The 60,948-nt window shown below is 44.5% G+C and overlaps 2 protein-coding genes across 2 annotated transcripts; both read right to left on the reverse strand.

Annotated features, from left to right (window-relative positions):
• Positions 1 to 29,347: 29,347 nt before the first annotated feature.
• Positions 29,348 to 35,342, reverse strand: LOC127323400 (uncharacterized). The gene is made up of 16 exons (XM_071820818.1): positions 35,210 to 35,342; positions 35,002 to 35,130; positions 34,502 to 34,607; positions 34,218 to 34,345; positions 33,957 to 34,107; positions 33,563 to 33,741; positions 33,076 to 33,313; positions 32,902 to 32,997; positions 32,641 to 32,786; positions 32,370 to 32,543; positions 31,834 to 31,895; positions 31,387 to 31,490; positions 30,756 to 31,297; positions 30,554 to 30,656; positions 29,646 to 29,813; positions 29,348 to 29,448 (listed from the first exon to the last, which is right to left on the reverse strand). The coding sequence occupies exons 1-16, from the start codon at positions 35,276 to 35,278 to the stop codon at positions 29,348 to 29,350; spliced, it is 2,496 nt and encodes an 831-aa protein (XP_071676919.1). The 5' UTR covers positions 35,279 to 35,342.
• A 1,530-nt stretch (positions 35,343 to 36,872) lies between these two features.
• LOC127299487 (uncharacterized) lies at positions 36,873 to 41,438 on the reverse strand. The gene is made up of 6 exons (XM_051329452.2): positions 41,338 to 41,438; positions 40,854 to 41,266; positions 40,405 to 40,698; positions 39,744 to 39,947; positions 37,540 to 39,665; positions 36,873 to 37,445 (listed from the first exon to the last, which is right to left on the reverse strand). The coding sequence occupies exons 1-6, from the start codon at positions 41,411 to 41,413 to the stop codon at positions 36,929 to 36,931; spliced, it is 3,630 nt and encodes a 1,209-aa protein (XP_051185412.1). The 5' UTR covers positions 41,414 to 41,438; the 3' UTR covers positions 36,873 to 36,928.
• Positions 41,439 to 60,948: the final 19,510 nt, after the last annotated feature.

Raw genomic sequence — 60,948 nt, forward strand, 5'->3', positions numbered from 1 at the left:
GATGGATATTGAAGTAGTTCAATATAGAAATATTAAGAAAATGTTCTTGTCATGTGAAGGTTTAACAAGACTTGAGTGTATCTGACACTCAATGAGTAAAAACACATGAGTGATTATAGATCACGAATAACATGTACACAATCAGATATCATGTGCTATAAAGTGTTATGAGCATATACCAGAATGATTCATATGATGATCATTGAACGACAGTAAGAATATCCTTGAGTACTTTAGAAGAACTAAGGATATATATATATATAGTTTTGTATGAGGAAATGACAAACAAATCGCTGTAAGGTGTTACACCGATATTGGTTTTGTCACATATAAAATATAATTTCAATCTCAAATTAGACTAAGTGTTGTTTAAAAGGTAGCACAATGAGCTAGAAGTTGTCTATGCTAGATTTAGAAGAGTTCTAAATATTGTGACGGATTCTACAAAAGAAGGCAGAGTATGTCATTGTTTTGACAATGACAAAGGATGTTAAGTCAAGAGGTTCTTTGAGAACTTGGTGTAGTTCCGACAGAGTCAGAACTTTGAAGCTATATTGTGTGTGACAATATTAGTGACATATTTCAGACCGCGGAATTAAGGTTCCACCAGAAGACCAAACATATTTAATACCGACTCATTTGGAAATGAGTGATGCGTTGAGACGCAAATGAATTACAAAATACATACGTTTCTGAGCGTGTCAGATCCGTTGACTAAAACCTCTCCCGTGAGCAATACATGATAAAGCACCAGAAGGCCAAGGTGTTATATCTTTACAAATGTAAACTAGATTATTGACTCTAGTGCAAGTGGGAGACTGAAGGAGATATGCCCTAGAGGCAATAATAAAGTGGTTATTATTTATATCTTTATGTTTATGATAAATATTTATATATCATGCTATAATTGTATTAACCGAAACATTAGTACATGTGTGATATGTAGACAACAAAGAAGTCCCTAGTATGCCTCTTAAACTAGCTTGTTGATTAATGGATGATTAGTTTCATAATCATGAACATTGGATGTTATTAATAACAAGGTTATATCATTGTATGAATGATATAATGGATACACCCAATTAAGCGTAGCATAAGATCTCGTCATTAAGTTATTTGCTATAAGCTTTCGATACATAGTTACCTAGTCCTTATGACCATGAGATCATATAAATCACTTATACCGGAAAGGTACTTTGATTACACCAAACACCACTGCGTAAATGGGTGGCTATAAAGGTGGGATTAAGTATCCGGAAAGTATGAGTTGAGGCATATGGATCAACAGTGGGATTTGTCCATCCCGATGACGGATAGATATACTCTGGGCCCTCTCGGTGGAATGTCGTCTAATGTCTTGCAAGCATATGAATAAGTTCATAAGAGACCACATACCACGGTACGAGTAAAGAGTACTTGTCAGGAGACGAGGTTGAACAAGGTATAGAGTGATACCGAAGATCAAACCTCGGACAAGTAAAATATCGCGAGACAAAGGGAATTGGTATTGTATGTGAATGGTTCATTCGATCACTAAAGTCATCGTTGAATATGTGGGAGCCATTATGGATCTCCAGATCCCGCTATTGGTTATTGGTCGGAGTGAGTACTCAACCATGTCCGCATAGTTCACGAACCGTAGGGTGACACACTTAAAGTTGGATGTTGAAATGGTAGAACTTGAATATGGAATGGAGTTCGAATATTTGTTCGGAGTCCCGGATGAGATCCCGGACATCACGAGGAGTTCCGGAATGGTCCGGAGAATAAGATTCATATATAGGAAGTCATATTCCAAGTTTGGAAATGATCCGGTGCATTTATGGCAGGTTCTAGAAGGTTCTAGAAAAGTCCGGAAGAAATCACCATGGAAAGTAGAGTCCCGGAGGGACTCCACCTTGCATGACCAGCCAACCCTAAAGGGGAGGAGTCCAAGGTGGACTCCCCTAGGGTGGCCGGCCAACCCCCCCTCATGGAAGGGGGGAATCCCACCCCAAGTGGGATTCCCACCTTGGGTAGGTTTCCCTACATATGGGAGGTTTCATTGTTGGGGTCTTATTCGAAGACTTGGATACCAACACTTGGGGATTTCCACCTATATAATGAGGAGGAGAGGGAGGGGGCTGCCCACTCTTGGCCGCACCACCTAGGGCTGCCCTTGGTCGGCGCCCTAGCCTCCCCCTCTCTCCCCAAACCCTAGCGGTATCTCTCCTCCACCACATCCCGCACGCTTAAGCGAAGCTCCGCCGGATTTCTCCATCACCACCGACACCACGCCGTCGTACTGTCGGATTCAAGAGGAACTACTACTTCCGCTGCCCGCTGGAACGGGGAGGTGGACGTCGTCTTCATCAACAACCGAACGTGTGACCGAGTACGGAGGTGCTGCCCGTTCGTGGCGCCGGAACCGATCGTGATCAAGATCTTCTACGCGCTTTTGCAAGCGGCAAGTGATCGTCTACCGCAGCAATAAGAGCCTACTCTTATAGGCTTTGGAATCTCTTCAAGGGTTAGTCTTGATCATCCCCTCGTTGCTACCGTCTTCTAGATTGCATCTTGGCTTGGATTGCGTGTTCGCGATAGGAAATTTTTTGTTTTCTATGCAACGTTATCCTACATGTTTGAGAGGCAGCAGGTGATCGAAAGAAAAAGTCAAGTGACCAAATATGAGGTGCACAAAAAAATCCAAGAAAAGAAAGTTTTATAGTACATAGAGGATGACATGCGGGTCCCATTTAGCAGCAGCGGTATCACCGTTTGAGAGGCGGCAGGGGATCGAAAGAAAAAGGTAAGTGACCAAATATGAGGTGCCAAAAATAATTCAAGAAAAGAAAGTTGTATAGTACATAGAGGATGACATGCGGGTCCCAGTTAGCAGCAGCGGTATCACCGTTTGAGAGGCGGCAGGGGATCGAAAGAAAAAGGTAAGTGACCAAATATGAGGTGCCAAAAATAATTCAAGAAAAGAAAGTTTTATAGTACATAGAGGATGACATGCGGGTCCCAGTTAGCAGCAGCGGTATCACCGTTTGAGAGGCGGCAGGGGATCGAAAGAAAAAGGCAAGTGACCAAATTTGAGGTGCCAAAAAAAACTCCAAGAAAAGAAAGTTGATTGCACATAGAGGATGACATGCGGGCCCCATTTAGCAGCAGCGGTCTCAACGTTTCCAAGGCGGCAAGGGATCAAAAGAAAAAGGAAGTAGCCAGAAATCAGGGGGTCAAAAAAATCCAAGAATAGAAAGAATTTTGGTTCATAGAGGATGACATGCGGGACCCATGATCCTGCATCGTAAACGGCTCGATCGGAGAACGTTGAACGAGATGGCGCGATCTAGAAAAAAAACAATGCCAGAGAGGCTGCCATCTGGGCCCTACATCCCTCGGCGGTGCGGATTTGCGTTGACTCGGTCGGCGAACCCGAGATTTCGAGATGCACCACGTCTCGGGCCACCATACGCCACGTTTTGGCCGCTTTCGTCGGGCTAGGTGGCCTCAAAAACGAGAAAAAAAAAAGTTTTGACATGCACCACGGAGGGACCAAAATCGTCGGCCATGGTACACCAGCAACCACGGCGCGACTTCAACTTCGTCGGCCATGGCAACTTTTCTTGTAGTGTGGTGCGCCGCGCCATGTAGAAGATCTATCAAGAGATGAGAGCCCGATGACGCTACCGACGCCTCAACCTTGATAGCACCGACTTGTTGCTCCGCACCGAGATGCGCCACGTGCAAGATTTAGCGGATGCACTAATTTTAGAGATATGTCATGATCATTGTAACAAATTTCAACGTGATGATGATTTGATCTTGTACTCGGCCTTGAACATAAGAACTAGTACAATCTCACCTTTTTTTTATCATTATCCTTTGCGAGATTTAGCGGTTGCGCCAAATTCAGAGAAATATCATGATCATGGTAACACAATTTTCAATATAATGATGATTTGATGTTGCACTCGACCTTGAACATAAGTACTAGTACGGTCTCACAAATTTGTATCATTATACTTTGCAAGTTTTAGTGGATGCGCCCATTTTCAGAGGTAGATCATGATCATGGTAAGTTGGTAACAAATTTTCAACGTGATGATGATTTGATTTTGCACTCGGCCTTGAACAGAGGTACTAGTACGGTCTCACAATTTTTTATCATTATACTTGGACGGTGGCCAAATTCAAAATCTCATAGCGGCAAAACTTCCCGCCCACAAAATACAAAAATTTCACACGCTTCCAAATTCCCATTCTACCCCTGTGGAGATGGCAGCAAAGTCGGTTGGTGGGGGGGGTCTGCCCGTCATTTTTTGGATCACCACCTCCCTAGCCCGGAAACCCTCCCAAAAAAAATTCATTTCCCTCAGACCACCCACCAGAACTTCCCAAGTCCCTCTCTCCCACCTCCACGACCACCGCACCGGAACATCCCCGCCGGACTTCCCTGGCCTACCCGAGGCCTCGCGATCCTCGTCATCCGGCTGCCTGCCGGAGCCGCTTCATCGACGCCGTCATCAACCGGACCGGATCATCCCCGCCGAACCTCGAAACCATATGCTCATCCAGCAGTCTACCGCAGTCGCTTCAGCTGCGGTATCGTCCACCCCGCCGGAGCCGCTTCGCCGGATCCGTCGTCCACCGCATCGGATCTTGCTCACCGACACCGCTGTGCATGAACCGGATCTGCTTCACCGGCGCAGTGCATGATCTAAACTCTTCTACTGTCGCTTTTCTATTGCTTGCCTGCAAGTTCTTGTTTAATCTTGGGGGAACCTGTTTGTGCTAACGACGCGCCGTTACGTTTTTGCAGATGAGATGAGTAACCATGAAGTGTAATGGCCGTCTCTCCAACCCCAAGTAGCACATGTAGCGTACTTCATCACCGGATCTATCAACCCCAGGAAGATCTGCTGTGACTCCCACATAGTGCTTCTCCTAATGTAAGTCCCTTGTTTTAGCGCCATGTTCTGGGTTCAGTTTCTTGTTTGTCTGAAGCTCTTTTAGTTCATTCCTAGCTATGACCGTAACACGTTGCTATTTTCTACTTCATTGCTAACTTTAAGCGATTGAACATTTTGGTTTGCATTCCCTGCTCTGTAGATGTAGCCATCATAACTTCTATCTTGCTCAGTCGTTGTTACAAAAATTATAGGTATTATAGTAACATCCTGCTATTATTTAGTTCATGGCCAATTTTAAGTAATTGCACATGTTGTTTCGCATTCCCTGCTCTATAGCTTTTGGCATCGTAACTTCTATATTTGGTTTACATTCCCTGCTCTGTAGATCTAGCCATCATAACTTTATCTTGCTCAGTCGTTGTTACAAAAATTATGGCCTGCTACTATGTTGTTTGTGCCAATTTTTTACTCCATGAACATGTTGGCTTGCATTCCCTGTACTACAGGTGATGCCATTGTTTTGTATCTAGTTCATTGTAAGCTAACAAAGTAAGGACTTAGATTGGCATGCTATCACTCTGCTATCTAGCCTGTAGTACAAATAAACTTGTCATACTACTAGATAATAATTTTGCGTGCCATCTTGTTCTTCAAAAGCTGCATTATTGACTTGTTTCTCTGACTTGGCATGACGCTCACATATGGAAAGCTGAACATATTGGTTTGCATTCCCTCTTATACAAGTTCACAGGTGATCCCACTATATTCTGTATCTGGTCCATCCTAAGCTCCAGCATTAACTATCCTCTATGTGTTGCTCATTACAAGTTTATATCCCGAAACATCTTGATTTGCATCCCCTTCACTATAAGTTCAGGAGTATTATTTAGTTCACGGCCAAAATGAAGTAATTGCACTTGGCACATGTTGGTTCACATTCCCTCCTCTTTAGCTTTTGCCATCGTAACTTCTATTTTTGGTTTACATTCCCTGCTCTGTAGATGTAGCCATCATAACTTCATCTTGCTCAGTCGTTGTTACAAAATTTATAGCCTGCTACTATGTTGTTCATGCCAATTTTGTACTCCCTGAACATGTTGGTTTGCATGGGACTCGACAGTAGTAAGTCTCATTGTTTCATTCTAACATGCTCTGTTATATTGGTTGTTGGTATGCGGCATGCACTCTTTGTTTGCTTATTGTGCGCATTACAATGATCTTGTTATAACGACGAAATGATGAGTTCCAAATTCTTTGGCAAACAATATTGTAGTGTCTTTGCCTTTCCATTGTTGCTGTCTTAACTTGTAATGTCTTTGTTTCAGATATAGGTGCTGCATGGACAACTTAAAAGATTGTCGGATCGCTTCATTGTATTGCTAGGTTTAATTACCATTCAATTTCTCTGGGTTCTGTAATATTTTTTTTCAATGCCTTGCAGCTGATGTAATATTTAGTTAGTTTTTATAGTTCTTTCGCGCATTTTTTCTTTGGTGCTTGTGGTAAGTGAGGCTATCCGACAGAAATCAATGCTGCGTAAATATTCTCAGTATCTAAATCACGAATTCCCATCCCTTAAACGGCCCAATTAATCGAAATCACATATGTGCCTGCCCGCAAAATCCTAAAGCGCATATTATGCCGGCATATAAACAGCAACTAAACGGGCTGGCCCACTTACTTCTTGGGCCAGCCCATGTGAGTTACGGTGGACCCCACACTCTAATTGGGCTGGCCCACTTGCTTTAAGGTGGACCCCACCCACTACTGGGCCGGCCCACTAATTAGTTGGGCCAGCCCATTTGCTTTTGTGGTGGACCCCACATACTAAACGGGCCGGCCCTTCAAGAGAAAAGTGGGACCCACCTGTGTTTTTGGCCCGGCCCACTATCTCGTTGGGCCGGCCCACTTGCAATATGGTGGACCCCACATACTAACTGGGCCGGCCCTTTAACAGGAAAGTGGGGCCCACCTGTGTTTTTGGCCCGGCCCACTATCTTGTTGGGCCAGCCCACTTGCTATATGGTGGTCCCACATGGTAAATGGGCCGGCCCTTTAATAGGAAGGTGGGACCCACCTGTGTTTTTTGGCCCGGCCCACTTTCTATATGGTGGACCCCACATAACAAATGGCCCGGCCCATTAACAGGAATGTGGGACCCACATGTGTTTTTGGCCCGGCCCACTATCTTGGTGGGCCAGCCCACTTGCTATATTGTGGACCCCACATACTAAATGGGTCGGCCCTTTAACAGGAAGGTGGGACCCACCTGTGTTTTTGGCCCGGCCCACTATCTTATTGGGCCGGCCAACTTGCTATATGGTGGACCCCACATACTAAATGGGCCGGCCCTTTAACAGGATAGTGGGACCCACCATGTGTTTTTGGCCCGGCCCACTAGCTTATTGGGCCGGCCCACTTGCTATATGGTGGTCCCCATACACTAAATGGGCCGGCCTTTTAACAGGATAGTGGGACCCACCTGTGTTTTTGGCCCGGCCCACTTGCTTCTTGGGCCGGCCCAGTTGCTGTAAGGGGGACCCCACATGTTAAATGGGCCGGCCCATTTAACTTTTGACCAGTCAACATTAGAGGTTAGGCCCGGCCCACGTAACTAATGGACCAGCCCAGCTATATAGTTGACCGGTCAAACTATGTCATCTGGCCCGGCCCGCTTAAGACGTGGCAGGCCTCGTGTGGGCCTACCATCTACCACGGGGTTTCAGCCGGTTAACGCCGTTAACTGGCAGTTAACGGCGTCTGCCACGTGTCAGTTTGCATGACGTCAGCAGTCAACGGGCTCCCGAAAACACTTCCGCAACGGTCCGATTTTCCGTGGCGGAAGGGCGCCCAAGCGCGACGGACCGAAAAAATCGTCGTTGGACTTTGCCTGACGCAGTTTCGACAACGGAACCCATATCGTCGGGTTAGGCCCATAGGCGACGAAAAATGCCCCTTAGTTGACGATTTTGGGACGTTGTCTATCAGAACTTTTCTTGTAGTGAGTATTTATGCTCGATAGTGGGTTCATGCCTTCATTGACACCTGGGATCGTGACAGTAGGTTCTAAGGTTGTGATGTGCTGTTGCCACTAGGGATAAAACATTGATTCTATGTCTAAGGATGTAGTTGTCGATTACATTACGCACCATACTTAATGCAATTGTCTGTTGCTTAGCAACTTAATACTGAATGGGGTTCGGATGATAACCTGAAGGTGGACTTTTTAGGCATAGATGCAGTTGGATGGCGGTCTATGTACTTTGTCGTAATGCCCAATTAAATCTCACTATATTTATCATATCATGTATATGCATTGTTATGCCCTTCTCTATTTGTCAATTGCCCGACTGTAATTTGTTCACCCAACATGCTTTTATCTTATGGGAGAGACACCTCTAGTGAACTGTGGACCCCGGTCCTATTCTTTACATAGCATACAATCTACTGCAATTGTGTTTACTGTTTTCTTTGCAAACATCTTCCACTCGATACGCTTAATCCTTTGTTACAGCAAGCCGGTGAGATTGACAACCTCACTGTTTCGTTGGGGCAAAGTACTTGGGTTGTGTTGTGCAGGTTCCACGTTGGCGCCGGAATCCCTGTTGTTGCGCCGCATCACATTTCGCCACCATCAACCTTCAACGTGCTTCTTGGCTCCTCCTGGTTCGATCAACCTTGGTTTCTTTCTGAGGGAAAACTTGCCACTGTGCGCATCATACCTTCCTCTTGGGGTTCCCAACGGACGTGTACATCTACGCGCATCACATTGTTGTGACCTGTTGTCCATACACGGCCATACCCTTCCACTTACAACCAGCACTATATGCATCAGTCTGTCTCAGAGTCATTCAATATCACTGTTGAGATCTGTTCCCATTCTTATGCAGGCTGAAACTGCTGCGCCTTTACTCAAGTGGATGCAAAATGAGGCTAATGAGGCTGCTGTGAGGACGATGGTGCCGGCACCATCTTCCGAAAACCTCTACAAGCACGATGCCATGGGCCAGCTGGGTGGTGACCTTTTAATGAATCTGGTATATTTTCTTAATCCACATACATGATTTCATTATTATCTGTTTAATTACTATTGGCTTTGTCTAATGCTTACCAAAAGTTCAGAAACACTGCGTTTGCTTACAATCATCATACACTAATTTTTCACTTTTCAGTCTGTCTCATCCAGTATATAAACTGTTGATTTCCGTTGGCTTATTTTGTAATCATTTGCATTGTTGTCAACTGTTCTCTATGCACAACCCTATTCTTCCACTTACACCCTGCACTATTTGCATCAGTCTATCTCATAGAGTTATTAAATATCAATGATGAGTTCGGTTGCTATTCATATGCAAGATGAAACTTATGTGCCTCTACTCAAATGGATAAAAAATGATCCTGATGAAGCTGCTGTGAAGACGATGGTGCCGCCACCATCTTCTGAAAACCTCCTCAAGCACAAGGCCACGGGCCAGCTGGGTGGTACCCTTTTCAGTAAGCAGGTATATTTTCTTAATCCTCATACATGATTTGATTTTTGTCTGTTTATTGCCGGCTTTGTCTAATGCTTACCTATATTTCAGAATCACACACACCTATTTTTCCACTTACATCCAGCACTATATGCATTAGTGTCTCATAGATTCATTTTATATATCACTGCTGATGTCTGTTGCTCTTCAATTTTCATATGCAGACTGAAACTGCTAAGCCTTCATTGGTGAAAAGGATTGCAACTGCTGCTGATGAGGCATCTGCAGAGGATGCCACCAAGTTACTGTCAGCCCCACCTTCTGGATGCTTATATAAGCTCAAGTCCAAGGACCAGCCGGGTCGTAACCATCCAAGGGTTCGGGTATATTTTCTTAAGCCACATATACATGCCATGATTTATGTCTGATATTATCACCGGCTCTGTCTAATGCTTTTTGGAGTTCGGAAACACCAAATTAGCATGCTTATATTCATCATACACTAATTTTTCACTGTTCAGTTTGTAACATAGTGTTATGCACTCGCTTGTCAACATTTGCATTGCTCTGAACTATGCACTTTACACAACCTAATTCTTCCACTTACATTCAGCGCTACGCACCAGTAGTACCTCCCATGTTTCCTTCACCATCCCGATGCCGAGCTTGCGGGAATATGGCGGGCCCATGTACATACCCTGCATATAACACCTCCTATGGCTCTATCTACCTTTCTAGTAACTCCTTCACAGAGTTACAGGTATGTATTCTCAGTGGTTTAGCATTAATTGGCATATAGTAAAGTTTTGTTTTTAGTCTTCCTGCTTCTTACATTTGTATCAATTTTCACATGCAGACTGTACCTTGTGAACTTCGTCCAATGATTAACCAGATGTGTCCGCATGAAGGGTCTTTCACTATGCATGGCAATGGCAAATTGATGAACACCTACACGGTCTATGAGGTGTATGTCTACAAGACGCAGGCCATCACATATTTGTATGGACATGATTGGAGAAAGTTTGCTTTTGACTACGGTGCGAAGAAGGGCGACGAGCTGAGGATCAGAAACTCAAACGGGCATATATACGTAACTGCTTACAGAGTTGGAGACACTTCCAAATATATAATATGTAACTTTTTTCTACTCATATCTTTTGATAACTGCATTCTGAGCAGTTGTTCTAAACCATTCCCTCTGTTCTAGCTTGCTGGGTTTAACATGATCAAAACTGCAGATCCCTTGATGGAACAGGAGCGGATGTCACAAAGGGCAACCACACCAGCACCGGCACCGGCTTCCCACTCTCCTGCATCAGCACCGGTTCCTGTACCAGCTCCGTTTACTGCATCTACCCAGCAGTCCCCTACATCAGCATTGGTTCCTGTAGAGGCCCCATATACTACACCTGCCCAGCAGGGCTCTGCATCAGCACCGGTTCCTCTAGCTGCACCGTTTATCGCACCTGCCCAACAGTCTCCAGATCGGCACCGGTTCCTCTAGAGGCACCGTTTATCGCACCTGCCCAAGCAGTCTCTGCATCAGCACCAGCTCGTGTACCAGCCCATGCTCCTGCACCTGCCCCAGCCAGATCACCGAGGTCTCAGCTCATTGCTGTGGCCACCCGTGTGGTGACCAGGACGCATCTGAAGGCTATGTTCGTGAGTATATGACAGCATAACTGCTCTTATCTTGATGTCTTCTCTGCTCAGTCTCACATGGTTCAGTGCATTGGTGCCATTGACTAATTTTTGGTGGTATCTCTTGCTTTGAATCAGAAATTCCCTAAAAGTATCTCCAAGGATCTCAATGTTGGCCGAAGGGGCAAGATATCCCTCGTCATGGAGAGTGAAGGTCTCACAGTGGAGGGACGGTACTCCGTCAGTCCCACAGATGGCCGCTTGGCTGTTACTTCCAGGTGGAAAAAGTTCATTGACGGTGCCAAACTTCACATTGGATCAAAGTTGAAGGTCAAGATCTTTCGATGCCGCTGTGACATGCTGGTCATAAAGTTCGCGGTTGTCTAGTTCTGTTGTCCCATGAGCCCTTAGCAAATGCATTTGTAGTTATACTTATATAAGGTTATCTTATCTGAACTACTAATTAATTGTATGGGTGGTAAAACTCTGGCAAGCTTTTGCTCTTAGCAAGTATGTATGTATGATCAGCTATTATGATAACTAATGTTTGTGTTCATCTTAATTTGCATTTCCGTTTTAGAAAAAAACTTAATTTCTATTTTGGCTGACCTGTTAGAGAACTATCAGATTGAACCCACAACATGATTCAAATAGATTCATTACACTGAGCCACATGTCTTGACCTTGCTATACACTACTTCCATTAAGTAGTGCAAGAAGGCTTACCTGAGCTGCCTGAACCATGGCAGATTTGAATCCACCTTATCTATCTAGAAATACAACCTTTGCAGAAAGAGGATTTGCAGTATGGGGAGGCTGACATTGGGGACCCATGAGCCAGCAGCGTCGTCAACGTTTTAAAGGTGGCAGGAGATCGAAAGAAAAAATAAGCCAAAAATCAGTTGGTAAACAAATTTCAAGAAAAGAAACATTTACCTTTCTGAGAGGATGACATGCGGGACCCATGAGGCAGCAGCATCCTCAACTATTTCAAGGCGGCAGGGGATCAAAAGAAACAAGGAAATAGCCAGAAATTAATTAGGGTAAAAAATAAACCCATCAAAGGAAACTTTTATTGTTCATAGAGGATGACATGTGGGACCGACTTGCCAGCTGCGTCGTCATCGTTTCAAAGGGGGCAGGGGATCAAAAGAAAAAAGGCAAATAGCCAGAAATTAGGGGAAAAAAATAAATCCAACAAAGGAAACTTTTATTGTTCATAGAGGATGACATGCGGGACCCATGAGCCAGCAGCTTCCTCAACGTTTCAAAGTCGGCATGAGATTGAAAGAAAAAGGCAAGTGACATAATATCACAAGCCAAAAATAATCCAAGAAAAGAAACCTTATTGTACATAGAGGATGACATGCGGGTCCCATTTAGTAGCATCGGTCTCAACGCTTCCAAGGCGGCACAGGACCGAAAGAAAAATGAAGTAGCCAGAAATCAGGGTGTGAAAAAAATCCAAGAAAAGAAAGATTTCAATTGGGCTGCATCCGGACATCTGGGCCTTCGAACTATCCTGTTGGGCCTTTTGACTTGTACAATTTCAGCCCACTCCAAAACAGGAAAGTTCGGATTTTTCTCAAAAAAAAAACAGGAAAGTCCTATGCTTCGCAAAAACAAAAAACAAGGAGATTCAACATATAAGTTTGTTTATGTAGATATAAAGATTTAATTTATCCGTTTGCAATAGCTCAGAGCGAAATACAATGTTTATTGTCTGCAAAATAAGATATCACATGTTTTTTGTACGGGGAGGCTGACATCGGGGACCCATGAGCCAGCAGCGTCGTCAACGTTTCAAAGGCGGCAGGGGATCGAAAATAAAAAAAAAGCCAAAATTCAGTTGGTAAAAAAATCCAAGAAAAGAAAACATTTATCGTTCTGAGAGGATGACATGCGGGATCCATGAGGCAGCAGCATCCTCAACATTTCAAAGTCGGCATGAGATCGAAAGAAAAAAGGCAAGTGACATAATATCAGGAGCCGAAAATAATCCAAGAAAAGAAATTTATTGTACATAGAGGATGACATGCAGGTCCCATTTTGTAGCAGCGGTCCCAACGTTTTCAAGGCGACACAGGACCAAAAGAAAAATGAGGCAGCAGCATTCTCAACAATTCCAAGGCGGCAGGGGATCAAAAGAAAAAAAAGGAAATAGCCAGAAATTAATTAGGGGTCAAAAATAAATCCACCAAAGGAAACTTTTATTGTTCATAGAGGATGACATGTGGGACCGACCTGCCAACAGCGTCCTCATCGTTTCAAAGGGGGGCAGGGGATCAAAAGAAAAAGGCAAATAGCTAGAAATTAGGGGTCAAAAATAACTCCAAGAAAGGAAACTTTTATTGTTCGTAGAGGATGACATGCGGGACCCATGAGCCAGCAGCTTACTCAACTTTTCAAAGGCGGCATGAGATCGAAAGAAAAAGGCAAGTGACCAAATATCAGGAGCCAAAAATAATCCAAGATTTATTGTACATAGAGGATGACATGTGGGTCCCATTTTGCAGCAGCGGTCTCAATGTTTGAAATGCGGCTTGAGATCAAAAGAAAAAGAAAGTAGCTAGTAATTAGGGGGTCAAAAAATCCATGAAAAGAAAGTTGATGGACATAGAGGATGACATGCGGGTCCCTTGAGCCAACAGCTTACTCAACGTTTCAAAGGGGGCATGAGATCAAAAGAAAAAGGCAAGCCAAAAGTCAGAGGGTGAAAAAAAATCCAACAAAGGAAACTTTTATAGCACATAGAGGATGACATGCGGGTCCCATGAGCCAGCAGGTTCCTCAACGTTTCAAACGTGGCATGAGATCGTAAGAAAAAGGCAAGTGACCAAATATCAGGAGCCAAAAATAATCCAAGATTTATTGTACATAGAGGATGACATGTGGGTCTCATTTTTGCAGCAGCGGTCTCAATGTTTGAAATGCGGCTTGAGATCAAAAGAAAAAGAAAGTAGCTAGTAATTAGGGGGTCAAAAAAAATCCAAGAAAAGAAAGTTGATGGACATAGAGGATGACATGCGGGTCCCTTGAGCCAGCAGCTTACTCAACGTTTCAAAGGGGGCAGGGGATCAAAAGAAAAAAAGCAAGCCAAAATCAGAGGGTGAAAAAAAATCCAACAAAGGAAACTTTTATAGCACATAGAGGATGACATGCGGGTCCCATGAGCCAGCAGGTTCCTCAACATTTCAAACGTGGCATGACATCGAAAGAAAAAAGGCAAGTGACCAAATATCAGGAGCCAAAAATAATTCAAGAAAAGAAACATGATTTACATACAGGATGACATGCGGGTCCCATTTAGCAGCAGCGGTATCACCGTTTGAGAGGCGGTAGGGGATCGAAAGAAAAAGGCAAGTGACCGAATATGAGGTGCCAAAAATAATCCAAGAAAAGAAAGTTTTATAGTACATAGAGGATGACATGCGGGTCCCATTTAGCAGCAGCGGTATCACCGTTTGAGAGGCGGCTGGGGATCGAAAGAAAAAGGCAAGTGACCAAATATGAGGTGCCAAAAAAATCCAAGAAAAGAAAGTTTTATAGTACATAGAGGATGACATGCGGGTCCCATTTAGCAGCAGCGGTATCGCCATTTGAGAGGCGGCAGGGGATCGAAAGAAAAAGGCAAGTGACCAAATATGAGGTGCCAAAAATAACTCCAAGAAAAGAAAGTTTTATAGTACATAGAGGATGACATGCGGGTCCCATTTAGCAGCAGCGGTATCACCGATTGAGAGGCGGCAGGGGATCGAAAGAAAAAGGCAAGTGACCAAATATGAGGTGGCCAAAATAACTCCAAGAAAAGAAAGTTGATTGCTCATAGAGGATGACATGCGGGTCCCATTTATCTGCATCGGTCTCAACGTTTCCAAGGCGGCAAGGGATCAAAAGAAAAAGGAAGTAGCCAGAAATCAGGGAGTCAAAAAAATCCAAGAAAAGAAAGAATTTTGGTTCATAGATGATGACATACGGGACCCATGATCCTGCATCGTAAACGGCTCGATCGGAGAGCGTTGAACGAGATGGCGCGATCGAGAAAAAAAACAATGCTAGAGAGGCTGCCATCTGGGCCCTACATCCCTGGGCGGTGCGGATTTGCGTTGACTCGGCCGGCGAACCCGAGAATTCGCGATGCACCACGTACCGGGCCACCATACGCGACGTTTTGGCCGCTTTCATCGGGCTAGGTGGCCTCAAAAACGAGAAAAAAAAATTTTGATATGAACCACGGAGGGACCAAAAATCGTCGGCCATGGTGCACCAGCAACCACGGCGCGACTTCAACTTCGTCGGCCATGGCAACTTTTCTTGTAGTGTGCTATGCATGTTCGCCTTGTCTGAAGTAAGGGCGATTTTCATGATCAAATGGTTTGAGTATGCATATTGTTAGAGAAGAACATTGGTCCGCTAACCAAAGCCATGTATCATGGTGGAAGTTTTCAGTTTGGACATACAACCTCACTCTCTTATGAGAATATTATCTGTTGTTGAATGCTTATGCATTCAAAGAGGAGTCCATTATCTGTTGTCTATGTTGTCCCGGTATGGATGTCCTAAGTTGAGATCTGTTAAAAACGAGAAATCAAATGCAATTGATCTCCTAGGACCTTTGTACAGGCGGCAAAGAGGTACCCCTTTGTGAGACTTGGTTGAAAAATATGTCATGCAATGATAATCCGTGTTAATCCAAGCTAATTAGGACAAGGTGCGAGCACTATTAGTACTCTATGCATGAGACTTGCAACTTGTAGGAAGTATTATGCATAGCACATATGAATTATTACTACCATTGACAAAATTGTTTCTATGTTTTCAAAAAAAAAAGCTCTAGCACAAAAATAGTAATCCATGCTTCCCTCTGCGAAGGGCCATTCTTTTACTTTATGTTGAGTCAGTTTACCTACTTCTTTCTATATATACATGTTACAAGTTGAAAGCAATTGCTGAAACTTAATCATCCTTTGTGTTGCTTCAATGCATTCTACTTTGAATTTATTGCTTATGAGTTAGCTCTTATGCAAGTCTTGTTGATACTTGTCTTGAAAGTACTATTCATGAAAAGTTTTGCTATATGATTCATTTGTTTAGTCATTATCTTTTGTTAGCCATCTTTTGCTTCAGATCACTCCATCCATCTCATATGCTTTACAATAATGTTGATCAAGGTTATGTTGGTAGCATGTCACTTCAGAAATTATTGTGTTATCGTTTACCTACTCGAGGGCGAGTAGGAACTAAGCTTGGGGATGCTTGATACGTCTCAAACGTATCTATAATTTCTTATGTTCCATGCTACTTTTATAACAATACTTGCATGTTTTATACATACTTTACATCATTATTATACATTTTCCGGCACTAACCTATTAACAAGATGCCGAAGTGCCAGTTGCTGTTTTCTGCTGTTTTTGGTTTCAGAAATCCTACAAAGGAAATATTCTCGGAATTGGACGAAATCAACGCCCAGGGTCTTATTTTTCCACGAAGCTTCCAGAAGACCGAGGGAGAAACGAAGTGGGGCCACGGGGCGCCACCACACTAGGGCGGCGCGGCCTAGGGGGGGGGCGCGCGGCCCTAGCGTGTGGGGCCCCTGACTCCTCCGACCCCGCCCTTCCGCCTACTTAAAGCCTTCATCGCGAAAACCTATGTACCGAGAGCCACGATACGGAAAACCTTACTAAGACGCCGCCGCCACAAATCCCATCTCGGGGGATTCAGGAGATCGCCTCCGGCACCCTGCCGGAGAGTGGAATCATCACCGGAGGGGCTCTACATCATCATGCCCACCTCCGGATTGATGCGTGAGTAGTTCATCCTTGGACTATGGGTCCATAGCAGTAGCTAGATGGTTGTCTTCTCCGCTTGTGCTATCATTGTTTAGATCTTGTGAGCTGCCTAACATGATCAAGATCATCTATTTGTAATGCTACATGTTGTGTTTGGTGGGATCCGATGAATCTAGAATATTATGTCAAGTTGATTATCAATCTATCATATATGTGTTTTTTATGTTCTTGCATGCTCTCTGTTGCTAGTAGAGGCTCTGGCCAAGTTGATACTTGTAACTCCAAGAGGGGGTATTTATGCTCGATAGTGGGTTCATGCCTCCACTGAATCTGGGACAGTGACAGAAAGTTCTAAGGTTGTGGATGTGCTATTGCTACTAGGGATAAAACATCGATGCTTTGTCTAAGGATATTTGTGTTGATTACATTACGCACCATACTTAATGCAATTATCTGTTGTTTACAACTTAATACTGGAGGGGGTGCAGATGCTAACCCGAAGGTTCATTATTTAGGCATAGATGCATGCTGGATAGCTGTCTATGTACTTTGTCGTAATGCCCTGATTAAATCTCATAGTAATCATCATTGATATCTATTGAATCTTTATTTGTCAATTGCCCACCTGTAATTTGTTCACCCAGCATGCTAGTTATCTTATTGGAGAGACACCACTAGTGAACTGTGGAACCCGGTCCATTCTTTTACATCTGAATACAATCTACTGCAATCATTGTTCTTTACTGTTCTTTACAAACAAACATCATCTTCCACTCGATACGTTTAATCCTTTGTTTTCATCAAGCCGGTGAGATTGACAACCTCACTGTTACGTTGGGGCAAAGTATCTTGATTGTGTTGTGCAGGTTCCACGTTGGCGCCGGTTTCACTGGTGTTGCGCCGCACTACACTCCTCCACCAACAACCTTCACGTGCTTCTTAGCTCCTACTGGTTCGATAACCTTGGTTTCTTTCTGAGGGAAAACTTGCTGCTGTACGCATCACACCTTCCTCTTGGGGTTCCCAACAGACGTGTGCTTCACGCGTATAAGACACCTCCCTCCTGCGACGCCGCCGAGTCCTCCATCAGGCGACGCCGGCGACACCTTCCTCCTGCGACGCCTCCCTCCTGCGACGCCGGCGACGCCTCCCCACCGACGGCAGCAACACCTCGCCCCCGTCCCCTGCTTCTCCCTCTGCGTCGGTCGTGTCGCTCCGTGGTTTGAACAGGGGAATGGATAGGAGACGAAAAGCGGTGAGAGAGGAAATGATACGCTCACAAGAGACAGACAAGCGGGACCCACACAGGCAACGGTAGGCAACAAAAAAGCCCAACAACTACCAGACCACAACCCAAATACCAATCTGGGCCCAACTAGACAACATAACGGGCTGACTGCTAAAAAGCGGGCTGACACAAATCTTGATGTACACACAGATCCAACGGACGAAAAAATGACTGAGACGTAAGATAACTTAAGTCCAGCGGCATGGCATGGACAATTCAAAGGTTACAAGAAGGATGCCACCATAGTCCTTGAAGCGGTCGCCGACCAAGAGACTTGGATATGGCATGCATTTTTTGGAATGCCCGGGTCTTGCAATGACATCAATGTTCTTCAACGATCACCACTAATGACAAGACTTCCAATGCGGGAAGGTCCATTGGTGGAGTTTGAAGCAAATGGCCACAAGTACAACTATGGCTACTTCCTCGCCGACGACATATATCCAAGGTGGCAAACATTTGTGAAACCGATTATTCAACCACGAGGTAAGAAGCAAACCCAATTCCACAATGCACAAGTGTCGGCTAGAAAAGATATAGAGAGAGCATTTGAGATTTTGCAAGCCCAATTTGCCATTGTTAGAGGACCGGCTAGATTTTGGGACCAAGAATGCCTTTGGTATATCATGACCGCTTGTGTCATCATGCATAACATGATTATAGAGGATGATCGCGGGAAAGATGTGGATCATACCCACTACGACTTGATGGGGGTCCCGTGCAAGTAAGGAGGTCCGCACATAGGATTGCCCGGTTCATTGCCTCATACCATACCATTCGGTGCAACGACACACATGATGAATGAAATGGACAACAATAGTTGCATAATTGTTGTATTTGCTTGAAAACTATGTGTTGTATTGTCTGAAAACTATGTTGCATTGTTGTATGTTGGACGTGTTGTATTTGGTGTGAACAATTTCATGTACTTGTTGACATTGTTGTGAACAGTGTATTGTATTTGATGGTACATTTTATTTGTGAATTTTATATGGTTGTTTGATCTTGTTCGATGCATAGTTGTGTTTGTTTGTTATTTGCGTCGCGCCGCGCGCTGCAAAATAGAGCGTCTGGCGGAGATGCTTTTTTTGCGCGCCAACGCGCGCTGCAAAATGGAGCATCCGGCGGGAAAAAACGATCCGACGCGCGCCATCGGTTTACAGCACGGCGGCAGCGTGATTTAGCGCGCCGATTTATAGCGCGCATGTTGGAGATGCTCTAACAAAGGTACATAACATGTATGACAAGGAGCCATAGAGAATCGATTCGGTGTAGCTAGGAGGTCAGCTTAGATATAGATCAACATCATTGGAAGGTTTCTACAAAGCTACGACGTCAAGGAGGAATGATCATTGACGGCCGGGAAGCCGACGGAAGTACCTTGCTCGTAGCACCCGTATGCGATGGGCCTCGTAGTCGCTTCCGCCGGTGCGACAACTCACCTCGGCAATCGACGCTTCACGGCCGGCGCCGACTATGCGATTTTGGTGGCTTCATTAGCAGGCGAGCAAAGATATCGGAAGGGGGAGTAATGCGGAAAGAGAGAAGCAAACTTTCTGTTACATGCACTAGTAAGTGTGCACGTGCACGCACGTTTAGCTAATGTCTCAAATGCAAATATAGAGGTTACATTAATAGTTTCCTAGATAGAAGGAGGAAGATATAGAAATTAAAACAAAGTGTAAGAAGTGCCCTCACATGAAGAGCTGAAAGGGACAATATCTTTGTCCTAATCGTAAGATTTAAGCATGTATGAGCATGGCAATGCTTTGTTTATAAAGGTGGCCATGAAAAGAATCTACAATAATTACAACATAAAGCATTAGTTAGACTTTAATAGCCATGAACTTTTTTGCGTCTTCAAATGCATTTAGTGCATAGTCTTCGATGGAAGCAGAATCCTAGAAAATCGAGCTTTGAAATAAACATTCACTAATAGTTAATATAAAGGCCATATACAACAGTCTAATTTCCATGGAATATAGAAAGCGTAGCACAAAAAAATAGTCAGACCAATTATATATCATGTATTGACGAACTAAAATAAATATAAGATCTCCCATGTTCAAAAATAACAAAGCTCTTTTGTCCAAAAAGACATTACAGAAATGTGCCTAGCAAAGCCCAGCTACTTGCTATCGATAGATATGTGCCTAGCAAAACCCAGCTACTTGCAATCCGTCCCTTCTTCTGATTTCTATCAGGCCCCCTTGGAAACAGCTTGCTTGTTGCAATAGTCCACGCAGGTGTTTGTTCAACTCAGCTTTAAAAAAAGGAGTCTTTGTTCGAGCTACCAGCATTGATCCCATGAGATCATATATAATGTTCAGGCTATGACGCGGGATTTACATCCTGAAAATGGTAACCACGCCTCATCTTGTATAATTTCGTTAGAAGTTTGGTGTACATTGGTTGAATTTAAAACAATGCAATGTCAAACAAAAATCGGGATGTCATATAATTTACATTCAACACATTAGAAGAAACTAATCTACAAATTACGATCAACTATAAGGGCCCATGTTGTGCAGCTCCATTATTCAAATTTCCCGTGGAACTGAGGCACATAAATACTTCCTGCAAGCATACACATGTTTGCTCATTAAAAAAAAGATCGACTGTTTATATTGTGTTAGGCAACCTCTCATCAAATCAAGTATCCAGTTTCACAATTATTCTCTCATGGATTAAGAACTATTTATTTATTACAAATTCTACTAATACCTATACGTGGAGATGGTAACAGATGTGATACCATTTCTTTATGAAAACTTCCACTTGGTGCTGCAAAAGGTGGAAATAGAGAAGTCTGCCAACTGACATAAGGATGCATTAACATCGTCTTCAATCAACTGATTTAATCAATCAATAGTTGGAATGCAGAAGTTAAGTCTCGAATCATGTTTGTAAAAGTCAGGCCTGTTCAATTGAGTATGACGCCTCAACCAGATCAGCATGTTTGCACTTGCAACCACGGTCACCCCGATCAACACCATTGATTTTAGGCAAGCAAATGCAAGAGAGATTACTCACCAGTCAGACTCGACCTTGATCGATGGCAAAGTGTTGCGGGTGCCTAATATGATCCACTAGTAGAAAAAGCATTATAGGTGGAGCTTAGTTTTGTGGCGCACCACCAAAAATGCGCCACAGAAAGCTCTTTTTTTGGCGCACCAGCCACGGTGCGCCACAGAAAGAGCTTAATTTTGTGGCGCACCAACAATCCATGCGCCACAGAAACTTGATGGGGCCAGCCCCAATCATTGGTTTCACTATTTCTGTGGCGCACAGGACCACGTGCGCCACAGAAATGACATTCTGTGACGTACTGGTCCTGGTGCGCCACTGAATTAAGACTTTCTGTGGCGCACGTGGGATGGTGCGCCACAGAAACTACACATTTCTGTGAGTTCCATGCGCCACAGAAGTTTTTTTTTGGCTCCCCACGCAACTCCCCCCCCCCCCCCCCCCCGATCGCCTTTTTCACCTCTGTAAAAAATAAAAGAAATAGATAAAAATTTCAAAAAATAAATTCCTACAAGATGCCCATGTATTATGTCATCTTTTACCACTGAGAACTAACAAACATGCATTTAGACTTTTTTTCAAAATTACGTGGGAAAATCATCAAACTGGATTTCATACGAACTCGAAAAAAAAACCGAATAATATATCAAAATGTTCTCACGAAAATCTACATCGGAATTCACCCGGGCTTGCCCGGTTGGACAATTTTTAGAATCTCCAAATTCGAAAAGAGTAAAAAAGTTACGGGCAGTTAAAGATTTTTTGCTGCAAAATACAAAAAAAGGAAAAAAAATTCTGTGGCGCACCAAGTGCCCATGCGCCACAGAATTAAACTCCAAAATTTGAAATTTCTGCCGCCCTCCTCCACTTCTCCTCCACTTCACCTCACTTCTCCTCCACTTCTCCTCATTTCTCCTCACTTCTCCTCCACTTTTTCTTGGATGCAAACTTCTCCTCCTCCACTTCCCCTCCTCCTCTCCTCCACCACCTCCACCTCCTCCGGCCGGCCTCCTTCTCCTCCTACTCCGGCGACCACCTCCTCCGACCGGCCGGCCTCCTTCTCCTCCAACTTCGGCGACCACCTCCTCCTACTACTACTCCGGCCGGCCGGCCTCCTCCTCCTCCTACTCCGGCGACCACCTCCTCCGACCTCCTCCGGCGACCACCTCCTCCGGCGACCACCTCCTCCGACCTCCTCCGGCGACCACCACCTTCTCCTTCTCCTCCTCCTCCTCCTCCACCACCACCTCCACCTCCGCCTCCACCTACACCTCCACCTCCACCTCCACCACCACCACCACCTCCTCCTCCTCCTACTCCACCACCACCTCCTCCGGCCGGCCTCCTCCTCCTCCACCCACCCCAACCACCCACCCACCCAACCCACCCAACCACCCACCTCCAGCGACCTTCCCAGTGAAATTTCAAACAAAAAATTTTAAAAAAAATTTGGCGGCCCCAGATCTAGATCTAGATCTGGCCGCCATTTTTTTTGAATTTCAAAAAAAAATCTGTGGCGCACCAACACCGGGTGCGCCACAGAAATAAGAATTTCTGTTTCTGTGGCGCACCGCCGCCTGGTGTGCCACAGAAATAAGACTTTATGTGGCGCATGGGCAGGTGCGCCACAGAAACCTTATTTTTGTGGCGAGAATTCTGTGGCGCACCGACCATGCGCCACAGAATCAACTTTTCGTGCGCCACTGATGAGGCTTTTCCTACTAGTGATCTGCGCAGCGACAACGGGAAACAATCACTGTACATAGCCATTACCACCATGTGGTGGGAAATGTGTTCCCTAACTGCTCGCGAAAAGGGTATCCAGCAGCTGCTTCCAGCAAACAACGGCGGTGTGATGACCCACAAGTATAGGGGATCGCAACAGTCTTCGAGGGAAGTAAAACCCAATTTATTGATTCGACACAAGGGGAGCCAAAGAATATTTGTAAGCCTTAACAGCGGAGTTGTCAATTCAGCTGCACCTAGAAACAGAATTGCTCGCAATAGTTTATCAGTAGAAACAGTTTTATAGCAGTAGCAGTAGTGAAATATAAGCAGCGGTGTAATAAAGACAGCAGTAGTGATTATAGTAAACAGCAGGATTAAAGTACTGTAGGAATAGGGATGGATGAACGGGCGCTGCATGGATAAGATAACTCATGTAATAATCAAGACTAGGCATTTGCAGATAATAATAAAGCGGTATCCAAGTACTAAACAACCATAGGCATGTGTTCCGTATATAGTCGTACGTGCTCGCAATGAGAAACTTGCACAACATCTTTTGTCCTACCAGCCGGTGGCAGCCGGGCCTCTAGGGAAACTACTGGTAATTAAGGTACTCCTTTTAATAGAGTACCGGAGCAAAGCATTAACACTCCGTGAACACATGTGATCCTCATATCACATCCTTCCCCTCCGGTTGTCCCAATTTCTGTAACTTTGGGGCCTCGGGTTCCGGACAGCAATATGTGTATACAACTTGCAGGTAAGATCATAAAACAATGAATATCATCATGAATCAATAACATGTTCAGATCTGAAATCATGGCATTCGGGCCCTAGTGACAAGCATTAAGCATAAGAAGTTGCAACAATATCATAAGAGTACCAACAACGGATACTAGGCACAATGCCCTAACAATCTTATGGCTATTACATGAACAATCTCATCCAATCCCTACCATCCCCTTCAGCCTACAGCGGGGGAATTACTCACACATGGATGGGGGAATCATGGATGGTCGATGGAGAGGCGTCGGTGGCGATGATGGTGATGATCTCCTCCAATTCCCCGTCCCGGCAGGGTGCCAGAACGGAGTTTATGATCCCGAGAATGGGTTTTCGGTGGCGGCGGAGTTCTGGACGGCTTCTGAAAAATTGGTCGACTCCCCAAGGGTTTTCGCGACGGAAGGAATATATAGGCGAAAGGGCAGCGCGAGGGGGTGCCCGAGGGGCCCACCCCATATGGCGGCGCGCCCCCCCTCTTGGCCGCGCCGGCCTATGGTGTGGAGGCCGTAGGCCTCCCCCTGGCTTGCCCTTCTGGCTCCGTGTGTCCCTCGGAAAAATAGGAGGTTTGGCTTTTGTTTCGTCAAATTCCGAGAATATTGCCCGAACAGCTTTTCTGGAACCAAAAAACAGAAGAAAACAGGAACTGACACTATGGCATCTTGTTAATAGGTTAGTCTCGGAAAATGCATAAAAACAGTATAAAGTATGACTAAAACATGTTGGTATTGTCATAAAACTAGCGTGGAACATAAGAAATTATAGATACGTTGGAGACGTATCAAGCATCCCCAAGCTTAGTTCCTACTCGCCCTCGAGTAGGTAAACGATAAAAATAATAATTTCTGAAGTGACATGCTACCAACATAATCTTGATCAACATTATTGTAAAGCATATGAGATGAATGAAGTGACTCAAAGCAATGGTATATAGTTTGCTAACAAAAAGATAATGACTAAACAACTGAATCATATAGCAAAAACTTTTCATGAATAGTACTTTCAAGACAAATATCAAAAAGTCTTGCATAAAAGTTAACTCATAAAGCAATAGATTCTTAATAAGAGGTTTTGAAGCAACACAAAATAAGATTTAAGTTTCAGCAGTTGCTTTCAACTTTCAACATGTATATCTCATGGATAATTGTCAACACAAAGTAATATAATAAGTGCAATAAGTAAGCATGTAAGAATGAATGCACACAGTTGACACAAGTGTTTGCTTCTAAGATAGAAAGGAGTAGGTAAACTGACTCAACATAAAGTAAAAGAAAGGCCCTTCGCAGAGGGAAGCAGGGATTACTCATGTGCTAGAGCTTTTTATTTTGAAAACATGGAAACAATTGTGTCAACGGTAGTAATAATTCATATGGGTTATGCATAAAACTTCCTATAAGTTGCAAGCCTCATGCATCGAATACTAATAGTGCCCGCACCTTGTCCTAATTAGCTCGGATTTCCATGGATTATCATCGCATTACATATGTTTCAACCAAGTGTCACAAAGGGGTACCTCTATGCCACCTGTACAAAGGTCCAACGAGATAAATCGCATTTGATTTCTCGATTTTGATAGATCTCAACTTGAGGACATCCATACCGGGACAACATAGAAAACAGATAATGGACTCCTCTTTTATGCTTTAAGCATTCAACAACAATAATATTCTCAAAAGAGATTTTGAGGATGAATGTCCAAGCTGAAACTTCCACCATGATACATGGCTTTGGTTGGTGGCCCAATGTTCTTCTCTAACAACATGCATACTCAAACCATTTAAACTCATGGCAAATCTCCCTTACTTCAGACAAGACGAACATGCATAGCAACTCACATGATATTCAACAAAGGTGTGACAGGTTGATGGCGTCCCCAGATAACATGGTTACTGCTCAACAAGCAACTTATAAGAACTAAGATACATAAGCGACATATTTGTTACCACAATAGTTTTTAGGCTACTTTCCCATGAGCTATGTATTGCAAAGACAAGGAATGAATTTTTTTTAAAGGTAGCACGCAAGCAATTTACTTTGGAATGGCAGAAAAATACCACATAGTAGGTAGTTATGGTGGACACAAATGGCATAGGTTTTGGCTCAAGGTTTTTGGATGCACGAGAAGCATTCCCTCTCACTACAAGGCTTTGGGTAGCAAGGTTGTTTGAAGCAAACACAAGTATAAACCGGTACAGCAAAACTTACACAAGAACATATTGCAAGCATTATAAGACTCTACACTGTCTTCCTTGTTGTTCAAACACTTTTACCAGAAAATATCTAGACCTTAGAGAGATCAATCATGCAATCCAAATTTCAACAAGCTCTACGGTAGTTCTCCACTAATAGATTTAAACTACATGATGCAAGAGCTTAAACATGATCTACTTGAGAGCTGAAAACAATTGCCAAGTATCAAATTATTCAAGACAATATGAAGCATTTTCTGTTTCCAACCAAATAACAATAAGTATAAGTGCTGCGGCTTTCAGCTTTCGCCATGAACATTAAAGTAAGATGAAGAAGACAAATGTTCAAATGAAAAAGCGGAGCGTGTCTCTCTCCAACACAAGGATTGCTAGGATCCGAATTTATTCAAACATAAACAAAAATAAAAGCAAACAGACGCTCCAAGTAAAGCACATAAGATGTGATGGAATTAAAATATAGTTTGACTAGAGGTGACCTGATAAGTTTTGATGAAGAAGGGGATGCCTTGGGCATCCCCAAGCTTAGACGCTTGAGTCTTCTTGAAATATGCAGGGATGGACCACGGGGGCATCCCCAAGCTTAGAATTTTCACTCTTCTTCATCATATTATATCATCCTCCTCTCTTGATCCTTGAAAACTTCCTCCACACCAAACTCAAAGCAATCTTATTAGAGGGTTAGTGCATAATCAAAAATTCACATGTTCAGCATGGACACAATCATTCTCAACACTTCTGAACATTACCCAAGGCTACTGAAATTTAATGGAGCAAAGAAATCCACTCAAACACAGTAAAAGAGGCAATGCGGAATAAAAGGCAGAATCTGTCAAAACAGAACAATCCGTAAAGACAAAAAAATTCGAGGCACTTAACTTGCTCAGATCAGAAAACTCAAAACTAATGAAAGTTGCGTACATATCTGAGGATCACGCATGAAGTTTTGCATAATTTTTAGATTCTCCTACAGAGAGAAAAACGCAAATTCCTGACAGCTAAATAGCATCAACTTTCTATTAGAGACTTTACTTGGCACAACAATGCAAGAAAATAAAGATACAAAGGTATTGCTACAGTAGTAACAAGCACCTTGACTCAAAACAAAAAAGGAAAGCAAAAAATAACAGAAAAAACGATGGGTTGTCTCCCATAAGTGCTTTTCTTTAACGCCTTTCAGCTAGGCGCAGAAGATTTTAATGATGCTCACATGAAAACTAAAACATCTTGCAAAACAAGTAGTACTACACAAAGTAAAACAAATGTGGAGAAAGAAAGAAATGTTGTTTAGCTCGTCCATGCATTTAAAATATACTTGTTAACAAGGTTGATCAAGTCTTGCCACCAAATAAATTTTACATGACATAAGAAGAAATAAACCTCAAATCAATCATGTTACCTTATATTGTATTGATATGGATCCAATCATAATACTTTGATATCCTTCTTTAGGCTCATATAGTGAAAAAATATCTTGCATATCCTGGATTCTGCACATTTTTTGTATTAGTTTTGATTCTGTAGAACGTTGTCAGACATCTATTTTCCAATTTTATTTCTATTTTTACCACCAAAACCCAACAGAGACTTTTACCTTACTTGTGGACCTGTGTTCCAGGCAGCTGATGTGTTGGGCTAACAACCAGAGCACTTGAAGAATGGTCATAGGCAACACCCAATCAAGAGAAAGAAGAGAAGCCTTACCGGTGGGTATCAAGAGAGGAGGAAACAACGAATGGGCACAGGGAGACAGAAGAGAAGCCTCACCTGCTAGAGAACACCATGTTGATGTAGAATGAAGAGGAATGGCTTGGTGGCAGTTGGAGAGCCGGAGCAGATCGAGGTAGTCCGACAGCCAGCTTGAGCCTATCCCATGCGAAATTGCTGCTTCCCGCCTCACCATTCTCCACCGAGTAGATGCAACGGGTACACCTCCCTCATCTATTGCAAGTACTTTCACACCTTTTCTTGATGTTAGTCCTGAGATAGCGATATAGAACTGTCCATCTGTGGGTCTTTTCATCCAGTTGAATGGCGTCTCTTAGCTGAAACAATGACAAAATGTAATATGTGTTATACTCTGGACAAACCAAAACCAAAAGTCAACAATTCAGCCTAATCAAAACAGTACTTCTTGATTCACTTCGATAAGTTAGTCACCACATATAGAACTTGTCCACATGATTTTGCTCAATTTCCATCCAGTGTCCATTGAATCCAGCACGATTCAAACCGGTAAAAGATAGGAAAAGTATATCCATGAAAAACGGTAATTAGGAAAAATTAGATGTCCCAACTCTCTATACCCAATCTCATTTGACACCTTAGAAGCGTGTTGTTTGCCTTGTAGCTCCGAGAAGAGAATCAAGTATAGAATAATAGCACCATCACATGGAACAGTTTTAATATTTTCACATCTAGTTCAACCATCTCTTCAAAAACCCTGATAACTGCCAGCCTAGAAATGACAACACGCTAACACACGAAAATAAACATCTATCTGCAACCCGCTCCTTCAAGTGTATCAAAGCTTAGAACCTTTACTGTAGCATATATGTTTCCCAATATCTCCATAAGCAATCCCCTTTTTCCGTTATAGCGATATTACATAATAGCCTTCGAGGAGTATTATTTTGATACATATTTTCCTATGGTTAGAAAAAATATTTGTATTTTCATGAACCAAGCAATTTCTTTATGCATTGTTTTTCTGACATACATCCTAATAAAAAGGCTACTTTCAAAAGGTAGGCTTACGCTTGTTCCATTTAGTTTCAGGTTTTAATAAGCCCTTTGTTTGAAAGAAAATAGCTGGTACATAAATCTGAAACCTAATAACCAAATAAATTGTAGAGTAGTACGTAAAATAATAAAAGCGCAAGATCATTATAAGGATAATTGTTGCGAACATACGCTAAGCTCATATGTTTGCTCTACTGAACTATCTTGCAAAGAACTTGTATAATCAGCAAGCAACATTGCTAATGTAAAAAAAAACTAAATGATATTGCAGAGCCAGGAGAAACTAAAGGCAAGACACAAGAATACGCTAACCTCATATGTTTGCTCTACTCAACTATCATGCAAAGAACTTGTATAATCAGCAAGCAACATTGCTAATGTAAAAAAACTAAATGATATTGCAGAGGCAGGAGAAACTAAAGGCAAGACAGAAGAGGAAATTACCACCGACAGCAGCGTCAGGAACCTCTTCAACAGGATGCTTGCCTAAAATTATCTCTGGCCTCCAAGATTCTACATGAAACACTAAAGGACATGCAAGAGCTCGTTCCGAAGAAACGTGCCTAGAAGACACAACAACGCGAAGCGAAAGGAAAAGCAGAAGGATCCACGACAGATCCAGAACTGACGGCAGCACGAACTGAAGAATCAGAAGTGGAACCAGGCACAGCCGCAGAGGACTGGACGGCACCAGTAGGCAACGTAGGAACAATAGAGGTAGCAGACAGCATACAGGTGCCAAAGGCCAAGCACGGCTGGCAGCAACGGCAGAGCATCATGTTGCTGGTGACAGGGGCGGCGTGGAGGCGGAGAAGCAGAAGAACAAAGCGATCTTCCATGCTGACGACCAGATGCCCGGCCTGTACCTCTGACAGGCTGCATCACAGCCGGAGAACCAGCATCAACCAAAGCAGGAGGCCCAGAAGATGGACGATCAGAGCAGCAAAGGCAACATCGCCAGCTGAATCAACAGCTGGGGCGGCGGCAGCAGACTGCTTACCGAGGAAACAGCTCATCCAGGCCATGCCAGCGACGCGGCGCCGAAGACGAAGGCGAAGGAACATGTGCCAAACCTGGCGTGACGTGCGGTGGAGGCATCGGCAAAGGCGGGAGCACAAACAAGAGAAAGTCCGTGGACACCATGGCGCTACGGCAAGAGCGGACGCACAGGTGGCGGCGCAGGAGCCGGCCGGCCTCGCACACGGCCAGGAGCACCATCTGCTCAATTCTCATACAGGGAGCTGCAGGAAAATAGATGGATTGAGTCACGATGAAGGGATGAAAAAAACGAATAAGAAGCAGAAGTAAACCATGAGATGACGACCTGGGAAGAAAACCCAACCGGCGATGAAGAAGAAAGCAGGGAAGGAATAAGCAGCGGACTCTCAGATGCGGAGCCGCGAACACATGAACCGAGGAAACCGCCTGAAAAATTAGGCCTAGAAAGCAGGATGAAGGAAGGGAAGGGACACGATGGGCAGGAGCGATGAAACCGGAGATCAAACGTTAACAGCACGAGAGGAAACCGGCTCGCAGAGAGAGGATCCACCGGGTTTTTTGAATATGGAGGATCCACCGGTTGGCTCCCTGTAAATCGGAATTGCACGAAGAAAAAGAAAGGATGGAAATGGAAACAAACTCCCGCAGGCATAGGAATGTTTGCCCGTGAACAGTAGAAAATCCTAACATTGATAGCTCTGATTGGATAAAGCGGGGCATAAAACAGTTGCCAAAACGCTCCCCTCGCGGCAGAAGGGGTCAACTTTGATATAGGTATAAATATAAATGAATATAAATAAGCTCTTTGTTGTAGAGTTGCTAACACATAAGCTAGCAGGTTAAATGGGACACAAACGGGATTTTCTCAGATTCAATGGACACAAATGGGACACAAATGGGACACAAACGGGACACAAACTTGATGCATCTTCATTACTACATCACTGCATGCAAATCAAATGGGATTTTCTATTTTTTGTACAGCATGACTCAAACGTCTCAGCTAGCAGGTTATCGGCACAAAAGCTCTTAATTGTAGAGTTGGTAACACAGAAGCTTTGGTTGCAGAGTTGATAGCACATACCCTACAACGAAACAGTAAGATAGGCTCTTAACGCACTTATGTGCATATTCGCCCGCCCACCACTGTGTGCTTCTGGACCCAAACAGTCCTGCACTGTTACCATCATATCCATGTTATAATCATCCTGCCCATCAAATGCGTATAACAGTACAGCGTGGCCAACATACTTCGGGCGGTCCTTCTTTGAGACAGCCATGACATTCTCCTCTGAGCCATCATGGTAGATCTCCCCATTAGCTCTGAGCCAGTCTGAACCTGCTCGGAAAAGCCCAACTACTGGCCCGTTTTCCACGAGCTCAGCACATAATTCTGTCCTTTCTTGATGCATCTTCTTAAGCTCCAGACCAAAGGCCTCATCTGATAGATCAAACACGCTTGTGTCTTGCAGCATTGTCATATTCACTTTACGTATGCCCTTGATCTGCACCCTGCCATGGCCATCAAGAGGAGCGCCTTCCTTTTGCAAATGGTCAATAGCAATTTGCACATTGGCACCTCCCATTGTTATCACACCAGCCTCCAGCATTTCTTCTACCAGCAAAGGCAATGCTACATCTTCCTTTGGTTCATTGTTTGAAAGGAATGATGCATACCGCCTTCTACTAGTGATACATTCAGCAAATGCGTGCCCCAAGCAGGACCCTAAAATTAAGCCAATAAATTAGAATGCCCACATATAAAGAATGAACTACTAAATCAATAGCAACAACCGTAGTTTGATCTACTTATACCTAAATAGTTTACATTGGGCACCCACATCCCTTGGGGATCAGGGATAAATTTCACGAGATTGAATCTCCGAAATAGTGGTTTGGGCATATTGCCAAAATGAATCCTGTTATGCAGAATCAAAACTTGTTAAAACCGTCATAAATATCTAATGCACAGTAACATATGCAGCAAAACAGATCATATAATTGCAAATTATCAATCTAAACAATCACTGTTGTCAATTATTTAGTTCAGCAGAAACAACTAAAATCATGTTCTTTCAGAGAAATAAAATAGCACTTATACTGCATGCCCTGAACACATTCAGAAAAATGGCTAAAAGTTGTTCTGCCCATTTATTCATAACACTGACAACACTACCTGAATATTTTCTGGGAACAAAATGAGCGGTGCATGGAAAAAACAGGTTTCACCGGAGATGCACCTAAAAGTTATGGTTTCAATACCTTCTCTCTGAAGTTTTAACCACTTTACCGAATTGAATGCACTCAAGTTCCAGGGACTTTTCCTACAAAAATGTCCATGGGAAGTTAATATTTCACAATTAACAGAACAATATTTTACAAAAAAAATATACAACTAAAAAATTATACATTGGTGATGCCCTTTGAAAGCATAAACTCCTGAAGTGGAAGCTCTAGTAAGTTCCCTCCAACCAGAAAGTCAAAATGTTGTTCCTTGTGATCTTGATCATCTACAAATAAAGTACGTGTTAGTAGCTACACCTGCCTGTTTGTTATTAATGATAAAAGTGATTTGTCATCATGCTTGTTCCATAACATTCATGCCAAAAGGCAATCTATCAGGGTTGACGCATTAACTGGTTCTAACTTCGATTGAGCAGTTTTATTTTAGAAAAAGTATATACAATTGAGGCTAACATGCTAGTCATTCCACAACAGAACTATGAACAACTTGGGGTATTCAGATGTTTACTTGATAAACATATCCAATTGAGCAGTGTAGATAGATCCTCAGGCACCATATCTCCAGGCACCAGATAGGTGGATGGCAGTGCGACAACTGGATGGTCTGTCACAAAGCGCACCAGCACCTCATAGATCGATTCAGTAGTCTTCATGTTATTTCCAACAGTATAGTTGCAAGATCGACTCACATTTGCGAGAGGCAATATCTCCTCAGATCCAGCGAGCCTCTACAGCACAATATGTTCCTACCGTCAGAGCCAGCAATAACAAATCACATGCCCCTTAAGCTATACTGAGATTTAAAAAATGAGATGTTGACTGTACCCTCAGAAGCATTGCTCCCTTCTCAGATGGTTGGAGAAGATAATAGCACGCAAGAGTTCCGATTTTCATTGTTTCAGTGTTGCACGTGGAGGAGCACACAAGTCCCTGATCAAGCTTGAAAAGAGTTTCACATAGACCATAGAAAACTGCACAACATAGACAATACTGAGAAATAGGGATCATAATATGGGAAACTGCATGTCTAATGTATTTTGCGGTATAATTTAAAGATAATTCAGGAAACTCGGACATTATGGAAACACCTACTCTTGGTGTTCCGATCTAAGCTCTCATCGGTTAGAGCAACTTCATCATTTGAGCTGGGAATCACAACATGAGATTTCCCCATTATGACTCCTGCTAACACACATTTTCATTAAACTCAATAAAGTGCCGATAGACTATAGTGTCTTAAGATTCAAGAGTAGTGGGTACCTTCATTTAGCGAGGCTAACTCTATGCGCTCAATCACATCAAAAGAAATGGATGTAGAGGCTCGTCTCATGTCTGAACAACCTTCTGAAGTGGGAAGAAAAAGTACAGTCTGTTCTCCAATCTTCACGGCAGTATCAGTAACATCGGAAGCTGCAAGGTGGCGGCTAGTTGTTGGGCACACCCGTTTTGACTTATTTGTGGTAACATGATCTATGGGGCAACCATGGCACTTGCATATCTGTTTAGTGTATTCTCCATTAGCATATCCCTTGAAGAGGATAAATAATTGATGAAATGAAGCATAAACAACATGATTAATCTCTTATAAAATGAAAAGCTAAAAACGACAGGTGCAAACGTCAATTTTTCATGCACATGATGAAGCAGTCAAAACAAAGAACCACACCCATTCGGTTGTATGCTGTTGCACATCTTGAACTGAATACACAGTCATAGACTCATATGTGGTGTAAATAATTCCTATCACCTGGCAATATGGAAAACCATCAATGATCTGATCTGCTGCTGGATATATGTTGCAAGATACTTGATTGACAGATTTTACAATGGGAACTCTGAACACAAATACAGCTTGCAGTGTTTCTTCCTTGTCATCATTTAGCTCTTCTAACCACCTCTTGACTAGCCCATTCAAAACTTGGGTCTCTGCATTCCGAACATTTATGGTGTTAGGGGTCTTATTAGATGGAAGTAGTGTGCAATGTTAATTTCTCAGCACAGTGAAAAAAGGAAAAAACATCACAGCTTAAGCTTCATGATCTTATTGTAAATAGCCAAGAAAGATAATTGTATCATCTGGATAGACAGAAAAATAACGAGAGATGATGTGAATAATTACTATATCCATAAGGCCTCCGTACCAGGACTGTATCTCCGCACCACACAATTCTCAAGGTCACCGATTCTGTGTATGAAATTATTGGAGTTTCCAGAAACATCATCATACATGTATGCATCAGCCTCTGTTTCCAACATCACAAACTCCACTGTAATACACTGTTCTGATGCGTCCTGATAACAATATACACATTAATCAGAGGAATTCCATTATCATGAGATTGCTTGAGCATGAAACAATAATCAATCCATTCAGAAAGAAATCAAGATGTCAGCACCCTTACCATAAGTGATCTTCGGAGCGCATCTGTGTTTTGTGCAGAAAAACATATTGCAATCACTTTCTTGGAAATGTCATCAGTGGCCCAAGAATAGATGGCTCTGTTGCTAAACAGATTTTGCAATGGCACGTCTGCAGGCAAGAAATGTAGTCAGATAACTACTTCTGTCAAAAAAGAGTTCCCTGTATTTAGAACAGGCAAATTGGCTCCTCAGGTCATTTTGATCATATACCATTGTTATGGGCAAAACCATAATGTAGTGAACAAGCAGATCATCCAAGCCATACCTCCAGCATGTTGTTCATGAAGAAAGCCATCCAGAGGCAAATTTCCCACAGCATGGTGAAAATCTCGAATGTTAAACTTCTCCCCAGGCCTATACGAAATCTTGAGCTGATGGAAGTTGATGTGTCAGTACAAGTGGAAAGGATCACATGCACATTATTTTCAGTGTAGGGCGTTACGAAATTTGTCTCTCAGGAGTGAATCATGAGCGTAGCAATCTGACATCAAATATCCATGTGGGTGGTTAATCCGTCATTTTTACACACACTAGCAACCATCATTTGGTGAACTGACGTCTACACTAGGGACTCAGAAGTCAGAACAGACATGAATCAAGTGCCGAAAAACGAGCAGCGCTAGAGCAGGAGAGCTCGCGTATCATGAATTCGTAACACAACCGACGAGTTTGCAGCGAGAGGTTCGATTTGAGCATACCAATCATACAAGCAACAGCGAAATGCAGCATGTAGAGGGGTAGAAGGAGAGAGGGGAATATACGGACCTCGGGCGAGGAGCGGGCGGCGTCGTGGTGGACGTAGCAGAGTGCCAAGCGGTCGGGGAGCGGGGCGGCGGAGGCGGAGGCGGTCGGCGAGGGGGTGGCGGCGTAGTGGTTGGCGAGGTGGAGCAGGCACTGCGCGCGCGGGGCGGCCGACTTAGGGTTGGGAGACGGAGCCCGAATCCGATGGAGAGATTGGGTTGGAGTAAGGTACCTGCTTGAGGAGGCGGAGGAGGGGAGGCGGGATGTTGCGGAGGTCGAGGAGGAAGCACAGCAGCGCCATGGCCGCCGGTGAGTCCCGCTCCGGTCCGCCGTCGAGGTGGAGCGAGCAAGCGGCAAACCTCTTGTGTGTTGTTCTGGTTTCGAAATTTGAATTCGGATGGGGAACATGCAGTACTATATATAGTTCCTTAGAGCATCTCCACTCGTCCCCCCGACGAGGCCCCGGCGATCCTTTTTTCCATCCGGACGGCGTAATTCGGCCCAGTCGCGTCCCCGGTTCCTCGTTTTCGTCCGGAATTGGGCCTAATTTCATCCGGCGATCCCACGCCATCCCCGGCCCCCCGGGGAGCGCTCGGGGACTCCGGATGAGAGAAAATCGCGGGAAACGTTTGGTGGCCCCGACCTATCGGCGACAATGGCATGGGTTTCTACGGCAATACCCTCGTCTTCCCCGATCTACGGCACTACCCTTGTCTTCCCGATCTACGGCGAGACCATCGTCGAACGAAAGATTTGAACTCCAAATCAAATTATATATAGTTCGAATAAACATAATTATATATAGTTCGAATAAACATAAAAATTACATATAAAAACTTAAAAACAAACTAAAACTACTACTTCTTCCTAGATGGCCCCGCCTCATCGTCGTGGCGGCGACGCTTCCGGCTCGTCACCTCCTCGTCGGAGGAAGGTGCCTTCGCCTCTGCGTCCTCCTCCTCCTCAGCCTGCTCCTCGGCTTCTTCCTCGGCCTGCTCCTCGGCCGGCTCCTCGGCCTGCTCCTCGGGCTGCTCCACGGCCGGCTCCACGGCCTGCTCCACGGCCTCCTCCTCGTCCTCCTCCTCGTCGTCATCCCATTCTTCTTCGCTGGACGGCGGGGGGGAATCGTCGCTGCTGGACGATGCAACGCGATCCCACCAATGCCGCCATCCTGGCGGCTTCCCCTCGCTGTCGGTGTCCGATGGCCACGACCAGTCGCTCATGACAGAAGATGGTGGACGAGAGAATAGATGAATGGCGCCGGCCATTCGAAACCGTATATGTAGTTCTCTGGACGAAGAGAGCGGCGGTTGCTCTTCCTCGGAGTTCATACTCCATTACGGCGGTTGTAATTTCGAGGCGACTTCGACCGTTCCCGACGAGGCGTTTAGGCTCTCCAGACCACTTCGCGGACCATTACGGCGGTTCAAAGCGACGAGGGCACTCCGACGGTTGCCCTTCCCGGCGACACCGTCGCTATGCACGCGGTGGGTGAAGGCGACCATGGGCTCGCCACTGGGAAAATGGGCCTCCCCAGGCCAAAAAAATACATCCATCCGGCGCTAAATAGCGCCGGATTTCGGCCTGGGGAGCCCCAACGGCTGGGGATGCTCTTATATATGTTCACACAGCATAAGCCTGAAGTCACGCTGAAGCATGCTCAACAATGCGAATTTTGATTTGAACGAATTTCAGATGGTACTGAAACTGAAAAATTCTGTTAACAGGAGGTTTACAGTAGCTACAACACATCCATGTATGTTACTGAAGCTTCTTCGGTACTACAGTACATGGCCGATGCGGTGCTGGGCGCGTACTTGCCGCTGATCTGACGATGTACTCTACATTACAGAATGACCCAGCAGCAATGGATATATTCTACATCACAGACATATACAGATTCTAAACCCGAAAACATGAGCTTCAAGCCAGCCCGACGGGGCCATCAGCGCTACCGAACAGAAAAAACAACACCGTCATTTAACGGCAGCAGGCTAAAGTACCCGCCGTTCTCGTCCACACAGCACGCCTGCCACGCTACCTGATACGAACCAACAGGAAACAAGGAGACGTCCAGCAGGCAGTCCGAGAATCCCTGCCCGCCGCCATCCGGTGTGAAACACGCGAACGCAGTCACCAGGTCCGTCTCGGGACGGGAACTCTTATTCTCGCACGTCTTCCTCGGATCGCGCTTTATGTGCCGCAGCAGCCTGGAGTTCAGCACGACCATCTCAGCAGTCCTGCGCATCTCAAACTGCTTGCTCCTTGTTCCTGCGGTGTGTAAGTGCAACGATGGGCTTGTGGCGAGGACGCAGTAGAGTTTCGCGATGCGGATGCGAGTCCTCTCTAGCACGCGCTTCCACTGCAGGCAGAGAGTCAGGGACAGCTGGGAACCGGGCGATATTGATACTCCATCTCTGTTTGCAGGGTTGGAATCGAATATGAAGAGCTCCGCGCCAAAGCAAGGCCTGAAAAATGTAACATGTCATCTGATGTTTGAAATCTCCATCAAATCATCTCACTCAAAGTAAGTCAAGGATGCAACATTCATAAATACAGTACCTTACGCTGAAGAAGTATTTGGGAAGAACAAAAGGCAATTCCATCAACCTCTGCAAAACGCTAGACAGAAATTGCATCCCTCTGTGCAACTGAGGTAAAGTGTCTTCTCTAGTTGTTGCTACTCCTTTGGCATCTGCACGCGCACGAAGCAAAGATGCCACAGAAAACTTGAAGAGAGAATAAGTATCCTTTTCCAGATAACCTGAACAGTTCATCCGAGTGCTGAACTGTATTGAGTCCAGTTCATGAGAAGAAACAGAAATGAACTGTCTTAGTTGGGAGAGAACCTGGCCGTCTTTCCTATCTACCCTTTCATGTAAATCTTGTAGGACTGAAGCATGAGAAAATCTCTCTGGAAGCCTGCAAGGCTCTGAACTGCTAAGTAGGTTTGAGAAATCCAGAGAAAACACAGTACAAAACGACAAAAGCGAGCACATGAAAGCAAGCCTGGCCACAGTAGTAAAGCTTTGGTGATCCATGTCCCCATGGGATGCATCTAGGAGATCATAGCTCTTTGCTAGGTCACTCAGCCTTAAAGAACAGTTAGTCAAAGCTAGCAGGACTTGGTTTTGCTCTGTGGCTACACTACAAGAGTCTCCTCTTGATTCAAGATGTGATATGTCTTTAGGAGCAGAACAGTGTGCACTAAGGATGCCAAGAACATCAGTTAGGATCTCAAGAAAAGACACTCTCAGACTAATGAACCACCTCTGGAAGAAGAATTCACAGTCTGAAGAGGCATTCGATGCGAGGACATCATTTGCTAAGCATGTTCTCTCACAAATACCAGTTATCTTTTCTTGACAGCCATGCAACTCTTGAGATCTAGCAAGAGTACTGTCAGCATCTGTTTCAATACAGTAGAGATCCTCATGAAGAACTCCCTCTGTATTTAGCTCACCAACCAACTTATTAATTGCTGAAGGAAAAACCAATAGCTTCATCTCAAGTTCTCCGGCACCAAAAAGAAGCAGTGACTTGAACCAAAAACTAAAGGAGCCCGACTCAAAAGCACCTGAAACTTTTCTGAAGAAAAATGATGCAGTGAACCAGAGACCTTCCCGACAGCAGTACATAGCAGACCTATAGGCTTCCCAATAGCTCTGTTTTCTTGTAAGCATTTTGGCCATCCGGAGCGCACACAATTCATGAGCTATCCAAGAAGGAGTGGAGAATATCTCCGGGTACTCTTTTGAACCACCTGCTCCTTTGTTACCAATATCATTCCTGACTTTACAAGTATTCCATGAGATACGGGCAGACATTATAAGACGGAAGAATTCATATGTGCTACAATACTGAGAAGCGTTCTGCTGTACACATTCAGTTAGACCCTTGATACTATGGTGAGGATTGCAGGAAGAGCCAGATGTTCTGCAACACATATCATGACAGGCATTTGCAAACTGAAGCGTGCAAAGAATTAGATCATGCACTACAGATGATTTCTTACTACAAAAGTCAGCGGAAGCTAAACTTTTATCAGTGTCAGTTTCCATGTGAGAAGCTTTAATACTTGCAGTGGCTGGTTCAGTAGTATCATCTGAAGCTCTAAACTGCTCCTGAGCAACAAAAGATTCAACACAGCTAGCTGCCACATCGGAGTAATGACTGGCATTTATTCGAGCCAGTTCTTTTATCAGGCACCTTAATTTATCAAGAGCAACAGAAGCAGCAGAAGGGTAGCCTGAAACAAGCTTTAGCATGAGGCTGAATAGGGTCCTGCATTTCTCCTGTTCACAGGAGGACATGTAGGTTTGTCTGGTTTCTACTTCCTTGCTTCTATTGCTGAGCTGATTGGCCAGAGGTATAATATGATCCATTATTACTGTTAGAATCTTATTCAGAGATGATTCATCCTCGCTATTTTCTTCATGAGTTGCCAGCATGTTGTTCGAAATTCCTTGCTTCCCAGTGTTAGAGAATGATGAACTCCCCAAAGTACTTATAGTCTGATGTGGCTTTGTTTGCTTGTGGAAGCAAAAGAAGATATCCACCAGAATTCTGAGAGCAGTATCCAGCATCTCCCAGGAAGAGCAATGCAAAAACCTTTCAGCAGCCAGAGCAAGCTTGGTTAACTCAGAAGCATTGATATGACGAATGGTTGGAGCTTTAACACAAAGCATCTGCAAAGTACTTTTTCCAGTCAGATAAAAAATAAATGTAAGAGTTAATCAGAATGTGCAGAATCCATTGGTATTCACCTTTTGCAGGATCCTGAGTGCATAGCTCTTGCACTCAAGTGGAAAAGCCTCATCATCAATTAGATGTAGCAATGTGCCAAAAACAGTACTGGCAACAGGAAGATAGAAAGTATTTCTGCGAAACATAAAACATAAACGTTTTAAAGCCATACTCTTCATAGGAAGAGAAGATTCATGTCCCAGAAATAATAACAGAAATTCCACCTGCAATTGCAAATTGACCAGGAAATAGAGTTAATTCAAATCTATTGAAAGTTGGAGGGTGATGATAACTTAGTATTTAATCTCATCACTAGCTTCCAGCTTCTCAGACAGAGGATTAATAGAAGCATGCCTTACAATTTAGGAGAAGATTGCAGCAGCACAAAACAATCTTTCAGTATATAAACAAAGATGTGAATCATAGGACAACTAATTTTTTTTAATAGAAATTAAATTTATATTGCCAATTACCAAAATCTGTTGAAGATAGCAAATGTATTTCGAAGGACAAATGTTTGAAATGTATATTTATTTTAATAAACAACTAAAATACTAGCATTTGCTTATGGTGAAATGAACTTAATGACCTATTAGGATTCAGGAAACATACTCGCAGAGATGACCTCGAGTCAATTTAGCAAAAGAAATTCATAACTTGGCAAGTTATGGGTTACATTACCTGGTCACCAAAGAAAACAATTGACTTGGACGCCAGCCTGGACAGTGCGAAGAGCATTTCAGCTTTGAATACATCTTCCAGGTTGCCTAGAACCATCTCCTTTCCAACCTCCCGAACTCTACGGATAACAGCCAACGTACAATCAAGCTTCGAGAAAGTCTTGATTGCTGCTATAATAACTTGAGCTTCTGATGTTGGTGAGGTAACTAAACCAGCCAGCACTTGAAGGGTGATGCGTGAGAAGTCCTCTGACAGCTTACAAAAGCAACCAGCCGCAAACAGTGCAGCTTTGACCTGCCAAGGGAGTAACAATCAAAATGTAGCATGTATGTATTGCAAGATACCTGAACACATTACTCACAATAACGTGTATTGCAAGATCACTATCCTGATTGATCCTACAAAGCATAAACCAGTTATGGTGATTGCTACTGCCTACTGGCACTGACCTCGGCAGCATTGGAGGAGCGGAGGCCGGAGAGGACGAGGGAGCGAACGTGGACGCTGTCCTTGGCGAGGTCGGCGAGGCAGCCGAACATCCTAAGCGCGAGCGCCCTGGCCCGCGGGGTCGCCCCTGCCGCGCCGTGCGCCGCCGTGACCCTACGGAGGATCTGCTCGGGCTCCGCCGCCGCCCAACCGCCGCCCTTGTTCCGGAGGAGGGAGCGGACGATGCGGGACCGGATGGAGTCGTCGGCGGCGGCCCGGAACTCGGTGGCGAGGCGGAGGAGCATGGTCTCGGCGAAGATGCGGGACTCGGCGGGCATGATTCCGGACGCGGAGGCTACCCCCGCCGGGACGGCAGGGCAAGAGGCGAGCTCGCGGATGCGTGGGGCGGCGGCGTCGAGGGCCTGAAGGCGCGTGCCTGGAGTGGGGAATGGAGGTGAGGCCGGCGTTGGGGGAGAATACAAGGATTTGGTGGCCGAGAGGGTTTACCTAGGTGGCGGGAGCGGAGGCTCCTGTCGAGGTCGATGCTCCAGTCCATGGCGGAGGCCGCCGGAATCGTCTCCATCGCCGCCGCCTGTCGCCGGAGATTCCGGCGCAGAATTATTTGCCTATAGTCATTTGAGGGTTTATCTCCAGGCGTTGGATGGCGATCCAACGCTTGCGATGGCGCTGACCTCCGGGCAATTTACAACATCATAGCTAACGAGGTGACTGAATTTTGTAATTTTTTAAGCACTTTCTATTTGAAAATTGGTAGTTTTTATTTCTGTCACAGAATCTATCGCCATCGCCCGTCGGGTACTCGAGAAAATTATATGTAAATACTAAATAGTTATTTTTGGTGGAACAGAAGACAATTCACGTGATTACAGAAAAAAATTGACTTATGACAAATTTAAAAAGCATTCAAGATAGATTATTTTTATTCCATGCAACAAATTCATGAAAAATATGAAATTTCCCTAATCATCATGAATAAAATACCTTTCACCAATGTTAAACCCAGGGGCGGAGCTGGGAAGAAAAGTTCCCCGATGCACTTATCAAGCTTGTAACTTTGTTAGTTAAATTTTTTCCTCCATGATGCACTTTTCTTACTCTAACAGGGCTAACCTGATGCATTTACCTTATAAACACACAAATAGTGCTAAAATTTTCCCTTTACCTTGATGCATGTGCATCGGGGTCACCCTATACAGATCCGTCCCTAGTTAAACCAGTTGTTAGAGTGAGTGAATGTGTCACTGATTTTAGAATTCTTCACATGACTAGCCATGATGATCTTGTTTTTATAAGCAATGATACTTGAAAAAACACCTATGTAATTCATATCCAACCATCGGGAGGTGGAGAGCATGCCGACAAAAACAAGATTGAAAGTGATATAGAACGACATGCATTTTTCAATGGTGTTCCCCTATGAAAGTTTCGGCATTAGTTGTGCCACCCCTCCGAAGTATACAAGTGTTATCGCCAGATTTTAGCCAAATTAGGAGATGGGCCGTGATGGAGATGGGTTTAGAGGATATGCACGTAAAGTGTTTCTGAATCGGCCTTGTGCGAGAGTTTGGGCTAGATTGCCCGCATATCTGTACATTATGGTAGATCACGTTTCAGTTTAGAATTAAAAGATAGAGTTTAGTTCGTACACAGTTAGGTTTATTCCAAAGATAGAAAGTCTACGGACTATAAATATGTATCTAGGGTTATTGAGAAAGGAGGACGATCACGTTCACAACAAACACAATCTAGGCGCATCGCCACCCCTTGTTTCGAGGATTTCTTCCGGGTAAGCGTCATGCTGCCCAGATTGCATCTTGCGATCTAGGCAGTATCAGTTTATTCGTTATTTTTTGTGTTGCTCGTACTGAAGCCTTGTTGATGGCAAGTAATACTGTTATCATAGATGTGTTGGGGCTAACCTCGATACTTTTCTGATATGTTGGTTTAGTTATGTTGCTCCTAAACATCTAGCTGCCTTTGCACCTATTTTAGGTGTAAGGGCAGCATCTTGCTTGGTCTTTATTTAGTAGATTTGATCTATTATGGTTGTTCCTTGTTCTCCAAGGATTAGTTTGACATCCATATGGTTAGGCCTTGCAAACGGGTTGAACGATCCAGTAGTGCATAAGGTATGGTTTGCCGATCTAAGAGGGGTTGTTCCGGGAATCGACTCTGTGTTGGTTTTTAGGCCTCTTCTAGGATTAGTTTTTTGTTATCTTTTGTATCTGCCAGGCTCAACTACGCGTAAGACGTTCCGGTTATGCGGTGAAAGCTCTAAACTGTCGTAGATCGATTTAGCTTGGTATTGATGAAGCAGGATCCCCATGTTATTGTATATCCAATACGAACCATGGGTCAATCGGCTCTTTGAGCCGATTCACAGGGTAACCTGAGAGCCGATCGAGGCTCGGATTTAATGTTTACGTGTCTGCCATGCAGAAAACTAATTGAAGCAATCCATCACCTTCCTGACCAGGTATAGGTCAGGTGGCACGCCCTCGCAATAGCCAGGACGTGTGCCGGATTTTCGCGGGCCGTCGCCCGAGGGATCAGGGCCCACCAGCAGTTCTGGGAGCCTCCCGGCTCTTCGTGTTGCTCGTCGCTGCTCGCCGGTGGGTTTTGGCAGGCAACAACAAGGTGGTCCTCATCGTTTGAAGCGGAATTTCTTGTGACGTACTTATGGTAAATGACGGTATTGGATAGATGAGCAAGATATGAACAAAACTAATTATGTACTAGGTCTCTTTCATAAAATGTTTTATAATATGAAACAGAGGGAGCATCCCCCTAATCTCTCACGTTCTCTGTAACTATTATTTGTAGCATGTACTTGACAGAAAATACATAATGGGATGACACTTTGCTTTGTTTGGACCTCAAGAAATGAATAGTTGAAAGATGACTCAATCAAAAGGTAGGAAATATCATAGGTGCAAAGGAGTACAATATCAGTCTAATATCAGTCTACGTAACCAAGCCGGATGGTGTACTTTGCATGGTTCAAGAGGATTACAGTGACTCAACACGCTCCCAAATTATACACCAACATATCTTGGACAATTTTGATAAAGCAAGTGGACTAAGGCCTACATGGTCCTAATAGGCACATTTCAGTCGTTACATGTCGTTTATGGTGTTGCGTGTTGGATAAAATTTGTTTGTGCAATGTGTTCCACTGAGCCATAAATTACACATGGGAACAATGTGCTCGGGATTAAGTTAACTCCCATTTGACTGAAATCACCACCCCATCTTTATTGTCTTCTTCATCTCCTTCGGAGAGTCGCAACACTCATCCACATCCCCTTCGTCACCACTCCGGTGAGACGTGTCACCCCACAAACACCACATGTCGAACCGTCGTCTTTCCCTGGCCGATATTTTGGCGTGATTTTTCACCGCCCCGCCTGCCCTAAGCTCCTCCACTTACCCATCACCACCCTCGTTCATCCCTCTAAGCCCCCTGCCACTTTAATCTCCGGTGTCGGCGACCGACACTCACACCCATAAGGTTTATGCCTTGACTTCGATGGCGCCGTCACTATAGCACCGAGCACCACTTTTGGCGAGGTCACGGCTTTCCATCACCATCTCTGCCACGGCCAACTGCTGCGTCAACGGCTCTAACTTCGTGTTCCTCTCCTCCCCTTCCTCTATCGCTCTCCCGGTTTATTTCTTCATTGTAAGAAATGGGTGAGGAGATAAGGTGGAGCCTAGCACACAAGTTGCACCGCATTGTTCCAACTTCTAAGGGTGGAGCCCTAAGCTAATCCTTACTTTCTTAGGGGTATCTAATCCTTACTAGTCAACTGAGAATTAGCAAAATGTTTGATTTTGGGCTAATGGAGTTTTTTAATGTTAGGGAAACCGTAACTAAGAACTAGATGCCTTTCATCTTACAACACACAACCCCAAAAGCACGAAACAAAGACTCGCATTGCCTAACCTAGCAAGGACGGCGAGAGGTCAGGACACAGAAGACATCTTCACAACCAAAGCAAGACAACTCAAAAACACAACCCTCGGTCCAAGATGGCACATGCCCAACGTGCAGTCCAACCTTTATTTCCTAGAAGAAATAAAGAAAGTTACTTGCTCAGTCTCTACCTTGGAGCGAGTTAAATGCGTAGATTCAATGCGGCTTTAGATAAAAATTGTCTCTGACTTGGAGCTTTTAATTTCGCTCATGCGGCAGGTGCAAATAGCAAGTAATTTAATTTCATTTAGAGTTGGACATTGGCAGTCCGGCCCGGACGACCGGGTTGGGCTTGCACGTTGGACCGGGTCTGAGCCTGATATTTGAGCCCGATCATCGGGCCGGGCTCAGCCTTGCAACTTTCACGATTTAGGCAAGGATCAAACCGGGCCTCTCAGGCCAGGATGGGATTTTGCTTGTTCGGACGGGGTTCGGGCCCGATTTACAGGCCTGGTGGTTGGGCCGGGCCAGACTCAGGCTTGAATTTTTAGCTTTGGGCTTTTTTGGGCCTAACCCAAAATCTGGCCTGGCCCGAGTTTTGTCCAGGTGTGAATTCACTCAAATGCATGTGTGAGTATCCAATACCTCCCAAGCCTATACTACACATTTACACAGCACTAGCTTAGCTGGCCTAAAGTATACAAGGGCAAGTAACAGAAGCACAAGACTACCAGAGAACAGAAACTCACATATCTTTATATTGAAAGATTTTTATAAGTGTGTACTCCTATAATGGTTGATGAATCCTGCAACGAGATATGAATATTCAACGGGGACAACACATGCAGACAGAGGACACCGACTTTATTTGGTTCTCTCCTTCGCGTAGATATAATTGAATATAAACAATGGTTTGTTCATGAGATCATATACACTAGCAAGCAAGCTAATACCTGAAAAGTATTGATATGCACCTGATACTTATGGAAACACCACGAAGTATGATATGCACATGCATGGTTGAAAGACCATTGCGTCACTCATGTTGTGGCCTTGTGGGATTTTGTCATTACAACCAACTAATGTGTGGGGTTATAAATACAGAGATTGCCTTGGACTTGTCATTCCACAAGCATGTATAGTAGTTCCAAGGAGACACAAAAGTATATTATAATCAGCAGAACTGAGACACTTTGTTTGGATTGATCTTCCAATTTCTGCTAGCTAGGACTCTGAGGCAATGGGAACACATATATTCGGAAGATTATGCCACATAGGCTACAACTATGCGGCGACGACCCAACAGGGAGGTACGGCGATACAGCAAATCTTTGAAATGCTAGCTGCACCGAATCATCTTGGGAGGAGATGTTTGAGAACTGCATCTCCCATCGTTCTATTGCTACCACTTGAATGTTCGTGCCTTGCCCGCTACCAATTTGCCTCCCTAAGAGGAAATTGCAAGGAAATAAAAAATAAAAAAAATAAGAGGAAATTGCAAGGACCAGCAACTCTTGGGGAGGATGTTGCACAAACCAGTTGAAAGGATCGTATGAAGCACCTAGAGGGGGGGTGAATAGGTGCTAACCAATTTTTAGTTCTTTTTTCAATTTAGGCTTGACACAGAGGTAAATTCTCTAGATATGCAACTATGTTAATTTACCTATATGACAAGGTCCACGACTAAGCAAGATATGGCTACGCAATATATAGAGGAGATAAAGGATAGAGGTAACCGAGAGTGGAGCACACGGAGACACGGAGTTGATTCCCGTAGTTCCCTTCCTTTGCAAGAAGGTATGTCTACGTTCGGAGGAGTGTGGTCGCTACGAAAGCCAGACCAACAGTCACGAAGACTTCACTCAGGTCTCCTGTGAGCAACGCCACGAAGGCCTAGCCCACTTCCACTAAGGGATTTCCTCGAGACGGAAATCGGGCCTTTACAAGGTTCTTGGGGCACACATCCACAACCAAATTGGAGGCTCCCAAATCTGTAACAACACAACAATCAACAACAATACATCAACAACAAACAACTAGGGATCCGAATAGGAACACTAGCAAGAGGGCCCTCAAGCATATGAAGGGGAAATTTAAATCGCTTCGGTGAGGATGTAGATCGGTGTCTTCTCCTTCGAATCTCCAAAGATCAAGAGCTTTGGTTGGGTGAGGGAGGAGATCTTGCAAATCTTGTGTTCTTGAGGTGGCTCTAATGGTGGTGAGGCTTGGCAGATTTTTGGACAATGATTGAGCAAGGAGGAAGGTAGAAGAAGGGGGTATAAATACCCCCCCCCCCCCAAATCCAACCGTTGGAGAGTTTAGAGGGCCAGATAATCCGCCCCCACCAAAAAAATCGGCCCTGGGGAAATACCAGCCAAATGTCCGGCCAAAAGTCCGGCCCATGTCCAGGGACTTACTGAGCCACGCCGCCTCTGGTCCTTAGCCAAATTTTGGGGGGGGGGGGGCGGATATTTCGCAAATATCCGGCCCGGATTATCCGGTCTTGGGGAAATTCCGGCCAAATGTCCGGCCGAATGTCCGGCCCATGTCCAGGGAAGTACTGAGCCACATTGCCTCGAGTCCTTAGCCAAATTTTGGGGGCCGGATATTTCGCAAATATCCGGCCCGGATTATCCAGCCTGGTGAAACTATTTCTGCTTTCTTTTGACTCGTTTTTCCATACAAGACACTCATATTCATGTATCTATATAATGCCTGCACCACTTCATCAAACATTAGTGTATCACATACATTGTCGTCAAACACAAAAAACAAATTGTGAGAGATGTTCTTTCAATCTCCCCCTTTTTGGTGTTTGATGACAATATACGGATTTGCAAGAAAAACACTATAGAGAGCAAGCATGTTGGTAAAACATAGAGGCACTCCCCCTACATGTGTGCATACAAGTAATTTGCATTTGAATACAAATACAAAACATATAGGTGTGAGGTGCCTCAACACAAGAGATATCCAACATGAGCTCAAACAAGAGACATAGACATATATGAAGTTGAGACAAGGTGATAGAGATCGTACCCATATGGAGATATATAATACCGGATGTATAACATCACACACCATATAATAAACCTTGATCTCAACTTATAGAAATCTGGAATCCTTAACATAATGTCTCACAACCACATATAACACGTAGTTTTGAAAAAACAAACCAACAAGCCAAATAGTTCAAATAAACGACATAAAGGAGGACACAAGCAATAAAGGAATGATAAACACATATGCTTGTGCCCTAACCACCATGCAAATCCCGTAGAGAGAACCTAATAGAACACTTCTCCCCCTTTGGCATCGAGACGCCAAAAAGGGGAAAAGTGCGATGCTACTCGCCCCCATGGAGATCACTCGGAGCCCTCTTCGTCTTCGTCTTCGGTGGCATACTCATCTTCAGTGTCAGCGGCAGGAGGAGAGTTGCGAGTGTAGTTGGCCCTCTGAATGCATTCCTCAAGATCATTCCACAGAACCTGAGAAGAGTGCCACCCACTGTAACCTGGGTGAACTAGAGGCTGAGGCGGAGGTCCTTGCTCACCACTGAGCTTGTGAAGAATGACCGCCTGAGTATGCTGAATCTCAGAATGCTGACGGTTGGCCTCATAGTTCTCCTTGTGAATCTCAATGTTCATGCACAGAATGTTGCGCTGAAACCAACTAAGATTCTTCACATGCTTCTTCATCACAGGAATATCAACATGGCGAGCAGGGGCAAAGCCACTAGAGCGGGCATCTCCCATAAAGGAGTCAGGAGCAGGTGTAGTATGGGGAACTGGCTTCTTCTTGTAAGCCTTCTTGACAGTGTGGTTCTCCTTAGGGAAACGACTCAAGTCCTCAGTAAGATTAGCACTGTTGTTGATGAGAAGCTGGATATAAGGAGCATAGGGCATGGTGGTCCGGGAGACCATGGCATCATGTATCTCATTGAAGATGAAGTCCATAATATCAAGGGTGAAGTCTAAGTCCTCATTACAATCACGAGCACACTTAAAGCCGAGGTGCATAAGATCCACAAGAGCTCCACAGATTGCATCATTGTTCCCACCACTTGGAGCAATGGTGGCTCGAAAGAAGCGGAGCAGCTGGTTGTAGATAGGAAGAAGCCCCTTGGTAGAACCAACAACTCCAGATGAGTCATAGAGATCAAAGAGCACCATCTTGTCAGTCTTCTTGGGGCCATGAAGGCGGTGACTGCCTCCCATGGGAACACCAAGAATCGAAGCAAAGCGGTGCAAGGTAGCCTGACAATGGGTGGAGCCAGTCATCCATTCCATAGTGTGCTCTGCATCTTTCTTGAAAGCAAGTGTAGCAAAGAATTGCTTAATCAAGTCTGGACTATAGTTACACTGAATCTTCATCAGATCCTGTAGACCCATCCTCTCAGTGACCCAGATGGCATCCTCAAAGTAATTATTGACATCCAGAAGATCCACATTGATTGCTTGCATGGGTCTCACTTTCTTCATGGGTTCATATATATCCTTGAAAATGAACTCCTGCTCCATGCACCAGAAGCGCTTGTCCTCTATCTCATCATCCCTATCAATGTCTTCATACCAGTTCTTCTGACGCATAGCTGCATAAGAGACAATGTCCATTGACTTGTAGTTCTCCCTAGATGACTTGCCCTTTCGCCTTAGAGTGGCGGACTTGCGAGGAGCATTCTGAGCAAATTCATCACTAGACTGGTTATGCCTTGGGCGCCTCCGAGCACCACTACATGTGAGAAGCAAGGATGGATAGCAAAGAGAAGATAATGCTCATAAGTCATGCATTGATACAGTAAAGTACTCTAGAAACATACTATGAGTCGATAAAAGTTTAGACACGATAGATTGAAACAAGAGTGCAGCAGCAACATAGCTCCAGGCCGGATAATCCGGTTTCCCCGAGGGGTGGATAATCCGGCCGGGCCGAATAATCCGGCTGGCGCGAGGGGCGGATAATCCGGCCCTACGAATCTGCAGAAATCTCAAGCAAAAACTTGCCTAGAACTAGATCGGCATCATAGCATGCAAGAGGAGTATCCCACACATGATTTGGAACAACTAGACACCATCTCCACCAAGAAAAAAAGCACATACAAATCACAACACCTAGGGTTAGGGATTGTGAGCCATACCCTCTTCCATTGGAGGAGCTGCTTGGAGGAGATGAGAGCTAGGGAGGAGGGGCACCCGATCCACCCAAGAACTCCGGGAGGGAGCGGACGGGGCGGCTCCGGCGAGGAGGAGGAGCTCCGGCGGCCTTGAGGGAAGAGAGAGGAGAGAGACGCGTGGGGGCTGGTTGTGAACCGTTCACCCCCGCGGCCTCCTCCTCAAGACCTTCAAGACCTGCCCAGGCCGGATAATCCGGCCCTAAGTTAGGGCGGATAATCCGGCCGGGCCGGATTTTCCGGGTTACCAACGGGCCGGATTATCCGGTTTTCTGGAAAATTCCAGAACACCGGAAATCCTGCATATCTTTTGTTGGTTATTTGCCTATACCCATATGTGATGCAATAAGATATCACGTCACATATAAGATGCAAATTGACCAATAAGATGGGGCAACCTAGATCATCCGACCGTAATTCCTCAAACTCCAAGTTTTTACCAAAACATGACATATGAGCAAGACGGAAATGGCTTATAGATGAGTGTAGGCTTGGGTTTAGAAAGCTCAAACTGTTAATGGTACATGATCACTCAAGTTTGCAAGATATGAGCAAATAAGGCCAAGCTAGAGTGATTTCCCATAAGAACAAGGAGATGTCAAATAAAATCATTAAGATTCAAATAACTCCAACTCTTCACAAAGAAGAGTGTGGTGGCCTAGACCACCATATATGAGTGTTATGGCATGGCACTGTGAAGATATATCTTGGGCCCAAAACCACTACTCATCATTGAAGCTCACATATCAATATATGATATAAAGAGAATGATTTCTTTAATGTTGGCATTATGGGGGGAGGGATAGCTCAATAGTTTAAACCGCACTCCCCCCTATCTCCATGCCCACATCTAAACCAAATAAAGTTTTGAGACAAAGGTGTGTTTGCAAGATGGTCAAGCTATACTCCTTGAATCAATGATGTTTAGCTCATTCCTCCAATAGCAAAACCTTGCTTCATCAAGAGGCTTCGTGAATATATCGGCAAGTTGATCTTTGTTAGGAACATAGATAAGCTCAATATCGCCACGAGCAACATGATCCCTAATAAAATGATTCCGGATCTCAATATGCTTCGTTCTTGAATGTTGCACCGGATTATAGGCAATCTTGATAGCACTTTCATTGTCACATAATAGAGGCACTTTGTCACAAATGACACCGTATTCCTTTAAAGTTTGCCTCATCCATAACAATTGAGTGCATCCACTTGCGGCGGCAACATATTCGGCTTCGGCGGTGGAGAGAGATATACAATTTTGCTTCTTAGAAGACCAACACACCAAGGACCTACCAAGGAATTGGCAAGCCCCGGAGGTTGATTTCCTATCATCCTTGTCTCCCGCCCAATCCGCATCGGTGTATCCATTGAGAATAAAACTTGAGCCTTTAGGATACCAAATACCATATCTTGGGGTATCAACTAAATATCAAAAGATTATTTTGAGAGCCATCATGTGACTCTCCTTAGGAGAAGCTTGATACCTTGCACACACACCAACACTCAACACTATGTCTGGTCTAGATGCACAAAGGTAAAGCAAGGATCCAATCATGGAGCGATATACCTTTTGATCCACCTCTTTACTATTGGGATCTAGAGCAAGATGACATTTATTGACCATAGGGGTGGCTACACCCTTCATCTCGGTCATCTTGAACCTTTTGAGCATGTCTTGGAGATATTTTGCTTCATTGATGAAAGTCCCTTCACTTGTTTGCTTGATCTCAAATCCAAGAAAGAACTTCATCTCTCCCATCATAGACATCTCAAACCTATCGGTCATAAGCTTTGAAAATTCATCATTGAAAGCTTTGTTAGTAGAGCCAAAGATAATATCATCAACATATAATTGGCAAACGAAAAGCTCCCCATTAACCCTCTTAGTAAAAAGAGTGGGATCGATTAGCCCAACATCAAACCCACGGTCTATCAACAATTCTTTAAGGTGCTCATACCAAGCTCTAGGAGCTTGTTTGAGACCATAAAGAGCTTTATCAAGCTTATAGACATGGTTAGGAAAGTTGAGATCCTCAAACCCCGGGGGTTGCTTAACATAAACCTCTTCATGCAAAGGACCATTAAGAAATGCACTTTTCACATCCATTTGTTGTAATTTAAAGTTATGATGCGATGCATAAGCAAGAAGGATACGGATGGACTCAAGGGGAGCCACGGGAGCATAAGTTTCTCCAAAGTTAATTCCTTCAACTTGAGAGAAACCTTGAGCCACCAATCTTGCCTTGTTCCTCACAACATTTCCAAACTCATCTTGCTTGTTCTTGAATATCCATTTAGTGCCTATAACATTGCGGCACTCCTTGGGCTTCTCTACTAAGGTCCACACTTTGTTGCGCTTGAAGTTGTTGAGTTCCTCGTGCATAGCATCCAACCAATCCGAATCTTCAAGGGCTTCAAACACTTTCTTGGGTTCCACTAAGGAGATATAAGCATGATGATTGCTAAAATTAGCCAATTGCCTTCTTGTTGAAACCTTTGCTCGAATATCACCAAGGACCTTGTCATGTGTGTGTTCATGAATTTCAAGGTTCCTTTCTCTTCTTGCTAGACGATGGGCCTCGATCTCCTCCTTGGTTCTTCTTGGCCTTGGAGGTATCACTTGATCAACTTGATCATTTGGGTCCCCGTCTTGACCTTCAATTTGAGCTTCCTCAATTTCTTGAGATTGCTCAACTTCATGTGCTTGATCTTGGACAACATTTGGTGAAGTGCAAACATCGAATGGATACTCATCAAAGCTATCATGAATCCTTGATTGATCTTGTCCTTGATCTTGTACATGAGAGGGAGGGTTTTCTTCTTGTTCTTGGGTTGGTGCATCATTAGCTTCAAGAGATGGAGTTTGTTGATGTTGAGATGATGAGGGCTCCACCGTGGTAGAGCATAATCCTTCCCGAGACGCCACACTGTGTCCCTCAATGGGGCGGAAAAATCCCACACCCATTCTTACTATGGCATCTTGAGGTATTTCATCACCTGCACATACATCAACTTGCCCCACTTGGGAGCCATCATTTTCTTCGAACTTCACACTACAAGATTTGATGATAATCTTGGAAGATATATCAAAGACTCTATAAGTGTGAGATTCGGCACCGTAACCAACAAATATACCCTCCAAAGCTTTAGGAGCAAATTTAGATAAACGAACTCCTTTGATTTTATAGAAACACTTACACCCGAACACCTTGAAGTATGAGATATTAGGCTTGTTGCCGGTGAGTATTTCATATGGAGTCTTGTTCAAGCCCTTACGGAGATATAGCCGGTTAGAAGAATGGCAAGCGGTGGAGATGGCTTCGGCCCAAAAATTATAGCGGGATTTGTATTCCGCCATCATAGATCTTGCCATATCCATAAGAGTCCGGTTCTTCCTCTCCGCAACACCATTTTGTTGAGGGGTGTATGCAGCGGAATATTGATGTCTTATCCCCTCATCACTAAGAAAACCATTGAGTGTGTAGTTCTTGAACTCGGAGCCGTTGTCACTTCTTATTGCCATAATAAGGAGGTTGTGTTGGCGTTGCACCTCGGTGGCAAAGTCAATGAAGATTTGTTGAGTCTCATCTTTCGTTTTGAGAAAGTAGACCCAAGTGTATCTTGAATAGTCATCAACAATTACCAAGCAATATTTCTTCCCACCAAAGCTTGCATGAGTGGTAGGACCAAAGAGATCCACATGAAGGAGCTCCAAGATCCTCTTGGAAGAGATGATAGTCTTGCTTGGGTGTGGAGAGTCATGCATTTTGCCTTCAACACAAGCCCTACAAACACGATCTTTGGCAAAAGAAACATTTTCCATTAGTCCCACAATATGGTTCCCCTTGTGGAGACTTTGAAAAGTTCTCATGTTGACATGGGCCAAGCGGCGATGCCACAACCAACCCACATCCGCCTTTCCGAATAGGCACATCGCACTTGAAGTCGTGGTCCCCGAGAAGTCCGCCACATACAAGTTATGTTCGCGATACCCAACGAAAGCGACTTTTAGAGTCTTGCTCCACAAGAGGACCACAATATCATTATCAATAAAGACGGCAAAACCCATCTTGCCAAGGGCGGAAACGGAAAGTAAGTTGTAACTAAGGGTTTTGACAAGCATGACATCCACAAGTGTAATGTTGTGTGCAACCACAACCTTGCCAAAACCCAATACCTCGGATGTAGAATTATCGCCAAAGGAGACGGTGATATGATTTGTGTTGGGCCTCAACTCCTTGACGAGGTTCTTGCCGCCGGTCATATGACTTGTACATTCACTATCAAGTACCCATTTTGAACCTTCGGCGGCATAGTCCTACATGAGATCAAGTCTTGGATTTAGGTACCCATTTTTCAATGGGTCCTCTTTTGTTAGCAACAAGGGTCTTTGGGACCCAAATAGACCAAGCAACATAACCATCATATGGACCAACATATTTTGCATAGACATCACCATAATAATCTTTAAATAGAACATAGTGAGGTTAGCAAATCCCGCACCATCATCATTAATAGTTTTGCCCTTAGGGGCTTCACCATTATTGATAACTATTTTCTTTTCTTGTGCGGGCTTGGCCTTTTTCTTGTTAGCATTTTTAGTCTTGGCATTATAACCAAGACCCTCCTTCCCATTGTTTGACCTTTGCTTACTCAAAAGATCATCCAAAGAAAGTTTACTATGGGAAGAGGAGGCCTTAGCAAGTTCATCCTTTAACCTAGCATTTTCCTCAATAATATTTGCATGATCACAAGAAGAGGTAGAGGAGCTAGGCACATCATATGAAGCAAGCCTAATTTGAAGTTTCTCATTAGACTTGGATAGGAGAGTGTATTCACTCTTCAAAGCTTTGTGAGCTTTGTCTAGTTCATCTAGATCCTTCACAAGTTTCTCATGATCAACACCAAATCGGGCCTTTTACTTTTTAAGCACTTTAGTCTTAGCCCTAGCAAGATCTCTAGCTTTAGTGAGCTTGTTAATTTTATCTTGAGGCTCTTCAAGACTTTCTAGCCTCTCTTCAAGAGAAGCTATAGTTTCTTGACTTTCCTCAAGAGCATTTTTAAGAGCATGAATTTCAAGAGAGTCTTCTCTCTCTATTTGACATTTTTTATCAAGAGTATCATTTAGTTGTGCTAGACGAATCATGAGATTTGAAACATGCTTTTTAGTGTCACCTTGCAAGTTAAGAATGAACTCATCAAAATCAAGCATTTCTTGTTTCACTTTCAAAACTAGCATGATCAACTCCTAGAGCATTTGATATGTTAGGAATAGAGGGGTTAGGAGATGATACCTCGGAAGATTTAGCCATGAGGCAACTTTCTTCCTCCATATGAATATCTTCATTGGGAACTTCACTTGGTGATGGAGAGTTGGTGGAGAGGGAGGCAAGAGCTACCAATCCATTTGAAGCATCATCTTCTTCATCATCAACATCATCATCTCCGGAGGAATATTCTTCTTGAGTTGATAGCACAATAGATGTGTACAAGGTGGACCTTGCCATGAAGCAATGTGCATTCTTGATATGAGGATTCTCATTGGGGGATTCAAAGAGAGATGGAGAAGGAATGTTGGTAGTGACAATGGCGGCCACTTCCTTCGAGCTTTCTTCTTCATCACTACTACTTTCAACTTCCTCGGAAGAATATTCTTCCTTAGTTACTAGCACAATCCTTGAGGGCCTCTTGCCCTTCTTGATCTTGTTGTAGAATTTCTTGTTGGGGGCCTTTGAATCTTTGCCCTTTGAATCTTTGCTCTTGTCCTTGGGAATGAGCCTTCCACCATGAGTTTCCCAATGCTCATAGGGGCATTGGGCGATGAAATGGCGCTTGTCACCACAATTGTAGCATGATCTTGTTCTTGGACCCAAGCTAGTGGAGCCACTTGAGTTGTTTCTCTTGATGTTGTCTTCCTTGGCCTTGGATGGATCAACCCAATAATATTTTGCATGGAAGGCCATGTGATCATTGTAGTGGAGTTCCAAGTCTTCCGGATAGGACATACTCCAAGATGTGCTATATGGTTCTTGGGGGTTCACTTCTTCCACGAAGTTGACCGTCAAGGCAAGATTGTTCCCTCTTGACATTCCAATGGCACGATTGCGAGAATCATGAGAGTTTTGCTCGAGCACCTTGAGAGCTTGCATCTCGTGCACCGTTTGTTGAGAAGTGAGAGAGGGGAAGCATTCTCTCCCAACAATAGTCTTGACATCAATGGGTTCAAATGGCATCATGCAATCAATATACTTATCTTTGATCCAAGAGTCATTGATGTGGGTGGCACCCACATTCCGGAAAGCATCGGCAACGGTGATGAGTCTCATATACATGACTTCATGATCTTCATCCGGTAGCCTCATGAATCCTTCGGCTTGATTTCGAAGGGCATTGTACTTGTTCCTCTCATGCTATCACTTACCATGCAACTGGCGGCCAACCCATCCCAAGCTTCCTTGGCGGTGGTGAAATTCCGAACACGAGACAAGTCATTTGTCCCCACACTAGTTTGAATCATGTGCAAGACAGTGTCATTGAGTTGACTATCAACCGCTTCTCTTCTAGTCAACTTGTCGTGGTTGTATGGATTGAAGCCTTCCATGATGATTCTCCAAAGTTCATTGGAGGCACTGTGAACATGAGAGCAAAACTCAAATTTCCATGTATCGAAATCTTTATCATTAAACTTAGGTGGGTCGCCACGAATTTTTATATGAGGATGAGGAACCGGGATATCGGGAGATAGGAAAGGCGGAGCCACTTGATTGTAGCTAACACCTCCACTAGATCCTCTAAGAGAAGCACCGGGGAGTTTACTAGTGGTTAAGTTATCACCATTCAAGGGATTGGTAGAGGAGGGTAATGTCGAACCATCTCCCTCTACTAACGCACCCTTGTCCTTTACCTCTATGACAGGAGCCTTGGGAGGGACCGGAGTCAAAAGTTCGGAAATCATTTTTCTCATGCTTTCCATTTGAGCTTCCATGGAGGACCTCAAGGATGTTTCCAACGACTTGAGATCATCCATGGAGACCATCTTAGTAGCCCCTTCCGCAGACTCGTCGTCCGGCATACTCTTAGGCGGTTAAGCCCGAAATAAGAGCCGAGGCTCTGATACCAATTGAAAGGATCGTATGCCGCACCTAGAGGGGGGGGGTGAATAGGTGCTAACCAATTTTTAGTTCTTTTTCAATTTAGGCTTGACACAAAGGTAAATTCTCTAGATATGCAACTATGTGAATTTACCTATATGACAAGGTCAACGGCTAAGCAAGATATGGCTACGCAATATATAGAGGAGATAAAGGATAGAGGTAACCGAGAGTGGAGCACACGGAGACACGGAGTTGATTCCCGTAGTTCCCTTCCTTTGCAAGAAGGTACGTCTACGTTCGGAGGAGTGTGGTCGTTACGAAAGCCAGACCAACAGTCACGAAGACTTCACTCAGGTCTCCTGTGAGCAACGCCACGAAGGCCTAGCCCACTTCCACTAAGGGATTTCATCGAGGCGGAAATCGGGCCTTTACAAGGTTCTTGGGGCACACATCCACAACCAAATTGGAGGCTCCCAAATCTGTAACAACACAACAATCAACAACAAACAACTAGGGATCCAAATAGGAACACTAGCAAGAGGGCCCTCAAGCATATGAGGGGGAAATGTAAATCGCTTCGGTGAGGATGTAGATCGGTGTCTTCTCCTTCGAATCTCCAAAGATCAAGAGCTTTGGTTGGGTGAGGGAGGAGATCTTGCAAATCTTGTGTTCTTGAGGTGGCTCTAATGGTGGTGAGGCTTGGCAGATTTTTGGACAATGATTGAGCAAGGAGGAAGGTAGAAGAAGGGGGGTATAAATACCCCCCCCCCCCCTCCCAAAATCCAGCCGTTGGAGAGTTTCGAGGGCCGGATAATCCGGCCTAAGTTGGGGCCGGATAATCCGCCCCCACCAAAAAAAACGGCCCTAAGGAAATACCGGCCAAATGTCCGGCCAAAAGTTCGGCCCATGTCCAGGGACTTACTGAGCCACGTCGCCTCTGGTCCTTAGCCAAATTTTGGGGGCCGGATATTTCGCAAATATCCGGCCCGGATTATCCGGTCTTGGGGAAATTCCGGCCAAATGTCCGGCCGAATGTCCCGCCCATGTCCAGGGAAGTACTGAGCCACATTGCCTCGAGTCCTTAGCCAAATATCCGGCCCGGATTAGCCGGCCTGGTGAAACTATTTCTGCTTTCTTTTGACTTGTTTTTCCATACAAGACACTCATATTCATGTATCTATATAATCCCTGCGCCACTTCATCAAATATTAGTGTATCACATACATTGTCATCAAACACACAAAACAAATTGTGAGAGATGTTCTTTCACCATTAACTTATAATTTTCGTTGCGCAAACCAGTGATTCTCGGGGAGAATATTGCAAAGAACTCTAATTACCAGTTATCAGGGTATCCGATAGTTGGGTTTAGTTTACGAGCTGACTCTAGCAGCCACCATGTCATTTGTGCCTGCACTGGCAAAAACGAGCTGGGGAAAACGCAAGCCTAATCCTAATAGAGTAGGGATTTGACTCTGAAACTCCAATACTCCCTTTATTAAAAAAGATGAAAATCATTGCATGAGTTGTATGAATTGCAAAATAATAATAATAGGACATACCCAATGGTATATCCTACAGATGTCTAAAATGCAACGATAATCCGTGACAGAAATGGCTGTTTGGAAAAGAACCGGTTTGTCCGCGGTCTATTTCTCTTCTTTTCATGCGACGACTTCTCATTGCAAGGACAACGGGAAAATCGTAAGTCATTGGTGGTCATCAAAGCCGTTGTTGACAGCCGTGACACCGCCTCCACTTATGTGTTGGCATTGATGTTGAAGGCGTTGGAACCTGCCCATCAATGGTCACTGCTTATTATACAGCCATGCGCTTGGCTCCCGCAGACGATGTTGTACGAACAGGTGTACCTCCGGCTATTCTAGCGGGCCTTCCTCGCCTGGGAGCTGCCACCGCCATCACCACTGCCGTAGAACGTGCCGCCGCAGCCGCTTGAGAAGGGCAGATGGTTCTGTCGCCACCTCTGCCGCAACAGATGCCACTGGAGTCGCCTGCATGGCCGCTGCAAGGGCCATGGACACCGCCCATGCTCATCGAAATCACCGAGGACGAGTAAGATAAGTAGGCGGCAGTGCCGTCGATGCCGACACGGAGGCGCCATCCGTATCTAGGGTTCATTCAAATTTAACTTTGTTGGTGTCTTCGGCCAACGGGTCAGCGCGGACTAAATGGAGTCGCGCCGGAGAACTGGCTTGGCTGACAGGCCAAACCACGGTCTAATTTCTATCTGCGACGCGACCTAAACGAATAAAATTGATCGATTTAGGTCGCCATTTTAAATCGTGGAGATGCTTTTATAGATGTAGGCGTGGCAACATATGAAAGCAAATTAAATAGCGGGCTGGTATGGTATACTGTGGTAGACAACCGACGTCCACGCTGGCCTCGGCCTGCATGTGCAAAGGCAACGTGGCTATCAGGTGTTGTTTAACCGTGTAGTCTGGTCATCAGAGGTCTTTGCAACCAATTAATCCTAGAGTTACTTGTTTGTGCAACAGAAACTTTGAGTAGCTGGTTTGCGCAAAACCTTCCCCAAGAAGTGCTGGTCTATGCAATTTTCTCCCTCCCTAACCAGTTCTGGATCAGCACGTTGCTACAATAATTGTTAGCTGCCCGATGTGGTGCCTAACATATTGGTCGGAGCGGTCATGATGTTCAGATTATTATGCTTTGCTGGTGTGAGACTTGCATTTTTGGGAGAAAACTTCAACTTCAGATTATTATGCGATGAGATCCGCGGTCGCCGGTCCCTCTTCCCACCAGATATACGGGACGATCCGGCCTCCGGGATGAACTCGGAGAACTAGGACACCTCCGGGTCCTGGGAATTCAACCCATGTCGGCGTGCTAGTTACATCGCTGATGTCGGCTTCTTCACACGTGAGTTCGGCTGTGGCCCCTTCGACGACGAGGGAGGCGACCTACGACGACGATAATGGTGGTGGCAATGCGCCGCTCGTCAACCCGCAGGTTTAGTTGCCGGACCTCAATGAGGAGGAGGCGATGGAGATCGCCATCGCAAAGAGCGAGCTAGAGGAGCTCACACACTGGAATGGCATCGCCATCCATCTGTGTGAGTCCGTGTTGGCGCAGGGAAGGCTAGTCACCACTCCACTGACCCATGTGCGCAACGCCCCGCACGCGCCACCGCCACCTCCCGCAACAGCAGCAACGCGTAGCGCTGACGCCATCAGCAGGTCTCCCTCTGCCCTGACGGCTCCGCTCTCACACGGCACCTTGTACTGGTCGTGGACGTGGGCACCTCTAGTGTTTGTTTTCATCGAGGATGACGACGAGTAGCCATCAATGGCGGCGGCAACCCTAGTTAGCCTAGAGTTTTAACTTTTAGCTATTATTATCTTTTTTTGCACTTTGTTATTTATTTATGTTCTATCAATAAAAATGTTATTGCATAAAAAATTACGGCGGGCCGCTGGAGCTACCCAGCCCAAATGGGCAAAGGAGGCCAGGCAGCCATTTTCGTGTCCGCGGCACGCCTCAAACAGACCAAAACATCGAGCCGCTCAAGATTCCCATAGAAGGGTCTTCAAAGGGAACATTGGCACCTGCGACATGGCAGGGCACGACTTAGATGGGATCCACCATTACACAGGACCGTGAGATCTATTTTTGTGAAAAGACAAAACATGTTCAAATTTTCTTAAATTTTTTTGACAATACACATCTATGTATATATGCAACGTCAAGAATTTGCTGCTTCAAATTGGACTTGCACTTAGAGAATCAAAAAAGATAAATTTGGGTGTGAATAGTGTGGAATACTGTTCATCCAAAGCTGGCACTATTCACATTGCAATTTGTCTTTTTTGTCTCTCTAACTATAGGTAGAATTTGAAGCAAAAATTTCTCCGACTTGTAAAAACAGCCCGTAGGTA

This window comes from Lolium perenne, chromosome 5 (assembly GCF_019359855.2).
Source record: "Lolium perenne isolate Kyuss_39 chromosome 5, Kyuss_2.0, whole genome shotgun sequence".
Lineage (NCBI taxonomy): Eukaryota > Viridiplantae > Streptophyta > Magnoliopsida > Poales > Poaceae > Lolium > Lolium perenne.

Excerpts from the sequence above, each read along its gene's own strand:
- LOC127299487 (XM_051329452.2), bottom strand. The coding sequence starts at position 41,413 with ATGGAGACGATTCCGGCGGCCTCCGCCATGGACTGGAGCATCGACCTC. Across the intron at positions 40,699-40,853 it reads GCTCCTCCAATGCTGCCGAG|GTCAAAGCTGCACTGTTTGC; the intron begins GTCAGTGCCAGT and ends CTCCCTTGGCAG. Across the intron at positions 39,948-40,404 it reads TTGTTTTCTTTGGTGACCAG|GTGGAATTTCTGTTATTATT; the intron begins GTAATGTAACCC and ends TTGCAATTGCAG.
- LOC127323400 (XM_071820818.1), bottom strand. The coding sequence starts at position 35,278 with ATGGCGCTGCTGTGCTTCCTCCTCGACCTCCGCAACATCCCGCCTCCC. Across the intron at positions 32,998-33,075 it reads GTTAGCCTCGCTAAATGAAG|GAGTCATAATGGGGAAATCT; the intron begins GTACCCACTACT and ends GTGTGTTAGCAG. Across the intron at positions 31,896-32,369 it reads ATCTGGTGCCTGGAGATATG|GAAAAGTCCCTGGAACTTGA; the intron begins GTGCCTGAGGAT and ends ACATTTTTGTAG.